This window comes from Platalea leucorodia (assembly GCF_965183815.1).
Source record: "Platalea leucorodia genome assembly, chromosome: Z".
NCBI lineage: Eukaryota > Metazoa > Chordata > Aves > Pelecaniformes > Threskiornithidae > Platalea > Platalea leucorodia.
The window spans coordinates 65,863,816-65,935,904 of NC_138858.1; the positions used below are offsets into that span (position 1 = coordinate 65,863,816).

Below are 72,089 nucleotides of genomic sequence, written 5' to 3' on the forward strand. Positions count from 1 at the left end.
GCTCTCCAGACCCTTAACACTAATAACCTGCTTTTAACACCAGTATCCAGCCGGGATCAGTGCTTAGGCAGATGCTGTGCTGTTGGGGTACCTGCCTGCAGCGCTGCAGCGCTGCGGGAGCACGGTCACAGCTGGCCTGGGTGGGGGTTCCTGCATCTCTCTCCCCCTCTGAAGACTGACAATGGTGCTGGTGACCCCTCACAGAACCACTGGCTTAAACAAAGTTGGCTTATGTGTGTAAAGGGGCATGCAGTGCAGAGCAAAAAGCCAGAAATGTCACTTAGGGGAGTTTGTCTGAAGTCACAACAAAGCAAATTGTTCCTTGTAGTGTTAAAAAGCCAAGGGTGGAGTGCAGCGACACTCCTGCTCCTGGTCCCATTGTATGGAGCACAGAGAGGACCTGGGACAACAATTTGTCCTGGCTGGTGCCCTGTGCGTGTTGCAGTGCGGGACAAGCCAAGCACCACAAGGTGCAGAGCCAGCCACAGGGCGTACTGTACGAGAGCTGCAGCCCCGAGTGCTTGGCTGTTGCTCTAGAAGATGTTCCTGTCCCACACGTGCCGCAGTGCAGAGAGAGGCAGTACAAACCTTGCTGTGTGAACCTAGTCACTTTTATCACGCAGTTGATGTGCAGAAGCACAGCCCCCGATGATGGGAGTCTGGGCCCTATCATGGGCAGACAAGCACTTATGCACTATTCTGGAGTTTCTAGAAAATGAAATCTTCCTGGTTTTCCATGCAAGTTTCTTTTCATTCCTTTGATTTCTACAGGCCTCTTGGCAACTTCAGCAGTTCTCCTCGGCATACTTAAAATGGGCTCCCTCATGCAGCAGCCTAACTGAGTGGAATGGATTTTCCTCTGATTCAGCGGCAACACACCAACTTCACGGAGGCATACTTGCTTTGCCCTGCTGCAAAGGAAAGTCAAATGCATGTTGGTCTGCCAACAGTAGCTCCTCCCAGAGTCCTCCCCAAAAACTTGCCAGCCAAGGATTTGAAATTGGTTGAAGACAAGAAAAACCCTTCTCCTACTAGCTAGGAATATTGCATTGTTTATTACCTTTTTACTGTTCTCATGTAGACCTGGGGTGGGTGAAATAAACTGTGTTGGCAAAAGGACATTTTAGCCTGGTTTGATTTTATTTATTTACAATTAGTTTAAACCAATCAAGAATAATCTGTTCCTGACTGACACCAGTAGATGAGCAAAAGCGTGTAGGCTAGAGCTGTCTCAGAATACAAGGCAAAGCACTTCTGAAGTGTCTGAATCTTCCTTTGCCAGTGTTTGCAGTGTACAGTGCAAACTGTACACTGCAGTGACTGACATCGGAGCGCTTATTTTTGAAAGAAAAAAAAAATAGACTTCCTTTAACATTTCTGTTTGCTCCAAATTTGGCTAGCATCAAAAAACACCAGAAGGCTCAGCTTGTTCTGATGGCAGAAGTCATCCGTGGGTAGCTGGAGTAGTCTGGGCAGCCAGCAAGGGGATGGGAAGGGGATCCAGTCCAGACTGGCTATCAGATCAACAGCTGCTGCAGACTTTAATTTCCTTTTACAGAAGGGAGATAGATCGTGGGAACTGTTGCTCTTCATAGCCTGTGGAGTCTTCAGCTTAAAAATCTGCCCTCCCTGGGGACCAGACGCTACGTAACATCTCAAATGCCGGTCTGCATGTTTGCTCAGGTTTTTGCCGCAGCCAAAAGTAGCATGCTTGCCTTTGCTTCGTGCAGGGACCTGTGAAGCCTCCCTGTTCTGTGGCTCCTGGATGATGACTTGGAGTCACAGGAGATGAGAAAGCCTGCAACAGTCCACAGGGGTTACAGGTGGGTGGTAAGGGAGATGCAGAGTTAGGGCCACCCAGGAGCAGGAGGAGAAATGTGCTAGGAGCCTACCTGTTGCTATGCATGGGGCCCTGCAGGGCAGCACGCCGGCTCTGGTGCCCGCCTGGACCCTGTGCTGAGGGCCACGGAGCATGGGAGCACGCCGGCAGCCATTTCAGGGCTGGGGAGCAGCTTTCCCACTGATAGCTGCTGTTCCCAACTTGTCCTCAAAGCCAGGAACACCCCTCAGCAGGGAGGGGTTTGCATCTCGGGCAGAACAGGATAAGACATGTGCCCCTGCTGTTCCCTCATAGCTGGGTTTAATAAAAACGAGGATAAGCCTAGGGCAGCAGAGGGGAAGGGGACAGGACTTGGCATGTGGCCAGGGAAGCTCACCTCGCTAACACGGCTTACGCCTTTTCTTTAGAAGACCACCATCGCAGTCCTCGCTCTTACCGGCAGCTCCGCCTTCTGCAGAAGGAAGTTGCTTGAGGCTGGAGTTTATTTACACTGACAACAAATGTCAAGGCAGAAAAGTTTGGTGGTAGTAGCAGTTTCCATGGTCTGTGCAGGAAGCTATCTATAGCAACTGGGAAGCCACAGAGGACACATGTTATCACCACTCTGCAGGACACACTCTGTTTGGCCATATACGGGGAGTTATATATAGAGCCATATAAAAAAATACAGAAGAGCTCTGTGGCTGTGTTGGAAAGCCTCATCCAGACACATCTCTAGCAGAATCCTGTCCTTGGCCCCACCAGAGCTGCGTATTTCAGAGGCTATTTCAGAAGGATGCTGGGCAGTCAGCACCGCCTGGGGACAGCTGATCTGTAAAGTATGAGCGTACAGACCAGAGTGCAGATATGCCCAATCCTTCTAAGATTTCTGCTTTCCTCTAAAGTATCTTTGTGCTATTTATAGAAACATCCTCCCCCCCATTCCCATCTATGTACCTTGCAGATTAGCAGTACATTGAACAGTCCCACTAGTAAAACTCTCCTTAGTTTAAGAATTTACAGGCTGGGGGGGAGGGATTAAAAAAATGACAACATTGAAGTAGAACTGTAAAAAATAGCCCAGGAGGATCCTTAAGAGCCCACCAAACTGCCCCAAGGCAGGATCAGCTGTCCCTATGTTGTTCGCGACAGTTGTTAGTCTAACCTGCTGTGAAAGAGCACCCCTGACAAAAGGGCAGTAGGTTTACACAGATGCCTTCTTGCGCGATGCTCGTTCACAACAAGTCTGAAGTTGAAGGAGGCTTTAATGGTGTAAGCAGTATGAAGGCTGGGTCCAAGATTAAAACGTAATTTTGTAAAGTCAGCCTGTTTTAGTAAGACATGGTCATAATTTAAAGAAGGTTGCTAAATGAAGACTTCGGCACAGCATAACAGCAAATAAATATAGCTCTGTGCTTAGGGGAACCTTTAAATTATCCAAAGGCAGCATGCAATTTCAACAGAAGTCCTGCATATTTAGCTTTCTAGGCAGCATAAGCACCACTCCTTTGCCACAAGCACTCAGGAAGGGTGATGAACAACAGAAAGCTGTGCCTTGACTTCTATTCTGTCATTTTCATGTCAGATTGTCCTTTTGCAGATTTTCTATAAAAGGATAAAGTGGGATCCTCCCTCCCAGGGTGAGGCAGAGCCTCTGCCCCATGTGCTGTAGCAAAGGGGCCATGGGGAGAGATCTGGATGGAAACTCAGGGATGGCTCTTCCAGAAATAGCTTCATGAAGGTCTCCGTGCTCTCAGACTGCAAGCGTGCGAGGTGGTTGGTTTAACCAGCACACAGGGTAGCTCCTGGTCCTTGTACCAGAGCCTGGCTATCATCGCTGTTACGAGTTCACACGGAAGCCACCTTCACATGCATACACGACTAAAACTGTCAAGACACGGGCTTCCACATGCATATCTCCCTCCTTTCATTTGTGAGTTTAACATAAACAACCTAACCTGGCAAGTTGAAAGCTCTTTCCTTACCACAAACATTTCCCTTCCCATGCACGGTTTGAAATTCTCGAAGTGAGAGGTTGCAGATTGTTCTCACACAGATTTTCTCTTCCTTGATGACCTTCCCCTTTTTATTGAGAGGCAGGACTGTTTCCTTCCTTAGGATCCTGCTCGTTCTCCAGTGGCAATGGCCACTTCTGTTCAGTCCCATTCTCAAGTACAGAGCCCGTACCTACAGGTGGACATTTTAAAGGATGTTCTTGCACTGCAGTTATCAAGCAAGGCACTTTGCCAGTACCTCAAAAACAAAGCAGTAGTGTAGGGGTTTGCTGTCTTTGGTGGCTTCAGCTTGCAAATCTCTGGAGGCTGTCATTTTCTGTGAAAGATGAGAAGATGCTCTGTGGGCAGTACTTTACCTAGAACATCTGACTGGCTTGCAAAAAACCCCACCCCACGAGAGCTACGGCTCACAAGGAATAACAGAGTTTTCCCTGCTTCCCAAAGCAACAGTTCATTGATTTTTATTACATTCAGAAACTGATCAGGCAAATAAGAGACCAGGAAGAAAAAAGCTTTAAAATGGTGGGCTGAAAGTGTAAATCTGTGACATACTGTAACCACTCAATGGAGGAATTTAATAATCATTTAGTATAAAGATGATGAGACTTTCTTCTCTTTCACCCAGTGCTTGTCTAAAGTAAGGAAAACTTGTTAAGTGGTCTCTACTTGCAATAGCAAAACAAGAGCTTTTCAGAGCAACCACAGAATCGAACTCCACCCTGAACAGACCAATATTCTCATTCCACTGATGAATTTCAGAGACATTTCACATTTTAGTTGCAGCAATAGGATCTGCTCACCTGGGGCGTCTCTCTCCTTCTCACATCCCAACAGCATGTCTTCTCCCTCTGCAGGGGCACCAATAGCAGGGTTCTTCCAAAATGCAAGGAGATAGGCTGTCCACAAAGGCTCCAAATTTGGAAATCACTGTTCCTTCCCCTCTACACAAAGTAACCCCAAACAGAATGGCTAAGGACTCGCTACAGAGGTGAAATGTATTTTTCTGGGAACGCTACTGTTTCTAAGGGATATTTGATTTTTGATACTGGCTTGCACAGAGAACAGCATATTTGAGGTAGCTGAAGAAACTCCCCTTAAGTTGTCTTTTACTTTGTTACAGGGCATTAGAGCATGGAGCAAGGTAGAGTTAATATGTGACTCAACATAGTATTTCCGATATTTCTCCAACTTCCAATTTACTTGTTAGCTTTTTTCACAGCTGATGATTGTTACCTTTAGAACAAAATTTCTCAAGATGAAAAGTTCATAAATACAAACATACTTAGCAAAGTATGCTGCTATCGTATCTGCCAGCAGCTATATACAAATCAAGTTGCTGTAAAAGCCCTAATGATGATGTTCAAAACCTCAGTCTTCAGATCCGATTGAAAGGATAAATTTAACTTCCCTTGGTCAGCAAACCAGTTCAAAGCTGTTTTCCTAGAAGAAGAGGTAGAACCACAGACAGTTTGTGAGCCTTTCAGGTAAGATAGGGGCACCCAGCTGGCAAGTATTTGTTAGCCCAAGCGAATATCAGCAGCCTTTCAGTGCTGCAGAGGATTACATAAGGCATTAATTTTATAAATACAGCCTTGATCAACAGGAAGAATTAGGGAGTGGGTCTGCGGTATGACACCATTGCTGGATCATCAAAAGGCCGAGGCAGCGTAGCTGTTCTGCACAGTGCAAGCCCCGATAGCCAAGACGTTTTCTACCTCCTCAAGCACATGGTAAAGCCATTTAATTTAATTTCGTATTTAGGTTCAGCCTCAGCAACGTAAAGCTGTGGTTAACACACAGATGGATAGTAATCGCATGGTATTTTTCTAGCTACCTTTAAGCTTCACAGTTCACATTTACATTTTAGCTGCATTTGGACGTCTCTGCTTTAAAAGAGATTTTAGGTTATGGACTCCCCTTCTTATCTGTGAAATTGTTGTCCATCGATTTATCCTTTAACATTTTTCTAGTCAGAAGACATGATAATCACAAAAATGGGAAAGGCAATGCAACCTAGCATTAACTACACAGTCAAAATGTCTGCTACACAGGAACATTCAATGTTCACCGTTTGTTTCCTTGACACCAGTTGAGGCATTAAGAATGGCAAATCACGTATTCAGATTTGGTTATTAGCAGAGACTTTTGTCAACTTAAAGATTTCAAACCAATTAATTAGATTCTCAGTGTGGGGTGAAGGCATACACATTTTGCTGGCTCCAGAACAAACTATGGGAGTTAATGGGAAACAAATATGCCTCCTGCAACCTTTAGAAAAGGATACCTCTGATGTCAACATTCAGCTTGAGAAGATGCTGTTATTTAGCTGGGGGAAAAAAAAAAAAAAAAGCTGTAGAATACCTGTAGGCCAAGGAAACGTGAAATGCAAAATCCACATAAGCAACTCAAGGTAGCTTACAGATACAGAAAACAAAGCAAGAAATATTAGCTGCTTTTTGAAGCAGAACACTGTTAAATTACTTGCCATGAGACATTAACTAGTTATTCACAGAATATGATTTTTCACTGTTGTCCCCTTACTTCTGCTTCTCTACCCTGATGTTCCTCACAGATAGGAAAACTCAGGAGCCATAGTTTAGGATTTTGCAAGTACAGATTTGGCCCAAGATAATCAGATACATTATTCCTCATGAAGCCAAGTAAGAAAGTATCAACATTTGGGCTGTTTCCCAGCAGAGACTTAGAGCACCTCATCAAACTCTTCTGAAATTCAAGGCTACTTTCGCTAACAGGGGAGGCACTAAATGCTAAAAATCTGGTAGACAGTTCTCCTACTCTACCATGGGTCAACTTGTGGCCATCATCTGATGTCAAGGACAAGCAAATACTGTGCTATTTTGAATGACTTTTACCCCAAGGTTTTTGTTTGTTTGTTTTTTAATGGATTCTCAGCAAGGCAGACCTCCATGACCTGAGAGTCTGCTGTTCAGGGAAGCTACGTCAGCCTTTGCTGACCAACATCCTATTAAGCCCCTCCAGGAAAACGGACTCCCTCAGGAACTGCTGTAGTGCAGTCCCAGCCTGGTAGAACCTCTCTTTTAGGAATCTCTGTTTCTTTTGATTTGCAGCTGAATTTCAGGTCATCTCAGGATGTGGCGAATAAGACCAATTCCCAAGCTCTAGCTTCCTCACTTCACTCCCTCACGTTGCTCGAGTCATTACTTCGCTCTTGCTCTTGCCCCCTAATCTATGCACTTATCCTAGGCAGCTCAAATCTTTTCCACCATTTTGATTCCACTCTTACTCAACATTCCCTTCCTTATTTTTCTCTTGCCTCCACCCTCCGTATCTCCCAGTTTCAATATTCTCTTACTCTGCATCTGCCCTACTCAAGCACCTCGTTCCCCTTCCCTAATACTAGCCCTACAGTCCTCTTGCTTCCACCGCTCCAGACTTCTTACAGTTCTTCTAGCTATGTAGCCTCTCCTCCTACAAGGGAAGTGTCTACTGGGACAAGCCTGCATCACATGTCTTACTTCCAAGCCCTGCCCCATGCTCCTTCTCTGCTCTTCCAAGCAGACCACCATCACTGGTGATGTTCCCAATGCTGCCATGGAAATTAATCTGCTTATAGAAGTAAAAACAATTTCTTTAAGTAGGAACGCTGCTACAGGTTTGGACACCTGGATTGTTCTGGTAGCCTGAAGAGGCCCATTGAGTCTCTCTGGCATGTGTGATAGGGGTACAACTACTCTACCGTTTTCACTTGCACTGCGTTGCAAAATCAGAACCATGGTTATTCCTGAAGCTCTTTTTACTGACTGAAAGGGTCTATATCATGTCTCTTTGGGCTCACCAGTGACAAATGGTGCACTTAATCTGGCTTGAGAGATCTTCAGTTATCTGCGTTTGGAAGTCCTTTAGGAAAAAGAATATGCCTTAATGACTGGCAAGTAGAAAGACATTCTAGTGTCTACTGCATGCCTGAAATGCACAAACTGACCTGCCACAAACACAACACCTGCCAAGTTATTTGCTTTGATTCTGAGTAGCATTTCAAGCATAGGAAGTAAGGCACTATTACACAAGCTGAGAATGTTCGTTATCTCTCTAACAGTAAACCACTGCCACTTACTTTAAAGCCCAATGTTTCATTCTTTACACAGAATGGTTAAGAAACTCAGAATTATTTCACACTAAAAGGGAAATATGTATCAAAATAATCAGAGTGCAGATGTACAATTTTAATGTACTGCAAAGGTTTGACTTTGGAAATAGGTTCTAATGCTACTCTTGCACACAGCCACTCTTCCAAAACACCGTGTTGAATACCTCTTATTGACATACATCAATACGCCACATTCTCATTGAATTTCACATGAAGAGAATATTTCAGACGATGACTCTTTGTCTGGCTAATCATCCACTGCATCTGTGTAGAAGCTACTCAGAAGAATTATGAAATCCATTTAGTAAGGCCACACAACTTTAGAAGTCCAGTATATTGAATAAAATAATTTTATTTGTATTTACTGCATTTTTTTTTTTTTAACAAAGTTTATGGAATTTGAAAGTAGATGATAAAAGGTAACTTTTAACTGAGACTTAATATGGGAGATTCTCTACCCAAAAATATGTCTAACATTAAGATCATGAAGAACTCCAAGGTTCTGTGCTATACTGTATGATATGTAAACAGATTTTGAAAATACTTTCCCATTATATATTTTGACACAGTATGCACAAATTTAAAAAAATAAAATAAAAATGAAGTTCAAATGCCTCAAGGGATTTCTTAGAAGTAAAGCCATTTGAAGAGCCATTTACAGTCTGCGGTGACAAACTTCTATATAATCAAAATATTTTTTCACAATGCAGAATAACCTGCTGAAGGCAACTCCCTATCGAAGTGATGCCAGCAACACAGATCTGATTGTATGACTCCAGCACTTAAAAGAGCACATTGGTTATACATGGCTTTTAACCTTGGGCTACAATTCTGCTACCAGAACTAAATTCAAGTCTAAATCAGTCATGTAGAGAGGCGTGTGTTGTCTGAACACTGTTTAGAGTCCTTGTTTTCCAGATCTGATGAAGGTGGTGAAGGCGCTCTGAGGTTCTTGTGCTTACATTCAGGGCGGGATGAACTTTGCAAATACCAGATTCTCCAATTAATGACAAACCACAGATCCCAAAGTAGGCGTGTAAAGCATCTGAAAGAAGAACAGAAAAGGAAAAAGAAAATTATGTCAGGCTCTAACAGCCAAGTGTTCCTGGATTCCAACACCCCGGAACAATTACAGCCAAGGTAAACAAACAGGTGCTACATTTTAAATGTGAATTTTGACAGAAGAAATCAATTTCTGCCCAAAGCCACCAGTGTGCACCGATAGTCTGCAATCTCTAAAACTAGAGTCTAGTTTTGTTTTATAACAATTCTTGCCCACTACTTTACTACTTCTGAGTGCTCAGGCTAAACAGCAAAAGAATTTGAGGAGCTGAAATAATTTCTGTAAAAAAGCAAATTTTTTTTTTCCCCCCAAACATGAAAGATTTTTTTGGCTGATTACTTGATGAACAGCTGACTACTGAAACACCAAAATTAGTGCCAATAGCTGCCAAACAGCAAGATTTAGAAGTATGGAAGAAGTTATTACTTTGCCTAGTTTCCTCCCTTCCTGAGAGAATACCCTAAGGATAGGAATTCATGAGGTGGCTTGATCAGCCATAACAGATGACTGCCACCAAAAAGGGGTGCTCTTATTCCCCTGTCCCACTCTGCTCCTGCTGCCTACCATATACCAGCACTACAGCTTGCTGAACACCCTCCATGACCTAAAGCAATTGAAAAAACATGGAAGAAAATTAACCCAAGCAGGAGAAAATGGACAGTTTTCTGACATTTTAGTGAATTAAACTGGTTTGCAGAAGGTTTTGATATACACCAAAGCTAGTGCAAAAAGGAGAAAGAATGTGCAGCTGTACTTGGGGAAGCTGGGAGGAAGGGAAGTGAGCCTGCCTCCTCTGGGCAGCAGCAAGCCATTAGATTGGATTATCTGCCCGTGAAATCACAGGCTAAAGATGGAAAGAGGATGTGAACTTAATGTGCCCCTTAGAAATTCTCAACACTTGGTAACCTTTTGGAGGTGTCAGTAAATTCATATCTGACTAAAATATTACAAGAAGGTATCTGGATAGAGAGATTCTGAAAGAAGGCTTCTGTTTATCAGCATTAACATACAGACAAAAGCATGCTCAGCAGATACAGCCCTCACTGACCTTGCAGAAGGTATGTCAGGCAAGGAGACCTCAACTTCAGGAAATACCCCTGTGGACAGCTGCATTGATATGCATTAAAAACCATATACAAACCTAATTACCTGTATATGGCTATTTGGTGGGTTTAACCACAAAGTTCAACAGTTGTGCAAATCCACGCTAACTTAATACTCAAGTTAGTTCTAGCCAAAACATATATATGCAGCCTGTGTACTCCTCTGTTTCAAGGTATGAAATACACCAAGTTTTTCCAAGGTCAAAAAACATAGGTCCAAACATTTTGTTTCATAAGTAACTCACAACTACGGAATGCAGTGTGCAACCTCTCAACTGCTTGGCTGCTGTCTTAAAAACATAACTAAGTAAGGTGTATTTATACTTCTACAAACGCAAATCTCACTTTAGGGTTTTACATGTGGTAATTGTGCACGCTCATTTTTGTCCTCTCACTCTTTTATGTTAAATCTTTTGATCTTTCTCTTGCATAGCCTATAATTCACATGTGCTTCCAATTATTTTCTATTGCATAGCATTTAAAGATAACAAGCGAGATGCATCAGAGTTGTCACACAGCCTCCTGGGGCATGCAGCAGTACCTCTAGTAATTCAAAAGAAAAGTTTATTTAAATCTAGTCATGACTTATGCTCAAGTCTGAAAAAACCCCAAATGGCTTAGTTATGTGTTCTAGCAAAATGTTGTGGATTAACCCTGGTAGGCAGCTAAGCACTGCACAGCTGCTCGCTCACTTCCCTCGCCTCCATCCCCAGAGGGAGAAGAAGAAAGGAGGAGTAAAAGTGAGAAAACTCGTAGGTCAAGATAACAACAGTTTACAGGGAAATCAAAAGCCATGGGCACAAGCAAATAAAAATCAGGAATTCATTCACGACGTCCCATCGGCAGGCAGGTGTTTAGCCACTTCCCGGAAAGCAGGGCTTTATCACACATAATGGTTAGTTGGGAAGACAAACACTGTAACTCCAAATGTCTCCCCTTTCCTCCTTCTTCCCCCAGCTCTCACTGCTGAGCACAATGCCCTGTGGTATGGGGTGTCCCTGTGGTCAGCGGGCTCAGCTGTCCCAGCCGCGCCACGTCCCAACTTCTTGCGCACCCCGAGTCTGCTCGCTAGCGGGGCAGCGGGAAAAACAGAAAAGGCCTTGACGCTGTGCAAGCACTGCTCCACAACAGCTAGAACATCAACGTGTTATCAACACTGTTTTGGTCACAAATCTGAAACACAGCGCTGTACGGGCTGCTAGGAAGAAAATTAACTCCATTAAACCACATCGATGTGGTTTAATGTTTGTAACAAGTAGCATTAACACAAAGTAGCAGACCTAACTGCTTAATATGAAAGACTTGGGGGGAAAAAACCGTATCAGTCACTTGTAAACAAAGAACAGAACAAATACAGTAGGTGTTCAGTGCTGTTTTCAAGTATGAATCTCCCTACTAAGCCACTGTCAGTGACTGCTTTATAAACTACTACTACTACTAATACAATGATATTCAGAAGATTTTTCTGATAAAAGCTTTTCCTATATTTGGCAATCTGGAGATCACTATAAACAACAGTCATGTCCTGATTCACTTTGTTATGTTCGTGTTTTCAGAGGATTACTAGCATTTAAGAGTCTTTTGACTTTTTAGATTTATTTTCAAAGCCCAGAAAGTTTTCTAAGCTCACTGCTCAATAAGCACACTGGTCCAAACGCTATTTTAAATCAAGAAAAAATGTTAAATAATGCTACTAGCCTCCAGAACCAACAATGTATTGATGTCTGTTAGCATAGTAACATCAGGACTACAAAATAATATTTCTCTGAATCATCAGTTGTGAAAAGTTACTTGCAACTTTGGAAGTCTATGTAATATATACATTATCACAAGTAGTTGACTGTTTTCTGCAATTTCTTCTAATCGTCTTCCTAAAGACATTATTGCACAGCAAAGACAGGTTGACTATCCAAATTTAAACAGAGCTTTTATAAAGTAGGAGCTACAGAAGTTCAAATTCTGAATCTATCTTAGAAAGCACCTTTGAAAAAATGGCATATTCTTACTTTGCAAACTTTCCCTGGAATATTCTGTCACATCTGAGTTTTGCAACAAAACCAAATTGAGGCCACTGTTACCAGCTTTACAAATGCTAAATGCTTCAAGGAGAATGCATCATTTCTGTCCATATTCAGCCTCAACAGAACTACCAACTCATTTGCAAGACGACCCATACCACTCATTACCTCCACAATTTGCATTTACACTGAAGTCAAGAGGACTGTGTACATTTAACCAACAGTAGCCTTTTGAGAACAATTGAGCTGTACAGATGCTTCGTGTTAGTAAACTGATATCTTTATTGTGGAGACATACAATGATCAAAAGACAGCTTGCCTTTCAAATACTAGACTGAGCTTGTAGGAAGCTCAGCTGTGTATTTATGACAATGAAATCAGAGTTCCACAGAAACAATCTTCGCAATGCTGCATTTATAGCCATTCTTCACATTAGAACTGCATTAACGTCTTACTCTTTCCTTCAAAACACGAACACAGACTTATGTCACTCGAGGAAAGAATGCGGCAATAAGCCCACCTATCACAAGAAAACGAGACAGCAAAAGATCGCTTTATAGGAAACAGCAGTGTTCAGGCTGGAACACCACACAAATCAAAGCAAAACAGCTTTATTAGTAGTCTTGCCTTTCTCAAATCTTATCTCAATCACAGCTATGCTGAAAGATGGGTTAAAGAACTTTGCATGTGACTGGGGTTTTAAACAGATTTTTTTAATTCCTAGCTCACTAAGTAAATGGTTCATCAAGATAAACAGAAATAATTCCTCCAAGTGATACCGACTGATCTATATAATGCAGAGTAAATACAGCTAAGTCCTCAGGAATCCTAAGCCAGTTTTCAGGGGAGTGGGGCAAGCACATCTATCACAAGCACTGTTTTCAATGTGGGTCCACCTTGAAAAATTCTCAACTGTTGTTCAAAATGAAACGATGAAAGGATGAAATACCAGGGCACAGATTCTGAACAGACTCATCTTTCATCATGACTAATTTTTTATCTTATTTGGTCAGTTTACAGACTGTTCATCTTTCCTGTACAAAATGCCACTGCGCAACACTACTGGTACAAGGTTTGTTTCCACACGTTTGCAATACCTTCACTGAATTCTAGCATCTTTTGGAATGATTTCAAATTAAAAAGATTTTATAATATTTTCAAATTTTTCACTACTTCAGATTATCCACTTCCAAAAGGATAACAATTAACTTTCAGATATACTACATATAATTGCTATGTGTAACTACAATCTATAAATCATATGTAACTATGTAAACTTTTGAATGTTTTTAAATACATCAATGACTTCTGAATAAGCTTAGAGGATTCCTTTAAGGAAACAAATACTCTGAAATATTTTACTCAGTCCATTTACAAAGATATCCACTGCACAATATTCCCTTTAACTAGAACAGTTAAACACACACGGAAAAGCTTGCCCAGCTCCAAACAGTGATACTCTTTCAGCGATAGTCTAAACAACAATAGCTCACTTACTCTGTTGCTGGACAAGGGAAAACTATACTCCCCATCTTTCCCTTTAAATTATAAAAATCTCATTATATTTCAAGGGTTTTTTTCCATTTTTTTAAGACGGCCAAGGAAAAAAAAACTTCCTTTACACCCCTCAGATGTCTGACTGCTGGAATGTATTCCTAGCTCAGAACACACTCACCAAAATTTTGAAAAGTAAATTTACCTGGATGGCTATCTGGCCACTTGGCAAATCCACCAACAAGGCGATCTTGAGTTGACAGGATGTAATTCCGGTTTTTCTCAAAATTTGTATACTGAAATATGTTCAAGAGCTGAAAAGAAATTAGACCATTACAGTAATATACTAAATCTCAGTATATTTTTAATACTAAAATATAATGGCTATTTATGAGATAAGCAGTGACAGTAGAGATAGCACTGATCTGGTAAACCTACATATCCTGCATTTTTGCAAGATGAAAGAACTTCATAGTGATCTGTGCATTTGTGCCAAATATGTAACTCTTCCAAGCAAAGATATGAAGCCTGAAGAAATCAAACCAAGTCAGTAACTATCCAGTAGCTGTTCTGTACACTACCTTCAACGTTGCTCCCACCCAAAAGGAATAGCAAGTGTCTACAGGTTTGTTGGGTCGTCCGTGGTAGCCATTCTGTTGTCTCATTATACACCACCTTCTTATTCTGTTCAGTTCTTTTTCTGAAAAAACTTCCTCCAGTTTACCCATCAAACACAGTGATGCAATACCACAAAACGTAGAGCCACCTGTGAAGAGAGAGTTGGTTTTGCAATGTTTTTATACCCAGATTTTCACTGAAGCATGTATGATCTCCGTCAGGACTTAAACTAGGGTAGTAACAATTAAATCAATGGATTTTTAAAAGTATGAAAATGTTAATCTTAAGTCTAAAAGCCAAATAAATAAAAACATTTTAGTTCAGCATATATGTCAAAGGGGAAAAAAAAAAAAAAAACCAACGTAACTCTTGCACAAATAAACCTGAAATAATTTTATTAAAGCTGGATTGCCTCTCAATGCTGCGCAATTTACATTACACAGCAGTCCAGAAATAAGCAAATGGCAATGCAACAGAAAACATTTCTTCATATGTAACTTAAAAAAGCAAGCTATTGGGATGCCAGCAATCAGACTGAAGCAGAGATGCCAAAGGCAGTCTCAGACATAATCCCCCAGCGGATATAAACAGACAGAAGTGTCTGATGAGCAGAAATCCAAAAAAAAAAAAAAAAAAAACAAATTAAGGGGGGGGGACATGGTTAATACTATGAAAAGACTACTGGATTCCCATGGTTGTAATAAACACAAATTATACTTCTAAGGAATTTTTTGTTGTCAAGGAAACCTCAAGTAAAATTTGGAATTAGAAGAGAAACTCGTGTTCTTTGGCTGTCTATCATAACCATCACTTTTTAAAGCCCATCAAAACTCATTCCGAGTCTATTACCTGACCTGATAAAATAACAGCCTGGGAAAGACCATGAGCAAGCTGTTGATACAAGAGTTGGGGCCTAAAGTTCCTTACACTGTCCTGGTGCTAGAAGACCCCAGGAACTCTAAGGTTATTTTCATTCTGATGCTGAAATGCAGCAGGAGAAGGATGCTGAAGTAATGCTATCTGTTATCACTAGCATTCTACAGTAACTTAACTAGTTTTGTAAATATGTAAGGGTATTAATTTAAGTTTTTCAACTTTATCCATCCTGCAGGAAGAAAACAGATGGAAGACTATCAAAACTCAATACTGAGGATAAAACTAGCAAACATTTGATAGATTTAGTATCAGTCACATAAAAGTCAACAGGTTCTCTGTCACGAGCAGACCACTACTTCACGGCACAGAAAAACATTTTGCTAAAAAATATAAGTCCTTGGGAATTCCTATCTTCATAACTACCAACTGTTTACAAAAATTAACTGCTGCTTCAAGATTTGAGCCCCCAATAGATGCTATAATCTATCAGAGGAAATGTTTCTAGGTTTTACTAATAGCTGCTGAAATTGGAGATTATCCCGTGCATTGCACAAAATCTCTTGCAGATAAATCCACAGAGTAGCACTGGTACATGTGGAAAAAGTTTTCTCTGTCAGCAAGAAACAAGAATTACTGCCAAGATCTTTCAACAAAACATTCATGAGGTAAGATTAATGGAGTTGATATATCAAGAGCCCATCTGGTCTGATATTAAGTTGGAACTAAGGGAAGAAGACAGATGATATTCTGAGGCATGTTTTAGATTTGCTCCTCCTCATCCCACTTCCTTAAAATCAGAAAAGAAGGAAAGGCATGACGTACCCTGCACCTCTTACAGCATTTTCAATCCCAGTCTTAAAAACAGGCATAGAACATATTAACCTTCTTACCATGCGACTCCAGTCCAGCTCCCTGTGCCAGGCCGTTATCGTAAGACTAAAGGAAAAAAACCCACAAACCAGTTACTTTAGAACCACATCACTTTCACAGACATTGCAATTTCTCAGTTTACTAGAAAAATTATCATCAGACCATAATCGCCATCTAACACGAATAAATTCTGAACCTATGCCTCCAAAAGCTCTTGGCACAAAACAGTTAACAGATTAGACTTGTTTCAATACAGGCAGCTTTCATGACTTTCATGGAGTTCATTTTAGTTGTGACGTATGTTAAAAGTCTGAAAATGGGTAAACATGTCTTTGCCAAAAAGGGAAAGCATGTGATGCAGATAACCATTACAGAAAAAAAAATTTTTTGTCGTTATAAAAAGAGAAAATGGATATGTAATTCCAAACAAAATTAACTGGATAAATTAAATCTGTCTCTAACCCCAAAGCTGGTTTACATACAAAAAGGCAAAATGCAAGGTACTACTCTGTGTACAACACTCAAGTAAAAGAAATGCTTTAGTAAGGAGCAAGAACATCAGGCTTTAAAAAAACAAAGACAGAAGGAGCTGGGGAGAAAACCAGAAGTTACAACATAATAAAGCACACTACTGGATGAAATTTAACCTGCCCTATAAAATATTACTGTTAAAAAATAACTTAACAATGCTGAAAAATCACTTTGTTAAGTGAAAGAAAAAGGAGAAACTTGAGTCTGATAAACAAAGCACCAAGAATATTATAGTACAGGTCTGTCACGAGCAATCTAGTTGCAGATGGTATTGTGTATGTAGGAATAACAATCTTTCTTCCCTAAAAATTCATTAGATCATCTTGCATGATAAGAAACAAGAGATCACAGTAAGTTATTCATAAAATGGAAAATGTTTATTTTACAGGATTTCATAGAATACTTAGTAAATTATCACTGGAAAAATAGCAAACTGTTTAGTAGGAACAAAAATGAAGTTTAAGTTTTGAAGTTAAATTACACTTCTGTATTAACTGCTCAATTAATGACTGGTTGAAGCAACTAAAAAGGCTAACATCTGATACACACAACTTCAAGCTGCAGCTTGACCTTCTAAAGTTTGAACCAGTCAGTTCCTATGAACATCTGAATGTTAAAACACACAGTGTAAACTCTTCGCACTGCCTTTTGAGAACGCAGTGCAAATGTGCTACCACACTCCACAGACCCATTAATTGCTAAGCAAAGGCAAGCTGATTAGCAAAGCTATGCTGGCAAAGCTAATTAACTCTACAAACAGCAATTGTAAGAGGAGGTGGTTTGCTTTATGTATGACAAAGTAATTAGCTCTGGAGAAAAGCTGTTAAGTGTGCATCCCAGACAGTGTACTATGTTGGGCTGTACAATTAGCTTGAAATTTTAATAGACAATAGCTGACCTTTGGCTGACTGGTGCCTATTTATTTACAGACAGCAGCTGCTCTTTGGGGACTTGTGTACATTAAAGAACTAGGGAAATATTTTTGTTTCTTTGTCCTTTTGAAAAGACCCAGGAAATTATATGCAAAAGAGGCTCTAGGCTACTGCAACGTGAAAACTGCATAATTAAATACTATTCTCAGGAAATGTGCAAATCCAGTTGGGTACAATCTTTGCTTCACAGTCTGAAAGTTTCACAACCAGCTTAATTATATCAACAGACTCATATACCTGCATTTCAAGCAGACTACTATAGTAGAAAAAGCAGATGCTATACTTAAAAGATTCTTGCAATATATCTACTTAAAAACCAAATTTGCGGCAAACCAAGCGACGTTGCAAAAAAGCAGTATTTCAGAGTCTGTGGAAGTCACTCAAAATTTCAGCATCTTAGTGTCTGTTGTTTTTTGATTAGTGATAGATCTGACTTTTGAATGGGAAAGCCAAAAATCAACCTATGCTGACAAAAATTGTGTGACTGGAACCTGGTGAGTTTACTGACGATAAAACTGATCCACTTTTACTTTGGTGATCAGTATTGTATAAACGCTTTTTAGTCACGTGATAGTAAGAGGGCTATCCATTCTGTGTGAAGATTCAGGTCTTTTTAACATAGTTACTTTTCTGAGTAATCAACATCATTGTTTCATGTTACAATCTTCTGCTGTTCTTGACATGGCTAACTATACAAGACCCCTCCCTCCTTTAGCTGTATTGAAATATACCTGCCACGATTCTTATACTGCATCACTAAAGAGAATAAAATCCAAAGAATAAGCTAAAATATCCAGAAGCTTATTACAAAGATTACTGTGTTTAACTGTACTGTGTCCTGGCTGTGCCCCCTCCCAGCTTCTTGTGCGCCGGGCAGAGCATGGGAAGCTGAAAAGTCCTTGACGGGTGTAAGCACTACTTAACAACCACTAAAACATCAGTGTGTTATCAACATTATTCTCATACTAAATTCAAAACACAGCACTATACCAGCTACTAGGAAGAAAATTAACTCTGTCCCAGCTGAAACCAGGAGAGATAGTAAACCAAAACCATACCTTTCTGTCACAGCAGTTTACTGCCGAGCAATGAAAACTCTTTTGTTTTATAATTAATGCAAGTACGAGAACGAGGTAACATTGTAGCAAAACAGGAATAACCATTTGCAAGAAAGTCTATAGCCATATTCACTGTATAGTTAGTTACACAAGGAATAACAAATTAATCTCAAATAGAATGTACTTTGAATTGTAATACATATAGGTTATTTTTAGCACTATCTACAAAATCTTAACAGGAGAAATCACGCTACCATTCTTGGATACCACATTTCACATTCATTGTATTTATTTAAGAAACACACTTTAAGAAATACCTGGTTCATGTGATAGGTAACTGAATTGGAATATATCTCAAGGAGGGTCATGGAAAGAGATGAATGAGAAGAAGGAACAACCACCACTGTGAAATGATTTTCACAAAGGGCTACTCCCTGATTGTTTGAGACTTCTTCAGACACATCTGCAACTCTATGACGCGACCAAGCAGGATGCAAAGGTTCTGTGTATTCGCCTAGATGCGCCAGACACTTTGCAACCGTGTTAGTGCATTGAAATCCTGGCCTGATCAAACACTGCACACCCAGAAAATCCAGACAAAACTAGTACATGCGTATACCAACTCTGTAGTGAATTAGCAGTATAGCAACACTTTTAAAGAAGTCCTACTGAACACAGTGTATAGTCAATCTACCAATTCACAGTAAACCTGGACAAAAATATAACATCTTTTGCTACATGTTAGCATATGCTCAGATGGCTGCTGCCTATAGAACACTACTTACAGGATCTCTTTGAGTTACTCTCTGAGCTAGCCAGGAAAAGGCACAGTCCTCATGATAACCCACAGTGTCTCTGGACTTCAGCCATGCCCAGACTCCAGTTTTACTTCACTGAAGTAAAGGTCAACTGAAGTATTACTATGAGCCCTTCCAAGAGGTCTTGTTCTGTTCAATTTTTTTCCTTTTTTCATTTTTTTTCCCTTTTTTTTTTTTTTTTTTTTTTTTTTTTTTTTTTTAAAACAAGTGGTGTCAATTTTCCCGGTAGGAAATACGGAATAATTGGAATTTGTAGGTACAAGGATTAATGCTAAGTCTCTAGAAGCAAACTATAAATTTGGTTCAAGATCACTGCAGACAGTAGATCTCCAGTGCCATTTCAAAGCTCCAAACTTTCAAAAAAATCACCACTTGCCTGCTCTATCAATGGCCTTATATGATGCTCTCTAGTTCTTGTCTTAGAAAGAAATAATTGCTCCCTGCTCACTTCATCTTTTCAGTGTCACTTATTGTTTTACATACCTGTCACACTCCACTTAACCATCTCATTTCCAGAATGAAGAGTCTTAGTATATTAAATATTCCTTTTACACAAGCTGATTCATACCTCTGACAATTCAGCTCAACTTTCTTTGTACCCTTCCTAGTTCCAACATATCCTTTGGGACCAAAACCGCACTCGAGTGTACAAAATGCTAACTAACAGTTGATGGCATGTATAGAATAACACAATAAGGATTTTGCTCTTTGGTTTTGTTCTCTATTCTTTCTTAGTATGTGATTCCCCTATTGTAGCTCTGCTAAGCTATCTGATTGAAGGCTAACCTCAGTAAACACAAAGGTCCAGCAACAATCAGAGGAGGAATGCTCCTGACATAGTCAGTGAAAAGTGAGCACCCTGACTCGGCTGCTCCCTCAGACTGTGAAAGGGGAACGGACAAATCATTGTCCCTGGGTGGAACCCACCGAGAGGGTTCAGCAGGGATATTCTCACCCTGGAAAACCATGCTAATTAAAGAAGGCTACTAACTACTGGGGTACAGGGGTTCTTACAGGATGCAGGGGAAGAAAATTCTGGGATTGTATAAAATGTGTTATGGGGTGTTTTCTGGGGATTGCAGGAGTGTGCACAGCTTATGGGATAGCTAGGGAAAGGACCAACGGTAAGAAAGGGAAAGATTAAAGCAGACTGGAGAGGAACAAGCAAGGGAAAACAGAGAGGAAAAAGGGGATAAAAGGTGCTAGCAGAGTGTGAACAGACTGCTGGTCTGTACACTTGTATGACTGAGCCCTGCCCTTGATCACCTCAGTCAGTCCAAGATTTCTTAAATTCTGTTTTTAACTGTTGTCTGTGGACACGCACTAGCTATTCCGAGTGTGTGCGTATGTGAATGCTAGCAAACTTTAGGCCCAAGTAGCTGGTGGGTAACGCAGATGGTCTGAGTACCAGAAACTGGAGTGGGACAACGAATCTCAGGGGCTCGTGGGCTGACCGGCCAGAAGTGGGGGGAGACATGGGCTTTAGGGGACAGATGTTGGATGGCATGTCATGACACCAGGCACAGCATTAAGGCTTTTTCTTTTTTCCCACTTCACCACCCCCCAGCAAGTAGGCTGGGGTTGGGGAAGAAGCTGGGAGGGGACACAGTCAGGACAGCTGAACCCAACTGGCCAAAAGGATATTCCATATGTTGTAACCTCACGCTCAGCAATAAAACTGCGGCAGCAGAAGAAGGGGTGGGGAGGAGGGATTCCTTGTCTTCCAAGGTGGCTAATGCCTGGAGACTGGCTGGGTATCAGTCTGCTTGTGGGAGGTGCTGAGTGACTGATTGCCTTTGCATCACTTGTTTTTTTCCTCTTTTCTTTACTTAGCTACTGTCTTTACCTTGATCCATGAGTATTCTTGCTTTTGCTCTTCCTATTCTCTCCCCTGTCCTGCTGAGGGGTGTTGGGGGCAGTAAGCAGAGCAGAAACATATGAAAAGGCATTAAAAGCAATGTAAGTGTGATAGTACAAAGTTTTGTTCATACTCTCAATTCCAGTATGCAGGCTAACGTCATGAATGCACAATGTATGAATTAGACTGATTTTACATTTTTTGAAAAGGAACATATGAAGAAAGTTATGTTCCCAATCCATCTATGGCAGTGTACCAGAAAGCTGCTTGTGATGCACAGTAAGAAATGCTTATGCATCTAACCACCTCCTTAAAAACTAAACAAAAAATAAAAAACAATTTGGTCTGAACCAGGAGATTAAGTCTTTTTTAGACTTGTTTCTCACTTAAATTTTACAATTTCACTGCTTACAGCAACTACTAAAACATACTGGTTTAGAACCAGTTGTACGTCATCATAAATTTGGCTCTTTTTTGTGGACTGAAGAGTTTACTATGTATGTTTACTCACATTCAGAGAACTGTCATTTTCAAGCTTACTCAGCTTCTTTGAAAAACATTTATTTTAATATTGGGAAATGAAACTCAATTAAACTAATAAAACAACATGAAAAAACCCTGAAAACTCTTTTGCTCCAACCAAATATGAAGACAGCTTGCACAAACACAGAAAAATATGTGTATATGCTAATATTTTTCTTCATTCCAAATATCTAATAAATAAATAATGAAGTGCATGACTGAAAACACTTACTAAGCTTGAACTGATATCAATAGTTAGTTCTTCCTTTGATTCTGTATATAATTTAAAAAGCAGGACTACAGCTCATTGAAATGTGAGAATTCTATTGATGCAATGCTTTATTTATGCACTTTTTCTAAGTTATAGGAACATCAGGCCCCAGTTTTCAAAAACTTGCTTTCGAGTTCTGAAGAAAAATGATCAGATTTAATTTGCAGTGAACAAACACACCACATAATTTTATCTTGCTAGTACACGCATTACAATGAATATACAAATGCAAAAAAACAATGTGCTTTTTCATTTTCAACTCGCTAAAGTAGGAACAGAAAAGAAAGAAATTACCATAATATTTCAATTTGGATGGAGAGATTTTTAGACATAGTTAAGAAATAAAGCTAGTAACTTTTAAACGTAGTAAACACTTTGCAAATACTCACCATACTTCTTCTAATGTAGTCTATCGCTTTTTTCATATCCATGCCTGACCAGTTATCGAGCATGTAGCAGATGCAGGAAGCACAGTACACAAACCTCATATCATTCTCACTTCCTTCCAGCACGGCACAGAAACTGAAAGAAACGTTTCTGTCATTATACACTGTATAGCCTGTTATATCAGAAAATATGAAAAGCAGTTCAAGGAACTGCATAATTTTTCCTTTAAAAATTAGTTACTTCTATTTACGGTATTCACATAAATACAACCCAAAGCTATGCTAGATGTTCTTTCTAGAAGATGTGATTCTAACTAAGCCAAGCAAAATCAATAGCACTATTAACATTTAGGGGCCTGGGTGACTTTATTTCCAGCAATGTAATGACACTGGTCTTTACTTATTCAAAAGATGTTAATGCTTACAGTCTTTTACCTATCACAGTATATACTGATGTATGAATTACCATTTTAACATTTACTGTTCTGGGCAGAATTCTTTGCCTTCCTAGGAACTTTAATAGCTCACAAGTCTTGCCTGCCTGCCTGCAACTTCAGGACCAGTTTCCCATGTATGTATAAATGTGACTGTTATTACTACCGTTTCTAATACAAATGGTGAAAATTACTTTCAATCCAGTTTTTGATTTCTTATGGCTACAATCTTTCCACGCTATACACACGTTTTAAAGTCGTTGTATCTGGGTTATCTAGGTACAATCCTGTGCTCTCTCAGAGACCCTTAAAACGATGGATGCTGTGACTGGCTGCCTGACAAGCCTCCATTTGGTTCAAAGAGCTAGTTAGTAAATTTTGATGACAACCATTTGCAAGAAGCCAGCACAACAGAATATTTTGATGAGTCCTCCTGACAAATCTCTTCTAAAAAAAAGAAAAAAAAAAAAGAAAGGTACTTCTGACTTTAGAGACAGTCTTTTAAGCATGACTATCACCACTATGACACTCCCTCTTTAACCCCACAATTCAAGTATGCACCCCATTATCTTCTTGCATAGAAAAGCCTCCAACATTTCCTTGGAGATACTTTCATCTCTCCTAACCCCAGTGGTGCCAGGCCCTGCTCTCTGCAGCTCAGACAGGGATGAACTCTGGATATGGCACAGGACATTCTGGGAAACCACGACACTTCTTAACATGTGCCAGTACTGCAGTTTACAATCTCACCCCATCCTCAGGTGACAACTGCCCTGAATGTTATCCAGATATTTGAAATCACATTCAGCTATGATAAGGTAGAAATTAAAATACACACATTTATTCATAATGTAAAAAGAGACAATCTAATTTAAAAGCAAATTTTTTTTTGTTTTGTTACAGTTTTTGTTTCTTCACACCTGTCTTTTATTCACTGAGACTAGCATACTTATACTAAAGTAACACCAGAAAAATGTCTCTTTCCCTCACTGAGCTCACTTGCTGTTTCCATCTGGACAAGATGTTAGTTCAAGTTCTGGCCTTCACACATCCTCCCCCTTTGGGGCAGTAAAAGTGGTTTTCATAGGTATGAAAACGTCTGTCACACTAGAAACTGACTCCTGCCAAAGTAACAATTCGATGCCAGTGCAAAGCACTCTCCTTTCCCTATAGGGGCTAGCTGGCACTCTTCAGCAGGAAATACAAAACACAGGATCATGTGTAAGAGTTATCAGTCTGTACATTAAAACCACAAATGATACAAACATGTAGAAGAGGTTAACTGCATGTAGCTTACTACTGTAATCAGGCAAGATGACAAGTAACCACTTCAAGATGCTAGTGGGTTGGGAGCAACTCCTTCCTTTCAGATACACTTTAAAAACAACAATGGTCCGACGTATGATAGGAATGTTTGGAGCAATGGAACAGGCACCTCCACATGCTTGAAGAAACTGCAAACTACAGCAGATCAACAAATGCATGCATATGTATCTGTATACATACATTAGGACTTGGCCCATTAAGGTCAGTCTGCTGTTATTAGTAACAGAAAAACGTATATCATATAGTTCATATTCACTGCTTACATTCTGAACATTCTGGACTTTTGTGTTTGTTTTTTCTTTCTAAAACCACATGTAACACTGCATTTTTAAGTTGTGTTACAAAGAAAAAAGTTTTAATTACATACGATGTCTAGGCGACACACAGCCATTTGACCAAAACAAAAGCTTTCTTAACTCATAAAAGGTGACAGCAATTTCATTGTGAAGTGAAAAATAATTCCTTCAGGAACAATATTTCTGTAACTCTGCAGTACTCTTTCAAAAATGACATTCAGTAAAACACAGACAGATCATGTGCAGTAGTAGAAGTTTTCATTAGCTACCGGCTTCAGCCTGCATTAAAAAAACAAACAAAAATTCCCACCAACATAAGTAGATCAAAAGGTATATACCATCTAGTAAAGAATGCATGCAAAAAGGACAGATCTCTCAATGAAGTTTAGTAATATTATACTCCTATTGCAAGTAATATATAGGCTAATGCATCCTGTATATTGATATCTTGAATGTCTCAAAACTAAATAAAGCTCATCCTCCCACAAAGCAGAGTAAACATCATCATAGTAGCGTTCCAGGGCCCTGCAAAAAACAGAGAATACAAACACAGAAAGCCTCACTTATCTGAAGGACAGAGCAGAAAAACTACTATCCTCAAGACATAAACCAATACATTAACTTTCCAGTAGTAAGCATCTACAGTTGCAAGCAAACACTGTCATTCTCCAATACGAAAGCAAATCTGTACACAACGTACTGTTTCGTCCTGTAAACTGGCATGTGTTCTATGACTGATACCGATTACCCACCAAAGTATTTTCTAATAGAAAGAAAAGATTATGCAGCCACTTTCATAAAAAACATGTTTGTAATGTTTCATTCCACATCTGGGTTTTCTATTAACCTTCCAGAGAGTTGTAGAATGTAAAATAGCTTTTACCTTCCATCCTCCAGCTGGAGAGCTCTCAGTCCTGCCAGTACAGCATCTTTATCTACTCGACTTAAATCATCTCCAAGAATAACCAGACATGACAGACCTGTGTAAGTCATCGCTATGTGCCCACTGTCATAGGGATGAGATATACCCGGACCCTAGAAAAAAAGGGGGAAAAAATAAAAATATTGAAACATCTTAAGACCTTACATTACAGTCAAGTGTTGATTTAAAAAAAAAAAAAATTAAGAGGTAAACAAAATTCTTTTCCCTTCATTCATTATGGTTAAACTGAAGGTATCCCACTCAGCTTTTCTAATCAAACTAAGATACCGCAGAGCTCTGCTAGCCATGTAAACAGTTGGTCAGTAGGAAGCTTTGGAAAAAAGCTTTGCCAAGAGTGATATTTATGCAAGAGCTAAGCAAAAAGATGGGATATGCTCAACTGTACCTAAGTTTATCCTGACACACCACTGTGCATCAGCTTCCTGGCAGCTGGGTAGCACTGCTAAACAGCCAAGCCTCTGGAGGTCCCTTCAACAAAGATTTTACAATCTAATGATCTACAAGTAGAAAGCAGTGTGAGGGATTTTTAGTAATCTCTCTGTCAATTGAAGCAATACCAAATTAGCCTCTCATCTACTTTGATCTCTATTCTAAAACAATAATCAGAGCTTAAACAAAGTATTTACATAGCAAATAATGTCAACTGAGAAGCTAAAATGAGAGTTAAATACAAATCACAATAGTGGGCAAAGTATTGATGCAGGTGTGCTAAAATTATTATTTTTCCTTCTCATATTTTATAGGCATATCCTGGACTGCACCACTTCATGAAAACGGAAACCACATGTAACAAGATGACTTTGGATACTCCGGATAGTTCAATCTGGAGCAACTGGAAGACAACTATTTTAAACAGGATAAAGGCTATTTCAATATTGACTAGTAGAGAAAAGCAAGTTTAAAAATAATATTTTTACTAGCATTATTGCCTAGTCAGTTGCCAATTTTATTTTGCAATTCATCCTAAAAACATATGTAAAAAGCAGTATAAACCCAAATTTAAGATTATGTTATGTGTAATCGGTATTTTTCCGGCACGTCACGCTTATTTCCAGAGCCAGAAAGCTTTGCTTCTAATAAGAAACTGGGAGAAAAATATTTATTACTCACTAGACCACGAGGGACTGTTCTCACACTAGGGAATCAAACACAGTTGGGAAAGGGAGGGAGAAAACAAGGTGAAAGTGGCTGCAGCAGCACTGAAAAAGCTCTAGCTACGCAACAGAGAAGGGGAACAAGGGATTGAGCAGTGAGTGAGGGTGTGCCCATTGCCTCTGGCCCGGTCACTGGGCTCCACTGAAAAGAGCCAGGCTCCATCCTCTTTGCGCCCTCCTTCAGGTATTTATATACATTTGATGAGATCCTCTTGAGCCTTCTCTTCCGCAGGCTGAGCATTCACAGCTCTCTCAGCCTTTCCTTGTAGGAGAGGTGCACCAGTCCCAGACAGACTTCCCCATGGGGCACCCCACAGATGGAGGACAGCTGTGCCCTCAGACAGCTTAGAAAAAGCTACTGCAGTCATGACACATGTTTTTCTAACTTGAGTGGATGACAGGCTCTAATCCCAGAAGGAATAACTTGCACTATCATACCAATTTTAGGCATTTTAAATCTAACAGAACCAAAAATCTTCTTTTCAGAATAATTTCTCCTTAAAAGTTTTATTATAAGCAGCTTAACCCTTGTGATGCATCAACTTATTTAAAGTTTAAAATTCTGCTCCAAAAATCCAGACATATAGGGTCATACAAATGTGCCCTGACCCAGAGAAGTATTCAGTTTAATGTAATTGATTAATTTATTTTTAAGCAAAGCAAGTCTCTCTTCTAAAAAGCCAAATTTGAACCCGTTCTTGCCCTAAAGGATTCTCAATGTCCCAGCTCTGTAGCTAAAGCTCCTCACACATTTTGTCAAACGAAATACAAGACACACACTAGTTGATAAAAAATATCTGGGAAGGTTCTCTGATATTAGGACCAATTGCTTACAAAATGTCCAAGCAGTTCCCATCAGCAACTGCAAAGAAAACAAAGTTTCCAAACATCTATATCATTGAAGTTAAAACTGGAATGAGAGAACACTCGATTTCTTCCTACTTGGAATAACCCAGAGCAGGGGAAGCGCAGAAGATGCCTCTGCTCATTTCACACAAATACACTGAAAATGCCGGAGCCTGCAAATCAATTTTAACAATTCACCACTGCTGTTTACACGCTTGTATAGGTACTTCATCTCCAAATCAATACTGACACCAGGGATAACTGAACAGTAATAGATATAATGAAAGAGATTGATTTTACATTTGCAGACATTATTTCCAGAGGAACACGACATTCACTAAGCAAGGAAGGTTTACTCTAAGGATATTCAGACTTGCTTTTTAAAATTGTATTTATGAAAACTCTACCCAAATGTTCTAACTACTACAAACATGCTTGCATATTCAGGAAATTTTCTAAGGCATCTATAGCTCTCAAACAGCATTCTCCCTCAAGTGACAATTTTTCACAGTGTCTACCTAAAGTAACTGAAAATTCCCACTTCACAAGATTTTTTTTTTTTAATTGTACTTTTCTATACACACCCTACTTCCATATTGTCTGTAAAGCTTTGGTAGCCTACAAACATGTTTAAATAACTGGGCCCTTATTTTTTAGTGAATTCTGTATCGTAGTATTTTTGTTACACAATTAAGCACTGCAGTAAAAACAGGCTGCAGACAAAGTGTTATAAGCACGTATACTGTGTGCTCATGAAACAAAATAATATCACCCTCCCCAAACAAATTGTATCAATCACTAGAGTACGTGGACAATGTACAAATTCTATCTGTACTTGCTTTCCTATGCAAACACTTCAACAGGTAGGGGTAGCTCACTGCTTTCCCAAACACAGGGTTTCAGCAACACCGGAGCTGTATAAAATTTTTCAAGTCTGGTAGTTTTAATAAAGAGCACAAACTATACTCATATGATGCATATAAAGCAAACAATAATGTCTGCTGCCTGTACATACAATCATGAAGTTCACAGCTAAATTAGCACTGCCATCTGCTTCTGTCCTTGAACATCAAACAAATGTTTAGGTACAAGTAATGCAGAAAAGACTGTGGTATGTGATTTTGAAACATCATTGTGTGGGGAATCAGAGAGATGGTCTCAGCATTCAAGAACAGCTGCTTGTAGGTCACACAACTACCTTTACTACTAATAGTTTTCTTATATCACAGGATTATCATGTGGCAAGTAGTTAAATTCTTTATACAATAAGTTAGCATACTGCTAGATATCTTGATATGTAATTACTAAAAAAGCCAGTGGAAGTGACAGAGGGTCCAACATACTGGTACGCAGCCAATGTCTTGAGAACATTTGGTTTAGGGCCAAAATTCCCAACAAATATGGCCAGTATTTCAATGAGATTAAATTAAACACAGAAGGATCAGAATCAAATATGAGATCATACAGGAATTACTACAAGGCATACTCATAGAGGCCAACATGACATTTTGTATGTGTAATTACTGTAGGATTTTGGAAGCTTTTGAGAGCCTAACAGATCTTTGGTCACCACATGTGGTTTAAAAAAAAAAAAACCAAAAACAAACAAAAAAACCCCAAACAAACCAGATATACTTATTCAACAGAAGAATAACAGAAGAATAATATATTCTGTCCACTAACCATAATTGTTCAAATTTTAAGTGTACTGGAATTCACTTTATCTTTTAGGTTCCATGTAATTATTTCAAGCTCATTGTGATACTACTTATCAAATTTTATGTTGTACCTACGCACACCAATATATATTTCACACACAAACGCAACAAAACCCCTGAGCCTAAGTAACAGGATGTCTTTGAGGGGACAACAATCAGAACAATTGGACATTTCAGACAAAAATAAAACCAAACCACACAAGAAAACATACTTTTTTGCATAAAATTGAGAATTCATAAAATTTGTAGAAACTGACCCTGTGACAATTTGATATCACACAGCAGGACTTCTCCAAATGCAAGAGATTACAGCAGGTCTCAAAGGTTTTGTGAGGTAACTGCTAATACCTCTAAAATTCGCATGGCTGGGAGGAAGTGTTGGTAGACTGCCTCTACTATGACACACAAATTCAGATATTCTGTAGAAATTTGTCCCAAATTTATCAAAGACACCATAGTCAAAGCACCTGATTTTTAACTGGCATCTTCAAGCTTGGTAAAAAGAAGTTCCTTTTTAAGTTCTGTATTATGAACAAAGCCTACTTTCAGTGAAATATAACTGTTTCTGCCTCATAGACACTGCAGACTAAAGCAACAGCAGCAACTAAGCAAACTGTCAGCCTAAGCACAAAAAACCCACTGCTGCCACCACCTCAAACTGTGAGCTTCATGAGCCAAGGACACAGAGATAAACAGAATGAAGTTATTTTAAGAATGGCAGAAGTTATGTCTCAAAAACCAGCAACAAGAAAGCTGTTAAACTGTGGATGGATTGTTAAACACTTAGACTAAATAACCAGAAGAAATACACTTAATCCAGTAAGGTTATGTCTACATGAAGGGGTAATGCAACATGAGTGGGTCTGGAGGGCAGAACAGTATGTGTTGCGGTACCGGTACCCACACTAGATGCATTTCACAATTCATGCCAGCTGTAGTCTGGCTCCATGGACTAATGGCCCACTAATGCAGAAGTTCATTCGGAGGGCATCTTCTGGTTCAGTTTCATTTAAAAGGAGCTCAGTTTGTGTGTCTCACTCTTTTGGAGCAAGCACCTTAAACTGCTCTTATTAAGTGCTCTCTGCTGCCTGAACTAATACACTGGTGCAGACACACTCTGAGAAGACAACAATGGGGATAAGGCCAGGTCCTCTTCTCTCTATACATTTCACCTTTCGCAATAATTACAGTTTGTAGGTCACGCAGGAAACAGATTAATGTGGATCTCGGTGATGGAGTAGAACAGTTCTGCTCCATCGTCTCCACAATCTAAGCCTTCCTTAAAAGAATTAACACTTAAAGATGCAAGGTGAGGGGAAGCTTTCAAACATTTAAGTCTGGTTCAGTGACATGATAATGTTCCCTACCACATTATCCAGAACAGCTATTTAAACGTAACTCATCATCACCAACAATTCCTGCTGACCACTGCAGATACGGCTAAGAAACTCTCCCTGCTGCAAAAGCATGGGCAAGATCTCTCCAAACACTAATAAGGAATGCTACTAAACATATTCCTACACAGGCAGAGTCCTACTTCCAAAAAACTTTCTTCTCACACCTGGCATCAGTGTTACAAACATGGATTGTTTCAGCCTGGAGAAAATACAATGTTGTGTCGGGAACACAAAACAGATCTTTATTTCCCACGTGAAAGCATATGTTATTTACCGCAATCTTACATAAAGGTTCCAGGTACTGGCTTTCAATCTAGCCCCTAAAACTGATTTGTAACACTTTAAAGAGATTAAAAAGACCTAGGCCTATCTGAAACTCTAAGGAGACTGTTCACGCCTAAATTAAAAAGCTAGTTTAAACTCCAATAACAGCAAATCAGAGAGACTGCAGAACCCGGAGCCATTTCAGAAGGTAATTGTTATCTAATTTTAAACGATTCATGTATAAATGTAGTGGTAGAAGCAGCACTCTTAGCCTTTGTTTACAGTTAAGACACTTAAGGCTTGTAAAGACCGTGTGTGGTGAGTTGGTCAAGTGGATATGGTTTTGCTTCACTTTTGCTACAGTCCCAAAGGGCTGCATAGACATTATCATCAAACACTGAAAGGGTAACAGCTAAAAAAAGCAACCCCCAAACCAAAACCAAATGAGCTATCCTGATAGAATTTCCAACTTTACTAAATGTTAACATATCCCTTGCTTTTTTCTATTATTTTGAAGGGTCCCTAGTGACAGGAAAGACTTGGTGGCCTTCAGTATGGCACTTTCTCAGAGTTCAAGAATGAAATCACTGTAGTGGCATGTAATAAATAGTAACTGTCAATGCAAATCCAAAACTCTTACAGGCTTTTTAAAAAATTATTTTTCAAGGCATAGATTTAATAGAACATTTTTAAATTATGAATAAAGAAAAATGACAAGACTTTAAACATAATTCAAAGTCACTGCACTGGACTTCCAAGTCTTTCTTTTTCTGAGTTATTTTAGAACACTTTAGGGCAACAGTGCTGGAAATACTTTAAACCTTTGTACGCCAACAAATCAAGCAGATCTGATCCCTCTAATGCAGATGCAATGAAAAAAGTATTGCAATGCTTGAAGAAAAAGCACATCCATCTGTAAACAGTTTTCTAGAGATAATGACCTTGTAGCCAATTTTCACAGGTTACATGATTCCACCCCTTTGTCCCTTCTGCAGATTGGCTAACACACTACAAGACACTGATGGGTCGCAACACATTACCTGAAAAGAGAATATTTAAGTATGAAGCATGTACTATTGGAAGTTGAGAGTTAAATTAAAAGACCAGAAAGTACTGGGAAGGGATAAAGATGCTTTGCCAATCTTACGGACTTTTTGTCTTCAGGGACCTTAACAAGATCTCAGAACTATATCCAGAACTCACTCTTGAAGCATTATACGCTGGGAAGGATTTGAAAAATGCTCTCAAAAGCATGCACTGATGTAATGTACTACACCACATGGCACTGACCCAAACCTTTGAGGAAACATGACTGATACATTTTAATTATCTCTGTTCGGTAAAATCGTGTCTTTATTCATTTTATAATGCTGTTATGCCACAATAATAGCATGACAACCTCAACTTCTTTAGGTGACTGTTATCAAAGACAACCATCTTCCTTCTGAGTGAAACCAGTCTTTTTCTTATACAACTATAGTGAAATTATGGTCTACTATTTTGTCTTTAAACTTTACTTTTAACAAAGTATCCCAGTAAGTCACCAAATTGTTTTAGGCTTTAAGCAGAAGTTTTCCTTTTTTCCTTCAAGCTCAGCGGGCGGTTGGATTGCCACTGAGGTTAATTCCAATTAAAACAGATGATGAATTCATCTTGTTACTACAGTCCGAGCTCAGTGCAGACACCATCTGTAGTGTAAAACAGGATAAATACCAAAGCAAACCAAGGGACAAATTACCTTGCCTATCGCACGCTGCTGTGGCACCCAGTGTAGAGATGTAAAAAATCCTCTTCACAATTATTTTACCCTTGTTAGAAAGTGCAACCCCTGAATATTACTGCTATGAGTACTTGGCTGACTTGCTATGCAAAGAGGCATATGCAGTTATTACTCCATTCCCTAAGTTATTCAGAAGCATAAAGTTATGCTGTTAAGATTAAATAAAAATAAGGCCAAACAAAACAGGCTGCTGTACTACCTTCATACTCAAGTTAATTCAAGCATTTTTACACTCAACTACAGTCATTAGTGTATCAGATGTCCATCCTTGCTTTCAATTTCAGATCCCAAGTTCATTCGTTCATTTCTATTTAAAACCTGGCTATCCGTCCACTACAAAAATCAAATACTTGGTGATAATTTAGTGCTTTTTTAGATTTTAGTGAGATTTGACTCTTTACTCTCAAATGCAGGACAGAACTACTGCACTTTTTTTTCACAGTCCTTCCTGCACACTGGCCTCTACTTCCCCCTTCCAACCATATCAGACCTTCTGTACCATCTTTAGCAGCCTCTGCTAACCTCCTTTCTCTCTTATATTAAGGGCACTTTTTTTTTCGTATACAGATTTGACTCTCTTGAACCTCAGTTCCATGGGTTTCAAAGCATCCTCTCTTACGGTCATGAAAAACTGGGATGAGCAGAGCCTTGCCTATGTTTGAGTGGATAGCAGGTGCAATCAAATACGCACGTTTCATTACAGGAAGAGGAACACGGAAGAAGAGCGTGCACTGCACCACTTAATACGGAGTTATTCTGCCCTTCTTTACCAGGTGATAGTTCTTGAGTTAGAGACATTTCCCTACTTCAGTAACAGATCAGAGAAGTGGGAAAGTGCACTGAGACAAGCCACAACTTGCATGTCAATTTCATGTCCTAGAAACTCAAGCAGTACCATTTTAGTATATTTCTTATGCATGTTTCTTAAAAGCTCTGCAAGCATTTTAGTGTATTAACAGTGCAAAAATCCCTGCCTTCCAGATATTCTGTAATTATGCAGTTAATATAAAAAAGACACAAGATCATTTATTGCCTAATTGAAAATATTTCACACGCACACTTAACTGACCTTGGAGGGATTGAATGGCATCCCTAAATATGAAGAGCCTCTGAATCCACAGCGATCCAAGTTTGACCCTGGAAAAGATAAAAAAATAAAGACTCAACTAACTTGCGTTGCTGAAACACTCACTATAAACCATAATTCTCTAGTCAAGATCAAGACCTGTTAGTTCAACACTATTCACAGTATTACTAGAGTTTGCATGTGTCTTTCAGTATGTTCCCAACCTCAGTTTGTTATTACTCTGATTAATAAAAAAACCAAAACAATGAAAACCACAAGTAAACTTGATCCTGCTGTAATTACAAAGCAACAGATTTTTTTGATTTGGTGGAAATATAGTGTTCATATCAACACAGAATTGTCTTCTTGCTCCCAAAAAAAACCCCAAAAAACCCACACCGCAATTGCTCCCCTGGAAAAGTGCCCAGAGCTAACAGATTTTTTTTCCTCCCTGGATTCCTGCCTGGTAATACCGTCTGTTTCCAAGCAGAACTGTTTTAAGATACTTTGCAACATGTACAAGGACAAACAAACTGTTTGCAGTTTTAAGCTAGCACTGATCCAACTCAATACCGTCAGAATGAAATAGTTAAAACTATGTGAAAGACAAATTCTTAATTGGAGCCATTTTTCTCTCACCCAAAACACAGGTACAAGAGCTTTGCAGCTATCAAACATTTCTGTTAGTGATTCAGTATGATTTGTTTTAAAAGTATCACAGTACCTGAACATCCAGCATACAGAAGTGTACAGCAACACGCTGTCTAGAGCTAAGTACAGGTTTGCAGAGCTCAAATCTGCTTCTGCATGGCAAAAACTCAATTACTTTACTCCTCAGTCTCTGAAAGTAAAAGCTTAATGAATGCCACAGTTCAACAGCACTTGGGAGTTCTTAAATTCTCTCTCCTTTTTTTTTTTCCCACCTCTTCAGCCTTTAATCTAGAAATCTGCATGGAGATTAGGTAAAATTGCACCAGACTAACCAAACGAGAATAGTTATAAAGCTTAAAGTCCTAAAATCCACATCGCTACAAAATGTGGTCTGCCAGTTCTGCTGTCATTTATCAGCACATTAGCTTCTAATTTTAAATACATTCTGCATGTATGCAATGTTTAAACTAGAAGCTTTTATGAGTCTAAGTACTTCAACATGGTAAAACAGTTGCTAGCCTCCTAGCACACAAGTGTTCTGGCCTGCTGCAAATGAAAATGTGCTATAATTAGGACAGCTCTGAAGTCAAACAGAACACAGCTGCTAGTTGCTAGATGGAAGGATTCATCCCAGAAAGACTGATTCCCATCATTGGCCTTTTAGACTGTAGCTTATAACTCATTACCAAGGTAGAAATGGCAGTATGAAACCCAAGTGCAGTGTGCTGTTAGTGGGTCACTTTGGCTTCCCACTTGACAGCTACTATAAAAAAAGAGATTAAAAATAAAGTACATGAATGAAATCAGGATCTATTCCCTTTAGCTGTTCAATTTTTGTGTAGTATTCTAAAACTTTTCTTGTACTATAAACTGCTACCAACTAAAACCCCAGCACTGGTAATTTTAAACTGCTGGATTTTTAACTGTATTGCTATCATTGATTTAAAATCTATTTTGACTCTTTATGTCAGTGACTTCTGATCTCTCATCCTAGACTTTATACACTGGCTCCTAGGAGAAACAGAAGAACAGCATGGCTCTTCAATGCCCTTACTACTGCATAAATCTTTAAAGGGAATTTTATCCGCTCCTCCAAACAAAACAACTTTGTCATTAATGTGCATGTAATAGATGCTTCCTAGACCTTCAGCATTACAAGTGAATTTCTACATTTCTAGTTACAATTCTTGAATTAAAAAATAGAACACTGAGCTGACAAAGGAAGTGTTAAAACAGGAAGTGAAAACAGGTCATATCTAACCAGATGACTCTGCCACATCGACGTCATGTCTCAAATATTTTTTTAGCTTCCTGTGAACATACAAGTTCAAAACCAAATGGGAACCAAAGGGGAATTAGGGAAAAAAACCACTGTGTTTCAGTTTATGCACATCACCTCATCTTCTGTGAAGTTGGTTTTGCTATTTTATTGCAAAGTACTTGTACTTCTTATCTTAGGTAATAGCTTAGTACTGCTAATCAAACTCTTGCCTACCTTCCTGAACCACAAACTGTCAGAATCCTGTCAAACCTGTCAGAATCACAAATAGAATTAGAAATTAAGCATGGCCTAATTAAAAGGATATGATCATAGTTTATGTCCCTTGTAAAAAATTGCTGGAATGACCAGTTCAGCTCCAGCATAGTCCACTGAAGCATCAAGTACAACTGCAGTTATGAAATGATACCACCTAGTGTTCACTTTCAGAGTTAAGCGTATTTAACCACTTTGTGAAAGAGCTTAAGATGGAGATAAAAGTAATAAACGTTTAATCAATCACTGCATGACTATTGCAAGCTGAACAAAACACACCTGGAAAAACTTTTCACATTTGACAACAGAACTAAAAGAAAATTGACCCTTTTCCCAAACCAAAAGACTCCACACTAAAATCAAGAGCTGAGACTTTCCCGTGAAGAAAACCACGTTACTTATGTGTGCGTAGGCCAGAAAGTCCTTAAGACATGTAACACAGCCCCGAGTGACGACCACAGACAGCTTATCCTGGGAGCTCTTTTCTTACAGACAGGACATTTTTGTTATTTATCTTTTATGCTTTGTCTTGCATGGGAAGACCAGTAACTTCTACCACTACTTCTTCCCATTCAGTTTACCTATGCATTCCTCTGGTTCCAAGGCTTTTCTCATTTTGCTAAGTACAGAAGCAAGTTTGCATACATCATTAAAATCTTCATATAAAAAAAAAATTCACAGCTTTAACATAGGCTGACACAGTCAGTACACCCAGATAAAAGTAAGTATAAGCAATTCTTACTGAACTAGGGGTAAAAAAATAATTATTCTTATAGATCAAAGCACTAGAATATGTCATAAAATGCAAAGTTGCATTCTCTAAAATGGAAGGCCATTATACATCCAGATAAATACTTCAAATGTAGCCATTAAAGAATGTTAAGTTGGAGGAAAACTCATATTTCTGCTCAAGAAACTCATGATCAGACAGCTCATATGTAACAATGATCTCAAAACCAGTCAATGACATTTTATCCATTTTTTTCAGTACTGACACACAAGTAGAGAAGAAAGAAGCATTACTACAAATATAAATTTAGACTTAGTCAGAAGAAAGTTTTAGGTCCCTGATGTAGTGTAATGGTTTTCAGCCTGCTACACATGGGTCCTGGGGGTTCAGACCCATGAATGACATATGTCTCAGCTCTCCTTTCGGTGCCATTTCTTAGTACAGCAAAGCCAGTGAAGCATCCAGCTGTCAAAAAGTACCATCTTCTTCCCTCTCCCTTACTGGGCTGGCACTAGCACTCCCAGCCAACACAGCTCACCAACACAACACAAAGCTGACCTTCTGTTAGATAAATAAATGCATGCTCTTCTGCCACTTCAACAAGCTAAATCAGCTCTCAAGCAGGGTCAAACAAGTGCCAGTGTTGCTACGAGGGAGGATGGGGGATGAATATGGCCAAGGAGTGTGCCTCCACTGTCTGTCTGTAATTAGATTACTTGAGTACAGAGCTCTGGATTCACTCTCAAAAGTGCTGAACTGTTTTTCAATGTGACCTGCAAGAAATTGGGATACATTGCTAAGAGTTGAACTTTAAGATAGTTAAAATAAATTTGAAATCCTGTCTCGGAGCTGCTTTATGAGAGGAAAAACAGTAAAGCTCTGACATGACAGGAATCTTAAGAACAAGAAACAGGGGTCTTTTGTCAACCCTTTTCCAATTTCAGTAACACTTTAAAAAGTATGTCTTAGTGTAAATACATATCATTTCTGATGAGGCTTGTAAAAGAGCACCACCCTCCTCAAAATGAAAGAAAGAAAAAAGTTTTTTTCCCCTCAAGATTTCAACTGCTTTCTAAAAGGAAACACAGTGAGATCTTTCTGCAGCGAGCACACAAACAAACACACGTATTAGCCATGCACCTAAGCAGAGCATTTAGTAAAAGCGAAGGAAAAGTAACAATGGCCAAAATCTACGGAATATAAAGCCAAACTACTTTGCAAGAGTTGCAGAAGATGGGCCCTTTAAATAAGCAGAAAACAGCAATGAGACCAAGCATTCAGCTCAGGCTGGTAGGTTTCTGTGTGACATGCCATTCCCTCCTAATTAGAACTGGTATTGAGTCAATCTCTAAAACACTTGTGCAGAAGTTATGGTACCTAAAGGACATTATTTGTTTGAATCACAGCTACAAAAAACCTGCAGAAGAATACAGTCTATCCTGACAGACCTTCATCTTTAGCTCCCTTTAGTGTATTTCAGTTAGGCTCATGGAGTATATATTTGCTTTCTTACTCAGTGAGATCAAGATCTCACCACTTTGCATTCATGAGCTTTAGTTTCACATAAAAATTTCAAAGGCTACAATCCTCTGAATTGAAGCTTTCATTAGCCATCAGACATATCACATACCAGTAAATACAAACATGTTACCTAAAGCTATCACAGTACACTGTAAGAATCTAAGACGTATTCTAGAACACCAAATTGAGTTTTCTACCAGGTTCTGTAATGCCCTGCTGTGGTGGTGGGTTGACCCTGACCAGCAGCTCAGCACCCACACAGCCACCCACTCACTTCCCCATCCCATGGGAGGGCGAGAAACAGAGAGAAGGGGAGAGGACTCATGGATTGAGATAGAGACAGCCTGACAGGTGAAGCAAAAGCTGTGGGCACAAGCAAAGCAAAGGAGGAATTCATTCGCTACTTCCCATCAGCCAGGTGTTTAGCCACTTCCCAGAAAGCAGGGCCTCAGCACACGTAAAGGTTACTCAGGAGGACAAATGCCAGAACCACAAACATCACCCCCTTTCTCCTCCTTTTCCCGAGCTTTTACTGCTGAACATGGTGTCAGATGCCATGGAGCGTCCTTCGGGTCAGTCGGGGTCAGCTGTCCTGGCTGTGCCCCCTGGCTGTATCTGCTGGGGGAGAAGGAGTTCAGAGGGGGAAAAAGTGACAGCCTTGGTGCTGTGTAGGCACCGCTCTGCAATAGCTAAATACCGCTATGTTTCCAACACTCTTTTAGTCACAAACCCAAAACACTGCGGCATACCGGCTACTATGGAAAAAATGAATTCTGTCCCAGTCAGTATACCTACTATAATGGTTATTGATAAAAATAAACAGATATTAAGTTCTGTCTCCCATCCATTGGATAAATGACCATAAGGTAGCAGTAGTTCTCAAAATAATTTGAATTTGCCATATTAAAAAAGTGCTTCAGATAAAAATCAACTGAAGTGCTATTGATATGGAACTTCTGGAAGGACAAACATGAACAGTGAAGAAACTTGTTTTTCTGATAAGAATTACAGGAATTCTCTTTTTGCTCATTTTAGGAATTCAACCAGTGACGCGAACAAAAACAAAACACAAAATTCTGTAAAAATATAATCCAATTTAAAATGTAGGTTTTAAATAAGTTTTCAGTCCCAGAGCCAAAATTAATAAAGACTGATATCAAGTACAATACAGTTACTTAAGGCAAGGTTACTGGAATTCATCATTCCAGAAACTGTATCATAATAATGATGTGTTGTAATTTAAATGTTTAAAAATCAATTTTCCACAGAGAGATTTATCAGCATGCATGTAAAAAAAGCTGCAATAGAATGTTTCTTTAAAAGCAGAGTAAAGGCGGTTTGTTTGTTTTTGTTTTTCTTTTTTTCTTTTTTTTTCTTTTACCTGGAAGGATTCTGATGCATCAAGCTAGCAACCATTCTCTTTAACTAGAGAGGCACAAGCATTTTGAAACCAAAAACTTCACTGCTGCAGCCTACCAGAGTTTAGCTACTTCTTTGAACAGGCCAAAAGAGGGAGTCAGAGCTCTGCTGCTGGTAGGTTGCCAATTAACAAACACTGCACACACACAGGATTAAAAAACAGAAAGTCAATACATTTTATTGAAAGCAGGCATTACAAGAGGGCATACATTCCCTTCTGCACATTTAGTCATCTAATATCCAACTTCCTGCTGTTGGTATCGTTTATATTTTGCATCATCTGTTGTCCATTAGGTGAAGTAAAAATGGAATAAAAATAATGCTGAAGTTTTAGGGGTCAAGTGACCAGATAGAGTAGTGTTATTACCAAAAGTGTAAGAGTGTAAGAATGTTTTTACAATGCAATATGAAAATACAGGACCGGAAGGAAGTTTGTTCTGGTGAAAAGCAGAGATTTATTACTTAAAAGCACAGAATGCACTGCCAAAAGCGCCCTCCCCAAAACTACGCTCCTGTAGTTTTATGATGGGATGATAGCTAGGAAAAGAAGCAGCACATCTCAGCTGTGCCCTGGACTGTTAGCCTCCACATCTGCATGCTGAGATGTATACTGCCCTCCCTAGGTGGCTCTTGACAATGGGCCTATTCCAAACATTGGCTAACATCCCCGCGCCCCGAGAATTACTGCATACTATCAAAGACAAACAAACAAACAATGCCTACTCTAATCTCTCTTGCAAACTTCGCTGTTCTTTCAGAATACACTCCTGAAGACTGGGATAAAGATCAGAAAGTGAGCAACTCCTAAAAACAAAGCATGTACACCCTGGAACATTTTTTTAATGCTAAGGGACAGGAACCTTCTCATGATTAAAAACATTGTGGGAATAATTATGTGATCCAAACCCCTAATTTTCTATAATCAGTCCTGGAATAAAACACAAGAAAAAACAAATCTATTAGAACTAATGCCTGGGGCGGATCGGGTGGTTTGTAAGTCTCCAGAACAAGAAACAGGATCTTTTTATTACTGTAAAAATTAAGCATCAGCAATCTTGACTTCCATACGCTTACTTCATAAAAATGCTTTTATTTCATGAAACTGACTTTAGGGAAGAGACCTAATTTGTATTATATAATCAGAGTAGATATTGTAAGGAAACACACAATTTTCTTTCTACAACCATCCAACATACAAAGTGCATGTTCATGGTTTTACAGACAGGCACCTGGAATTCCCTTTTCTCTAGAGACCAGCCTGGAGCTATCCCCACACCAGCACTTAACATGCCAGCACCTCCTGTCATAAAGCAGCAGTGCCTCACCCACATTTCCCTCCCTTCCACCCCCTCTACTGCTATTAGCCATTCACCTGCACTGCCACAGAAAAAACTGCCAATACCACCTTCCTTGCCCACAGAAACAGCACCTCCCTGACTCCTGTCAAGTCACCGGGAAAGGGACACTCCCTGTGTGGTCCCTCCCCAGCTTGGATCTGCTGTGCACCTTCCAATCTGGGGACAGCTGGGTAAATTTAACCTTCACAGATCTAAGGCACAGATTTTTCATTTTAAAGCAGGAACTGCATTTGCCCCTTTTGCTTCTTAACCTTATACCTCCCATTTTCCAAAAGCTTTTCCAAATAACCACAGCTGTGGCTCCTGGCATAGCTACAATTAGTGGAAGTCAATACAATCACTTGTTAGACTTGTTGTACTTCTATAACATGCATTTCTTTTAGAACCAGGTGAAACATTCCTCTGAGATGCTTGAAGGTGCACCTTTGTTACTATTCTTTCTATACTGTTTTATCTTCAAATTGATTTCATAGCTCCACCTTGTATACATAAAAAAGCCAAACAAATTACTTTTTCTAGCTTTATTACTTTAGATGGATCTATTTTTAAGATTTGCTCGACATTGCTACCTGAAATTATCAGGACAGCACTTCAGGAAGGTCAACCTTGTATTTTATAAAAACCAAGAGCCATCCACTATTCCCCAGGTGAAAAGCAAAAGTAAAGATGTTAATGTCAATAAAAAAACTAAAAACTCACTCACTGTCTTCTGTGGGAAGGACCTGCAGGGAATAAATCCATTCTATTATATCATCTTTGTTCACCACATCTAAGGAATCCAACATATCCAGACCAGAGAGTGCGAAAAATGCAATTGTCAACCTAAAAGAAAAAGATAAGACTTACACTTCCCACCATAAATATCATGGGGAAATTAACAAACGGTTGCAAAAACAGAAATATATATGAATTCTTAGCCTTTGACAGTGGTGCAACATGTAGAGCCTAGCTCAGAAAGCATGAAATTTATCTACTGGACAAAATTATGTTATTTGTACTGTAAACATTTCTCTGTCTCAACAAGGCTTTTCATACAAGCCACCCCTCCTTTTATAGAGTAATGATGTGCCAATTCAGACATTAACCTAAGGGCCTGCTTACCTGAAAAAAAAAAAAAAAAAACACCCAACAAAAAACACTACAAAGTAAGCTACGTTATTAACACGTGGAGCACTAGTTCTCTGTGATGAATTCTTCCATGAACAACCCCCTAAATATGCAGTAAGCGCAAGGTAACCCTGAACTGCAGTAAGCTGTCTCTCATTGTGTCCCAAACCCAATTTCAGATGCTTAGAAGTTAGGTGTCAAACAGCACAGATCCCTTTGTAACTAATCAATGTATAAATAGGCACACAGGATGAATTACCATCTAGAGGTACTTATTTGTTGCCCTTTGGTATAAAGGAGCCTAGATGACTAACTTAATTAAACATCTAAAATTAAGCACGTCAAATCCAAGTATCCAACACGGGAGTGCACGCTGAATGTCTGTCTTGCCCACAGCCCATTTCCTTCCATAAACGTGTGCTACCATACCTGTTAACCAACACCTTCTTTGAGGGTTTTGTTTTTACCTCAAACCATTGCAGTCCCCCATCTTACAGCATGGCCCCTCAAACAGCTGCATTACTTGCTCTGACAGAGCACCACAGCAACAGCACTGGGTTAGGAACTTGAGATAGCTTGCTGTGAGAGAAAATGTTCATGTAATGGTACCTTGGAAGTTCTGACTCAGATTAAAATTAGCTGGAAGTATATTTTGCCACCCACACTTGCATCTGCCTATCCTTCTTCTAGAAATTCTTGCTCTCCTTTCACCAGATAGGATGATGGATTGTGAAACAGCTGCTACACAGGCAGAAACTAGTTTAGCATGCTAAGGAAAACCAAAAGCTAATGCCAGCTTTCCTCAGGAGACTAAGTTATAATTTGCAGTTACCTCACAAGCTGTTGAGCCACCTTGGCCATCAGTAGTAGGCACCTCTGAAGACAAGGAGACAGATGGGGACAGAAGCCTCTACAGACACTTAATTTCCGCATGTGGTTGTGCATCAGAACCACAAACAATAAGACCAAAGAAAAAAATCATGTGAGTCAGCCCAAAACACACCTCCAAAAGAATTCTTCTAATTAAAATACAGCAGCCAAATGATAATGCAGCAGACACTGATCTCGATAAAATGGCACAACCTCAAAGGGTGACATTCTTATCAATGGGCTGACCGCCTGCTATAATCATCCTGTGGCCATTCACAAGCAGAATTTAAGTCAATAACTTCTGCTTCAAAATTGTTATCATCTAGGATTACATAGCACAAGCAAAGGCCTAAACTCAGCTGAATAATGGCCACTTGTTAAGCTGAGGTTACTTGATTTTACACTATCTTTGACCCTCAGCTTTTGCATGGCTTTTCATACCACTCTTATAAACAAAATGATCTATAATCTGCTTGGATACTGAACATTCTCTCTTCAAAAAAATCCTTCCATGCAACTCTAAGGGCCTTGCAAAAAAAAAATAAAAAAAAAAATATCAAACACAGATATGGTACAGCTCCATTACTGCAAGTATTCATGGCAGAAAGCATAAACTTACTCTGTAATCGTTGGATTCTAAATTATGTCTCTTTACTACTATTATTACAAATACAGTTTTTGAGTATAGAAAGCAAAACCAAGTATGTTACACACAAAGGTATTTCTATGTGGGACAAGAGTATCTTTTAAGCCATATGATAACTTAAAAATTGTCTTTAAAAGTACAAAGTTAACACTTCAAGGCTTATATCAACTTTTGCCATTGATCAGATCTGTGTAACCCAAAATCTGACTCTGGATAATAACCCACTAGCTCAAGCAAAACCACTACTTCTATAAAAAACCAAGGAATTTACCGTTCAGCTAGAGTAAATTATTTCTTTGAAACCTTGCGTATATTTTCTGGTTTTCACAAACACTAAGTTTGACAATCTTTCACTGAAACTACTTAAAGACATTTTCACATTATGTTACCCCGCTAAGCTACTTCCAATGAGGCACAAACAACATGCCAACTTCAGCATCAGAAACTGCTGCAAACTAGGTCCAAACCCACAAGGCTGTACGTACTGGACAGACAATAAAATCTCATCTATACTTAAAAATACATATATCAGAGAAATGAATGTAAAAAGTGGTTTTACATATAGTTAGGTTTCAGTTTACTTATTTAGAGTTCATTCTCTGTGTTAATAGTACCCGTATAATTAAGGAACAGCCAGTACAGTGCGTTGGAATTCATATACGATGGGCAAGAACATCTGGCACCACTGGAGATAGGCAGGTCCTGATACAGTCATCTAGATACTGCATCCTTGCTCCATACGCTATCCTGCCTCACAGAAAATTAACAGACACATGTTCTAAGACGTAACAAAGACACCTCTCAGCAGCACCTTAGCTGACAAGGCATGAAGTGTAAAAACTTTACATACAGCGACTTCCACAGAGGGCAGCCCTTTGTAAGACAACCCCCAAGTCTGGCATCACTTTTGCTGTATCTTTTCTTCATGTCTTCTACCACATTAGTTACTGCATGTGTATTAATTTAGGAAGTCAAGCATCAAAGCTTGACAGCTGACATTTATTTGTTAATTGACCTACCAAAAGCTTACAAAACAGGTATCATTTGTCTTAAGTTCCCCTTCAAGATAAGCAAGTGAAAACATTTCTGATGACAGGTTCTGAGCTCTTCGTCTTCAGGTATGGACGAAGACTACAGTTTCTCAGCAGAATTCAGAAAGCATTTGAAGCGACCAATTTGAGAAACTGAGCAAGTGTGCTACAAAGAGCACCATGAAGCACCACAATCTGAAAGACATCAGGGAACAGGAGAGTTGCATTCTCCTGCAAAACCTCACAGTACTGACTGATCATGCATGAAACACATGTAATCAACCAGATTACTTACAAACTACTCTTGCTGATGCTGCATGCAGTAACTACAGACAAAAATAATCATGACAGCTCTGAGACAGTAAGTTAAGAACGTGAAATCAAATTTCTTTATTGTTGTACCTACTCCCTTAGTGTTTGACAAACTACAGCTTAAGTTAGACTGGACCAGCACTGTGTGGAAAATTTCAGCCTCTACCACCCTGCCTGGTGACAACAAATGCAGTTGCTTCTGCTGCAGTGCAGTGAACCAAAACCAACTCACTGACAAATGATTTTTTTTTTTACAAGTGTCTCTTTAATTAGTTGAGTTTCCCATCTAATTCACCATGGAACTACACAAATGCAGGAACAAGGGAGGTAAGAATAAAAGGGTAACAGCATTTCCTTCTGCAGCAGTACCAGCTCAGGAGGCTTGCTGAACTCAGTGACCTTGAACTTCTCAAAAAGGCAAACTTAGTACCCTCAAGGTCAGACTGGGGAAGACGCATTCATGGTTCAGTCCCCTGCTTAGTATTTGTTAAGAGACATGTATGTACATCTGCAGAATACTGATCTAAAAATCACTGTAAGAGAACTGAAAAACCTCTGGCTGAGTAAAAACTTCACAACTTCAAAAAATGCGGGAATTTAGATGACTGTGATTTTCATTCTAATCGAAGGCTTAGACTGTGCTCATTTGCCAAAAATTAAGGCATCCCGAAACAGTTTCAAATTGATGGTTCCAATTTTCAGAAAACAGTGGTTTTTCAGTGTGGCACAGCCATTATGTACAATACACTGGGCACTGGTTATTTAATGTGTTGTGGCTACTATGACCACACATTAAATTTAAGCTCAGACACCTCACTAATTTCTCAAGAGTTCTCAAAACAATTGGCGTTACTATTAGCACTATTCAGTAAGACTGGGGAAGACCCCATGTAAACCAGAGCCTCTGTTTCAGCTCAGTGGCAAACTGTGACAGCTTGGCAATGTGATTCACGAACAGAAATGTCTCGGTTGCCAAGGGCCCCTGGCAATCACTGGTCCCACTTTCTGCAGAAAGCGGGGCCTTAGATGAGCTGACCCAGGACCCTGACAAGCCAAGTCTTCAAGGGAGACTCCAGCACTTCACTGGGCAACCTATTTGTGGTTAACTGCTCTAACAGTGAAGAACATTTTTCCTACACCCAGACAGTTTTCCCTGAAGCAACTCATTCCCGTAGTCTCCTGCCCCATCACCGTGCTCCCTTGTGACGGGCGCACCTCCATCTTTCTCTGTAAATAGTTTCTCGGTAACAAAAATCTGTGACCAGAACTCCTCTCTTCTAGGCTGAACAAACCCTATTTCCTTAGCCTTTCTCCATGTGTTGGTGTGGCTAAGGTTAGCTCTTTGCACTTTGATTCTAATACAGCTGCATGTTATTGTAACTTTAATGCCTAGAAAGAGTTAGGAGTATAGCATGCCTAGACTTCCTCTCGCTGTCACTTAAAATAACTGACAAAGTACAGTGAAACATCAGCTAATTCTTAATGAACAAATGACTTACATCTCTGAAATAAAGATTTCTAGCTTTCCTTTTGAATATCAAGTTATGTGTTATTCCACACACAGTTTGGCACTATCCATCCTTACATGTTTTTGCCAAGCGTTTGTACTCTCAACTGAAACAAAGCTTGACTTAGCAGTAAGACTTGATCAAAGCCATTAAGCACTCTTCAGAGCCTGACGTGCAGAAGATTACAAAGGGAAAAGCATCTGATGATTTTATTGGTTGAGTAAGAGATCAAACCCTCTACGTGTCTCCAAGCTTTTATCAAGTGCAGCTTGACAATCAAAGTATTGATCCTCTTGTGCCTCAGATATAACTGACCACCTTACGTGAAGACTTTAAGAATCCGAAATAAATGCATTCTGAAGACAAGTGCCCCTCTAATTCAAAGTGAGGAACATACTTCACCAGTACTGTAACTCTTATACTAGCTAGTGAAGATTTAAATTATTTCTGTTACATAAACAAGAGTCTTCTGCATGCTGACTTCGAGCTACAAAAGGCTTAAGTCATATATTTTAAAATCGGCTTCCAAGGTGGATTAAAGGAGCAAAGCAGAGGACTGAAAATAGACCGAAAGGATCAACAAGTCTTCCCGCGGGGACATCGGGGAGTTCAGCCGAGCACGGACTAAACCCCTGCACCAACTCCTATGCTTCGGGAGCCGTCCGCTGGCGGGCAGACGTACGGGGAGCGCTCTCCCCTCCGTTGCGGCCGGCCCTCCAGCGGGGATCCCCCCTCAACGGGACCGCCCGCCGGAGAGGGACGAGCCGCCGCCTCCCCGAGACGGGCGGGGGCGCCGGCCGAAGAGCAAGGGGCTCTCTCCCGCCCTCCTCCCCACACGCGGCCCGCGGGCGGCGGGGCCCGGCGGCCCCGAAGGCCGGCACGGCGCCGACCCCGGGGCTGGCGGGCGGGCGCCCGCCGCCCGCGCCTGGAGGAGCCCGCCCCGCTACCTGCTGGTCTCCAGGGAGGAGTAGCGCTCGGGCAGGATCTGGAGGCAGCGCTGGAAGAAGCGCACGTGCCGCTCCCGCAGGAAGTCCAGCCGCTCCGCCTCCCCCGAGCACGGCGCCGCCGCCGCCATCTTGCCGCCGCCCTCGCCCGGCGCGCGCGGATTGCGTCAGGCGCGGCGGCCGCCCCGCCCCCTCCGCCGTGCCGCCCACCGCCACGCGGGGCCCCGCCCCGGCGCCGCCCCGCCCCGGCGCCGCCGCCCCTCGCCTCCCTGCGGCAGGTTCGGCCTGACGGGGAGCGCCCGCGCACCGGAAACGCAAATGCATGCCGTCATGCACCCTCTGCCGGTCTGACAGATGACGTTTACAAATCCGACACTCCAAAAATACAAAGGTAATGTACGTCATTGTGTCAAGCAAATTTTGTGACAGCTCCTGAGGGCTGCTGGCCGCTTCACAGGCAAGGAAGTCATCATCCTGCGACAGGGACAGGCAGGTGCTCCTCTATAACCCTTGTCTCCAGGGCGGGACAGCTCTAAAAACAAGGCAGAAAAGCATGAAGAGCTCCTCCATAACTCTGCTTTTGTCACGCTGCCCATCCACTGCTCTCCTTACCTACGAGGAACACGTAAGAGCGGTTCTGAAGCTGCTGGTGCTCCCTCTTCTGTGCGTTCCGCCCAGCCCTTGGTAGGTCTGTACAGCCTGGACCGGTCTCTGGTCACATGAATCTCGACCTCAGAGTGAAACAAACAAACAAAAGATGGGTCTTTTTCATTGATGACGGAATGAGTTACATACACTCATTAGGTCTTCACCAGATGAATAGGTGCGGAGTCAACAGAACACAGCTGGCTAGCCAGGAGGAGACTTCCCACCGCGCTACCACAGGAAATGGCAGAAACATGAAATCAGGAAGAGGGGCAACAACTGCTGGCTCTCATTATATTTTAGTGATTTAAAAGGTTAAATCCAGACAGTGTTCCCAAAACTCTCCTGGAAGCCAGCCCACTTAGTTACCTAAGGGTAGACAGCCATTTAAAAAATAAGAACCACCACCCATACTGCAGCGCATTTGTATGAGCTATAGGCTTTACCCAGGATAAATACTGCCGGGAGACAAAATAAATTCTCTTTTCCCTGTTTTTTTTTGTCTTTTTTTTTTTTTTAAACATAAGAACAACTATGCCTGCTACATTTTTGTCTCCTAATAATGAGCATGACTTTTTATTTCATTATTTTCCCTTTATCAGCCATTTAGATAAGTAAAAGTAATTGCTTTTTAGAGCAATGAGGAAAAAGGTGGTTTAAACAATCAAGCTGCACACACCTCAGATTAAAAAAAAAAGTTACCTTCTCTCTTAGCTTTGCCAACCTTTTTTCTTTTTCTCGTTTCTCTACTTCTTTAGCTTGTTTTTGTAGAATCCTTAGCTCCACTTTACGTAGATCCTGAAACATATACCAAATGGAAAAGCAAACTTTTCTTTAGATGTAAAACATATTGTATCAAAATACATACACAGCCTTTTCAGTTATTATTTTTGTTTTGACATTGTTTTGTCATTGCACAGAATAAAGTTACACTAGGTAGCTACTTGCTACAGCTTGTCCTGCACAAACAAAATCACAGTTACACAGTATTGGGGGGGTGGCGGTGGGAGGAGAGGGATTGTAGTAGTTTAATCTCTGTTTATAAAAACAAACTCTAGTGTGAATGCTGACAATAATACCGGTTCTCCAATAATCAGGTTTACATTGAGATGGGCTCTAACTTGACCTTACAGCTACTGAAACCTACAGGATCTTCAACATCTCTTTATTTCATACCTGCATACAACAATCAGGTCTTTTGAAGTTTTCTATAGCACGGAGAGCAACACACCCTAAGCTGTTTTTCCCAAACATTTTCACATTGAAATAAATAAAACGACTTCTATATGTAGAAAGAAATAAAGGCTTGAATAACCCTGTAGAACTTAGATATTGAGGAAAAGCAACATCTTTGTCTAGAATAAAGTTTCATATTGTTTCTTGTATGTAACAGATGCTGTTATTCATAGCGAATCAAAAATAGACTTAAATGAATGAAACGTGAGTATTAAGGATTTTTAAAAGTGTTTAACAGATTACATTATAGGAGGAAGTAGGTGAATTTAAAACAACGTGCATAAATGGAGATGTAATTACGCACACGCTCTTGAAACTTAGTAATTTCTTGTGCAGCAATTCTCTTCCTTTCCTCCTTTTCAGCTTCCTCTCTCTTCTCCTTTTCAAGCTTTTCAAGTTCCTCCTTTTCTTTCTTCTGCAAGGTATATCTTTCCAACAGTAACTTCATGTGGCATTGGCGCTGGCGTTCCTTTTGTTGCTTTTTCTCCTTCTCTTCTTCGAGTTTTAGTTGTGATGCTTGCTCCATTGCAAATGCTATTGCCTTCCGTTTTTTCCATGCTTCAACTGCTGCTTGTTGTCTTTTTCTTTCTTCTTCCGTTTTTTGCTTCTGAGCTTCTTCACGCTGTAGCCATTCTTCCTTGAGCATTTTCTCTTTCTCCTTCAAGTTTCTTTCTTTTTCTTGCTGCTGCTTTTCTTTCCACTTCTTAATTGACTGCAAGAGAACAGCAGGAAAAAAAAAAAATGTTTTCATGAAAATTTTACACATTCCCGTTGATTCAGTCTGGTGAAAACATATGCTCCAAGGATACAAACTGCAGATAGGAATTAAAAGTCTACTAAAGGCAAAACTTAAGGCAAAAAAGCACCTATGTCTGCTTTCTCACAATTTTTTTTTTCTATTTTATGGATCACACAGGCAGGTTTAATATGTGCCTGCTAAAATTATTTAAGTTATGGCATTCATATTACCTTGGAGTAGTTATGAACGTTGGTGTAATATGCTTTTTTTTTTTTTAATGCAAACATATTTCAGGTCTTAATTTTTTTCTTCAAATTAACAACTCCAACTACTATTTTATAATTCAGTTTTTATGTCAGCGTATCTTTTATTACTCAGATGGATAGTTCTTGAAGGAATCATAATTCTCTATGTCAGAATGGCAGAGATATATTGCCTATACAGTGGGACAGATATTCTTAGGGACAGATGTAATAAGAATTGCAATTTCAGATAGGATCACTTACTGCTCTGGGACTGGCATCTAACTTGCTGAACCACTGCTATCAAAAGCACTTATAATATACTTTGGCAATACACAGTCCACTTCAGTGTGTTGTTAGGTCTACACTTAGTGGTAATTCTTTAAGACAAATATTTTTGGCAAGTTAAGGATGCTAAAGACTTCAGTTATATACCATCAACTATAACAGAAGTCCACCTAGCACTACCACCAGAGAGGCAAATACAAAAATAAGAAATGCATGCGTTTTAAAAATAAGTACTGTTTCTTAAAGCTACAAAAGCCTTAGAGGGGTTATTTTACCTCTCTCTTTCTTTTGTGTAAAATCAGAAATTCTTGATACCATTTGTCGTGCTGTTCAATATCTTCTTTTGTTCTTCCACAGAGATACTCAAGGGCTTCATCCATGTAGGATAGCCTTCCTTTGTGTTTTGTCCATACTTTCAGAAAATTTTGATGATCATAATCATCCCAGCCTCCTTGCCGCCCTCCTGTTCGCTGAAGAAATCTTTCAAACTCTACTACTTCTTCAGGTAGATGATTTTCCAGTGTTTTATCAACTGAGACCCTGGCTGACGGTAATTTCAAAACTTTTTCTGTTGTTGAGCTGCCTAATGCCCACAGTTCCACTTTTCTCTCAAAGACAGTGAGCTCATTAATGGCAGTTTTTTCCTCCTTCAAAAGCTGTTCATATCTGAAAAGAGAACGAACAGTGAAATATAAGAAAAAAAAAATCCAGGATTCATTGTTCATTCACTGAAAATGAATTTTGGAATTGTTCAATGCCACACAAAAGCTATTCTTCAAAGATTAAGAACTGAAATGGTAACACAGATGACAGCACACTTGTAATTATCCCATAATAAAGCACGACACAATCAGAATTAAGTTACCCTTTTAGTGAAAGCACACATTTATGGCACTCAAACAACTAACTCGGTCTCGTCCTGACACCAATACAGAGAAAGGGAAAAAAAACCCTACCCACTTAAAAAACAAAACAGCAGCAACAACAAAAAACCCACACTAATCTCTTCTGCAGCCTTTCTCTGAAAAGCCTTCTCATAGGCCAATCATGTTACATCGGATCACTGCAATAGCTATATATATACAGCCCCTCTAAAAGGCTGTTTATCAAGATTCTAACATTGATAGTCTGAGTTTTGATTTACATACCACAGGAATCACTAGCAAAAAAGTAAATCAAAAGAATAGTTTACTTGATTAATGCAAAGTTTTCATTGTGTCTTACGAAAGCACTTTTTATTGTAGCTGAAGTATGTATAAACATACATTTGCCTCTGTTCCTCCTTAAAAGCATTGATTGCATTTTCAACTTCTTCCATCATTTCCTTGAGCTTGTGAACAACTAAAAAGGAAAAAAAGAAAAGAGCATATCAGTTAAGTAGTCTACAGTATTTACCAGTAATTCAGCACTATACAGAAATGTAGGCACTTGCAGACACTTCTGTGACTCTTTTATTTCAGTGTACAAAAAAGCACGCATTTCCATCTCCAACAGCCTTAAAAGACAGACTCTCATTTATTCAAAAGGTGTGATTTCACAGTGATTCAGCTAACTGGATGCAAATCCCAGTATAAATGTTTATTTCCATTAAACAAGTCTCATTCTGAGTAACCTTCAACTGATTCACAGAATAAGACAGCCTTATCCTAAAGAGTTTCCACTTTAGTTTTTTTATAACAATGCAGTTAGTGACTTAAGAAGCATGCTCAAATCTTTGGCTTATACCAGGCTGTAGCAATCCTATTTAACCTACAGGTCACTACTTTTACAAAGCTGACAAAGAAATGTCAAAGTAAGACTTTATCCTGTACTGTCAGCATGCTGTAGTCCTGATATGGAGAAAGACGGTAAGACAGCTGTCTAGTGAAGATCTATTTTGAAGTGGTAGGAAAAAGTTTTAGGACCTGTTTTAAACGAGCACAACATCTCTATGGACACATACTGAACACACAGTTTAACTAACCTGGCTTTATAAAATAATAAACTAGATTGGTACAGTTATATCCTATAAAACTCTTAGTTCAGCTTTCATGCCTTGTAGTTCTTGGCATCTTTGCTGACAGCTTAAGAAGATAATGCATTTTTTATAGAATAGACACTGAATAAATGAAATGAGAGGCATTTTATCTAGCATCAGAAAGCCCTCAGCTAGCAGGAGGGCTTCAACCTGAGCTCCACACAGGGTAGTGGAGTATCACAAGAGAATGGTTCTTTCAGTGCCTATTTCCCAAAAGTTTCAAAACATCCAAACTGAACGAGTTGTTTCAGCATTTTCCACAGAATATTCCAACTTACACTTCAAGCCATGTGGACGGCTAGAAATGAGTTCCCTGTAGACCCTACTCTCTGACCTCTTACCAGATGAAAGGGAGCTATAGTTAAACAGCAGTAGAATACTAACTTTATTTTACATACGTGAAGAGTTACATATAGAAAATACCTGGCTTTCAACAGCCTGAAGAAACATACCCACACCACTTCTAAAACAGCGTACGTTTCTCTGTTTTCACACAGAACTGCATGATCTCTCACAATTTATCACATTTCTGCATTCTCCTCTTCCCAGTTTCCTGGAAAAGCAGATTAACTGGAGAAGGAGTATCCCAAGTCTGCAGGAGAATCACAAGCCCAACTATGCAAGAAACCTGTCTATAGAGGAAATTTTTTTAAAATCTGTCATCACAACTTACATTCTGGTGTAGGCTTCACATCTTTTAATTGTTGCTGAAGTCTCTTCACATTATTTTGTATTTTTGATAGCTGCTGTAGGATTCTAGCTTCTGTTAAACAAAATAAGGTGCTGATAGTTCTAATAGTTTCTTTGTGCACTAAATTCAATTCAAGAACAAGAGCAATGAAGTGTCCAAAATAAACTGGGGATTTTATCCAAGCATGGATGCAAATTCTGTTTGATCATAAGAAACTGTCATAACACTAAGCATTTTAACATGACTCTAACTGCATGTAGCTGACTGCACAGGCCACGTATCTTCCCACACAGTGTCAACAGATTTTAAAATTAGTAGCTCCTGTTTCTAAAGGGGTAGACAGGATAGTCATATCTAGATTAAATCAGGGTGGGGTTTTTTTTTTTTCTTTTTTTTTTTTTTTTTTTTTCTTTTCTCCAAACCTTTTATCAGGTAACCAGAGTTTGGAGAATATTGCCTGTGCAGATGACACCTCCTCTAGAATTTTGAGGGAGACTGACCTAGGCCTTGAAAAACTCAGCAATGAAGAGAAAAGAAACTTGGAAAGCATATGTGAATGTACTACTTCAACGAGATTTATTTATTTGCTGTGTTAACTAAAGTAGAATCAGTGTTTTCATGTACTCCAAGCATGCATGCACTTACTTGCTTTGTTACCACTTGGCTCCTCGTGAGTCCATAAATAAAATACTGACGAGGGTGAAGTTCTGGATACATGTTAGGTGTGAAAGAGCTGTATCGCCTATCCTAAACAATTTGGTTTAAGGAAGGGATAACAGATTCCAAGACCTACATGTAACAAAATGTAGCTAAGACATGACTCTACTAGTTCCTGCTGAGACCACAGAAAGTGTAAAAGCACGTAGATCGTGCTGAAAGACCCGAACATAGTAAATGGGAAGTTTGGGGGTTCTAGTACACACCCTAAAAGATCACACTCTAACATTTCTTCACATCTCACACATAGTGCCTTACACCTCTCATCTTTGTCCTCTTTATTATCTCACAACAGTATTTCCATCCACACTTCAATGATCCCTTCTTATCCCTAGAAAATTTTCTTAACTTTTTAGCTTAGTCATTCCTTGGAAATATTTACATTTCTTAAGGATTGCAAGATGTGAAGGATATGATAAGTTTCCTTAATTAAAAGATGCACATTAAAACATATAGAAATTTATAAGGTGAGTGTATTTTTAGTTGTCCCTACATGTCCTTTCCCTTCTTCAACTTATTTTGTTTTGATCTTCTATATCAGAAGGCATAGCATGATTTATTTGACTACTTTTGAAAGAATCTAGGTACTGTGAGCAGGGAGTCACTTTTTTTCCTGAAGTATTTAATTAGCCCAGAAGTGGAACAGATATTGTAGGACAGAGTGTGTACCACCTCACTATTTAGACTATGAATATTCATTATCCCCAAATTTGAAAAATGCAAACACAGAACTGTTTAAAAATATATTTAGAGGCAGCAATCGGTTCGTGAAAACTTATGTTGCGGTAAGTATATATTTATTGTACCTTAGCTAGACTACATTAGATTTTGCAATACACACACAAAATTGATTCCAAGTTTCTAAAACAGTAACTTTCCACTGAGATTGTTGTGGGTGGTATCTGCTACATTGAAGATTAAAAGAAAACAATAACACAGAAAGCCCAAAATGTTTACGATTCTGAATTTTGGAAGTGAATTGTGGAAGTCTTCTTTATAAGCAGTACATATGGTGAAATACCACACTTTTATCAACATCTACCTTCCCCCTGAACTAATCTCTCTGTACTACTGATTATTAAACCATTTCAACGAACAACAGTAGGGTAAAAAAAAAAAAAAAGGGCAAAAAAATACCCCAAATAAAACCCCACTTACTTTCAGTTTTCCTGCTGACAGTCATGGTATGTTCCAGTTCCTCTAGTATGCTGTATTCTACCCTGAAATCACTCTTCCTATTGTAAAGATGTCCATTTTTGTCTTTTTCTGTATGTGCAAGCCTGGGAAAAAAAGGGTGCCACACTGAGTAAGACACGAATACTTAGGAAAGCCCCAAGATTTTCCAAGGTTAGTATCCAGCTGAGGCTGTGTCAACAGGACTGTCTTAGATTTTATACAAAACACTAGTTTGTTCCTACAGCTGTTTTCAAGGAAAATCTTTCTGCAGTTACAAGACTGCACATCAAAGTAACCCAAGAACTTGAACAAGAGAAAGAAGTTAACAAGGAAATTACTTTGCTGACAGGCAGTGGTTCACACACTGAAATGGCCTAAAATTTTATCTGTATGTTCACTGCTGGGGAGCCTTACGAGAATTTTCATTGGAAAGCACCGGGACAGAGACAGGCTGTATTAATGCAGTTGCACACATAGATGGAGCCCCAGCACAGACAAAAGTACATTCCCTCAGCCTTAACACTAGTAATAGTACTACTGCAACGGAACATTCTAATCCAAGTTCATTAGCATTTAAAGAACTTAAGATATTAAAGCTGCTACCTTACTTACTGACTATGCTTTATGTATAGTACAGAGAGCTACAGGTAACTTTTGCTTTCTTATTAAGGTCAGAAGCTTTAGAGTGCAACTCAGAGTGGGATGGGCTTCGCGTTACTACAAGCGGGCAGTATACTAGGGTCTGACCTACAGAACAGCACATGCAAAAGTACTGCAGATACTGCAGTCCGGAGCACATCTGTGAAGTTTGGTGCCACCACGCTGCGGATCAGAACAGCAGAACACTGGTGCCACACAGTACAGAGACACCTGGTAAGATTCCCAACATTAAGCAACACTACCGACAGCCCAAGAAACTGTCTCTCAGTAGCAGCTTGGTTCTTCAGCAGACTATTGCTGCTATATGGTTCAAACCCCTACACAGCGCAGTTTATGGTTCACAGTTTAAATGCTTTGCTGTCCACTGGAATTCACAGACCAGACCCAAGTACCAAATCTCCCCACACAGTGCAGTAGAAGCCTTCAGAGCACAAAAACTACAGAAGGACAATGTGCCGTAGTTAAATGGCATGCCTTGTTTGAAGCTGCTTGGGAACGTCTACATCACCCAGCAGTCAATTTCTGAGCCATAACCCAGGATCCAGAATAGCCAAGGAGGAGCCGATTCAAGCAGACAGCGTAAAACATTGCTGTGAGACTTAAGCGTCATTGTTCATTCAGGATTCACAAATATAAACCTCTGCTTCAGCCAGGAGGCTATGTCAGCTCTTCCTCGTGAAGCTCCTCCATGCAAGAAGAAACCTCCCTGTTCTTTCAGCTGCCAGCGTAGTTGTTACAACACTTAAGCAAGATGTGGGGAAACAGATTTAAATCACTCCTGTGCCTCAGCTGTCCTGAACCCCCATTTTCCAAAGCAATGGCCTAGATACTCCAGAGGAAGTGCTTTCAGTCTTCTCTGAGGAAGCTGTTGTAATGCTGCTGCAATTCCCCTTTTGTTGGTATGTCTTCAGGGCTTTAGGTCCTTAGAAGGGTAAGCACAGCTGAGTAGGAAAACTGAGAACTCAATTATGCCACATGCACTTTCTTTTTTGTGCATCTAGTGCAGCAATAGCTTACTAAAGAAGATGACTGACCAAAGTCCAAATGGTAATTAGAACAACAGGGCATTTTGGAGCTCATGAGCCTATCCTGAACTATTTTAACAACCACAATAAGCTGCCTGAGCTCCTGAAAATGAAATCTTAGCCTGAAGGTTTCAGTATCATAAATTCTTACCTTGAACCTTATTTACCTCCAGAACAGCATGAAAATATACTTATGATGAAGTGTTTAACTTACTGAGTTTTTAGCTTTTCTGCAGTTCTTATGAATTCAACTTTCTTAGCTTGTTCAGCTTTCATCTTCCAGTTCTGAAATTGTCGACCAGCACCTGCAGTACTGGAACAGCTGTCATTCTGTACATAACAAAATCAAATATTCAAAAACAGGATTTATTTTTTAAATGGTCATTGGTTACTTTTAAGCAGACAGCACCACAGTGCAGAGTAACAGCATCACTTCAGTTTTATACTGGCACAGTTGCCCTAATTTTAAGTCACGCAGGTATAAAACCGGCGCGATGAGTGATGGCAAGCTGATGACTGTATACAAAAATGCATTTTTCAACAGAAAAATGGAAAAGACTGCAACACCAGCTTGCTTTAACAGAGGCTGCTCACCACACTGCAATATGAAATCAAGGCACATGCCGTGCCTCTCATGGCAGTCAGTCTCTGACGAGTCAGTGACTACTGACCTGACTACCAGCATGTCACCTACACTAGCCAGATTACCCCCATTTCATCTTGTTCAAGAGAAGCGCTAGCTTACTTCTGAAATCTGCTTAATATCCCCTGAAAATTGCCAGGTCTTACTCACAGCAACCCTGAACATCCTCAACATAGCCACTGCAAGGAGTGCAGCTTATGACCGCGCCTGTTCAGGTTATGAAGCTACCATTTTGGGGCCAGCCCGGCAAACCCGCGCTGCTTCCTACAGCTTTCTTGTTAGCGTTCATCCCTGCGCCTCGTACGCGGCTGCAACTCCTCAGCGGCCGCCTCCCGGCCGGCCCGCAGCCAGCGGCTCCCCCGGCCGGTGGACAAGGCCGGCGGGCTGAGCGGGGGCGGCGGCCCCGGGCCGGGCCGCGCCGCGCCGCGGCGAGGCCTTTACCTGTTGCTGCCCGGCGGCCGCCGCGGCCACGGCCGTTGCCAGAGCAGCCATGTTGTCGGCGGCCCCCGCTGCCGCGCCGCGCCGCGCCGCCCCGCGCGCCGGCGGGTTAAAGCTTCCCGAAATCCTGGGATTTCGGCAGAAAGAAGGCGGGGTTTGGTGCCAGCGGGGCCGCCTCGTGTCGCCGGGGGCGGACGGTGCGGGTGTGAGACCGGCCGCCCTCTTGGCGGGGGAAGGTGCCACCCAGGCTGCCCGCAGCCGCGAAGGCCCCGGGGGCGTGCGCCCGAGGTGGCGAGCGTTTGGGGGAGACGACGGCCTGGAAAGGCCCCAGGCTGTTCTCCGATGCTGTTGGAGTCGCCCTGAAGGGCTGGGGCCGTAGGCTGGGCATGGCAAGCTGGTGTCCCCTCAGAGCGGCGTGCCGAAGAGCCGGGGGACGGCGGTGGCCGGACCGGCGGGACGGTTAGGCACCCTGTGTGTGGAGATCATCAAATGCGTGGCAGCAAGTGGCCCTGGCTGTAGGGTAGCACGGTGCCCCACTCTGCTCTCAGTGGCTGCTGTTAACTGGGAAGAGCCATGTATGCTTGTAATTTGACTATGATGGCTGATTAGCCATCTTGCATAGATGATTTAACACTTTTTTTCCCTTTCTCAACTCATGGAGCGTGCTTTTCACTGGCTCCAGTTTATGTCGGGGTTTAAGGTTTTGCGTTGATTGCTTCCTTCAGGAAGACCAGAATATATTCTCATTATCCTGACAGAAAATAGAGAGTTTCATATTATTCAAGACATTTTGGGGACTCGCAAGGTCTTGTTTTTCACTCACGTACACTAACCAAACTTTTAATGAGTTGCCAATTAACATTTCTGCAGAACAGAAATAATCTATTCATGTGGTGGCTTTGCTAGCTAAAGAGATTTTACGAACTGGTGTTTTCCCAGCTGCAGAACACAAAAGCATTCACAGATGCTAACCAAATGGCCTAAGCTGAAGACATTTTATTGCCTAATTGATGTTTTAAGAGCACTTTCCTGATATATTTTTCCTCTTTATATTTTATGACTGTGCTTACATTTGATTTCTTTGTATTTGCTGAATAGGAATTAACAAGTAAAGGAGAACGTTTCAAAACCTGAAAATAGTCATCAGCATAAATTAAGGAGGATTGTTCTTACAGATTGCTACCTGAAATGGCTTGTAGAAGTATTCTCTCCGCAGCAGTGTTTCAAAGTCTTCTTTGTCTTGTCCTTCACTGTTGGATGTAAGAGAAAAAAAGTGTGTCTTCTAGAACATGTTTGTATTTGCTTTCTTTTGGTGACTGTCAGCCCTTCCAAGGTTTCTGTTACCAGGATCAGCAAACTGATAACTGGTCAAGGATTGCTCCACAGCAAGCACCTGTTTTCGGAAAGCATTTTAAGAAGGTGGCTCTGGTCATAGTGTAATTCAGATACTGGTCAGTAGTTCACCAGTTTCTGGGTGGTCAATGTATGTTATTGTTTGCCACACACTTTACTCATGAGTTACTCAGAATCCTGAGGACTTTACAAGGATGCCTTGGAAAACACGTGCAGAAGTATTTCAGGTATTGCAGCAGAGCTAGGCTTGGGTAGTTCTGGCTCTAGGCACTGGGGGGGGCGGGGGTCAGGCATCAAGTTGCAGTGCTGGTATAAAGATGAACCCTGGCTTTCAGCTGGGCCAGGACATTACTTCATTGCCTCTATGGAGCAGGACTCATCTAAGCCAGGATATGCCTGTGGTGGGTTGGCCTTGGCTGGCCACCAGGTGCCCACCGAGCTGCTCTATCACTCCTGCTCAGCAGGACAGGGGGACAGAATAGCATTAAAAACTCATGGGTTAAGATAAAGGCAGTTTAATGAATAAAAGCAAAGGCCATGCTCAGAAGCAAAGGAAAGCAAAAAGATTTATTCTCTATTTCTTATCAACAGGTGATGTCCAGCCACTTCCTGAGAGGTAGGGCTGCAGTACAGGTAGCGGTTGCTTTAGAAGGCAAACACCTTAATAATGAATGCTTCCCCCCCACCTCCTCCTTTCTCTTAGCTTTTATTGCTGAGCACGACGTCATATGGTATGGGATATCCCTTTGGTCAGTTTGGGTCAGCTGTCCCAGCTGTGTCCCCCCCCCCCCACCTCCTGCACACCCCCAGCCCACTGGCGTTTGGCAGGGTGTTGCAGAGAGAGCCCCGATGCTGTGCGAGCACTGATCAGCAGTAGCCCAAACACTGGAGCGGTATGAAGGCCTCCTAGCTACAAACACAAAGCGCAGCTCTATGTGGACTGCAGTGGGGAATGTTAACTCTGTCCCAGCCAGACCAAATACAATGCCACAACTCTTGGGTGGCCTCTGTGTATTTCTTGTAAACAGGTACTCTAGAGCCAGAAGAAATAAGCTAGATAATTACATAATGTAATTACATCCTGACCTCTCCCACACTCTCTCAGCTTAGTTTGATGTTTGAAGTTAGCAAATCTGTGACTTCTGTGTGCATTTTGCTTCATAAAAGCTTTCAAGATTTTGCACAAAAATAAAGCATGGAAGTACATTGAGAAAAAATAAAGCTGTTAAAATTCAAAGGAACTGGGTATACGTAGAACAATAAAACCCAAACAGAAAAAAAAAAAAAAATATTAACTGGGAAGATGCAATGCCAGCGATCGAAGAGTTGATCACATCCACTTGCCTTTATGGAAGAGGCATTATCTGTCACGGTATGGGTTCAGCAGTATCTCCTATTTTCAAACCAAATAGAGAAAAAGAACTGCACAGTAATGTTGTATTCCCATCCATGCGATCCCTGAGAAAACCACCTATCTTAACAGGAGGCATAAGCATCCACTCACTGGATGCAGATGCCCAGAAGAAAGACTTCTCTAAGTAAATGTTTCTCTCCAGGTGAACTCAGAGTGTTAGTTTTTTTTATTTGTGCCTTTTCTCTGGGTCCTCAACAAGAATGCATTAGTGCAGTTGTAAAGTGTCAAACAGAAAAGACAGCCGGTGTTAGAGAAGCAAACTGAAAGTACTTTAAAAGACAAAGAGTAAATTAATGGTCAGAAGAAATCAAAGCCTTTAACCCTATGGGTACAACTATCCACTTGTGAAGGCATTCACAAAATTGTCTAGGTATCCTAGACTATAAAAGCACCTAGTTGCTGCTAAACAACATGGGCTTTCCTTGTATTTTTATTTCAGAAAACAATGTCTCCACTCTAGTCTAGCCTCAGACTCACAGGTCAGAATTAAACCAACTTGGGGCATCAGCCAGAATATGAAAAAAAAGTAAGCAGGTGCAAAGAAAAAGGCTATTATAGGTACATGGATGATATGTGCTTATTCTGGGGTGCTGGAATAATGCACTCTGTGGGGGGATAAGAGGAGCAGGGAGGGCACCTGGTAGGGACACCGGCAGTAGGTGCAGTAGTGCAGATGTGAGCAGGGATGGTACGGTTCTGCACTGTGAAGGCAGGCTGCTTTCATCTCTTTAGTTTTTGTCCACCAGGTGTCATCTGAGAAGCACCTGGTAGCTACTGAAGGCATAGCTTTGGTATTTTTTCTTTCTAGAAACCAACAGCAAGCTTTTACTGTCTATAGGTAACATAGCCGGCACTCAGCCCTGTGGCTGTCTCTATCCCTCTTTACAGGATGATCCAAACTGGCCCCATACAGGTGCCATCAGCTCCCCTTCGTTTGATGAGGACACAGAGTGGTCATCACTTTTCCCTGTGAGACCTATCCTGCGGTGCTAGCAGACCTGACAGGCTGGACACACAAAGGTTTGTTGCTCTGCAGCGACAGCTCAATGTCAGTGTCAGTGTCCTCCCGTTCCTCGTCCCGCCCTTGCCCCAGAAGTCGAGGAGCTCCAGACTGGACAGTGGCAGTGCAGATCTCTTTTCTGTTCCCCAGATGAGTGCCTGTTCTACTCACCCTAATTCATTTTTGCTTAAATCTGTGCTTTAGGTAGAAGGGACTTTGCGTTGTGGCATGATGGCAAGGAACAGTAGCTTGGCTTTCACGTTTTGTTCCGTGTAGAAGGCGTCTCCAAAGAAACTAAAAGCACAAGATACAGAAAGAGGCCTGGAGTCAGAAGCTTAGTTTTAGTAAATATTTATAGAAGAATGTAGATGGTAGGAATAAAAAAAGTCTGTGTTCATAATGTCCGCAGAAATATCTGCTCATCTAAACTACCATTTCCTTTCCCTTTCTGTAAAACACAGCCTATATCTTTCAGGAAAGTAAACCTTTATTTGAACCCTGATTGAAGTCTAGATTTCACAGTAAAAGTGAAGTGGAAGACCAAAAGGGAAATGAAAAAACCTGAACAAATCCACGTGACAAATCCAAGGGTCCCAAATGAACAGGAGCACATCATTTTAGTGTTCTTCACTCTCTCCTGATTTATAACTGTGTAAATGACAACTGAATCTGATCTCTTAATAATTCATCCTGTTCCTTTCTTTTTTCCTCCAGTTCTTTCCTTCTTTTTTTCCATTCTCTACCTCATGTATTTTCACATCATCTGCCATTCTTGGCTCTTCTGTAATTCTTTTCTTGTTCATCTCCCTTTGCTGTTATAAAAGGAAAAAGAAAATGTTTCCCGCAACTGTACTTGAAACAAACAAACAAAAAGAGACAGCAGGCATGCCAGTAAAACACAAATGATTCCTAATGTGTTACTTAAGCTTCAAAGATTTTCTTAAAATCATTTTGAATGTGATGAAGGTGATGATAGTCCTAAGTTCAAGTCCCAGTCTTCCAAAATACCTTCCTTCTTAGATCTGGCAAGCAGAGGACAGAAATGTGCTCTGGCAAGATTACAGAAGTTTTAGGCTTGGCCAAACCTCAACACAGCAAAAAGTTGGATGCTCTCCCTGGTACACATTTGTATATTCAATCAACAACCTCAGCAGCTGCTTGTGTTTGAAACTGGCACACTGCATAGGTCACACTACTGACAGCATCAGCCATGCTGGGGCTTCAAGACCTTACTCAGCAGCTGTCTCTGCCACTTCGTTTTCATCATGAGTTTTTAATTTATCAGTTCCTATGCTACTTTTTTGTTACTCGTTATCAATGCAGTCAAGTGCAATGAACTTTCTTGTGCCTTCCCTTTAGTTGGCCTTTTCTGTGGCTCCTGCGAAAAACTAGCTGCCTACTTCGGGCTGTCAGGAGCTTTTCTTCCTCCTGTCACCTAAAGGCCAGGAGTCTACTAACTCAAGCCACACTCAGCAGCACTCCAAAAACCTCAGATAAGTCAGAGGCAGATAAATGAGAATGCATTACCAATATAATGAAGGTTCTCTAGGGAAGTGTGTCCTGCAGAAAAGAGAGGGGTTCCTAGGTGCGTGAGGAAAATGGCTGGCTGGCAAAGCTGACCTGTACTAGGAGCACGTGCAAGGATATTTGTGCACGAAAGCAAAACTGCCATACACAAATAGAGAGAGTCACTTGGTCTGTTGCAAGTGTATGGCCTGGCATTGCTAGAACTGCAAGTGTTTAAGAGTTTCGGCACTGATTTCATAATGGGCACATTAAAGCTCTACATTTTTCTGGTTACTTTTATTTTTCTCAGTTCTAGTCCCTACAGCTCACTATGGTAGCTATGAGAGTTAAGTGATTAAATTAGTCATCAGAACCAAATTTTTAACCAGAATTAAAAAGCTACATTTTCATATGTTATGCTTCTACATTTTTTATTTGTAGTGGCTGTAATTCCTTATGCTTAGGCAGCTAACTGAGCATGTTTGTGACTTGGGACTGTAACTGTACAAGCCAGTACAGCAATGCATATATGTCAATCACAGTCACAATTTTCACCTCTGTTATTCTGGATATATGGCTGAAAGATGCAAGACACAGTCACTGCTAGTTAACATGGAAGCAGGTCTTTGTAGTTTAAAAAGAGAAAGCATAAACAAAGAGTCTATTTACAGTAAAAAGTCATGTTGTCCAAATTGAGATTCAAAAATAAACTTGAAATGGTGACAACAATTACTATTTCCACATCCACTGTAAAGCTACCCCAGTTTCACAGATTATTCCAGATTTCAGTAGAACTGAGTTAAACATCGTGGGTTTCACAGATCTACTCTTGCAATGAAAACTAGCAGTTGGCTAGCAGGTTTTATTCACATTCACTGAGTATTCTTTGACCAACACCCATTTATCAAAGAGGAACACCGTCCAGACCATATTAAACATTGCCTCTAATTTCACACCTGGCCTCAGAACAGTTTTCTGTGAAACATGACAGTATCTGTGCAAGAATATACCTGTCTGTGCCAATATTAGGTAAAATAATTGGGCTAAAGATGCAGTAAATTTTTGTGTGTGTAAGATAGGATCTCGGTACTGGTTTAGAGGAAAGGATATGGTGAAGACCCTCAATACATTGTCCTGTTCCCTTGATCTTTCATGGTATCTCTCATGTGGAGTATACAGTCTCAAAGTTGTGTGATGCTGAGATAAGTACTCCTGGTTTCTGTCCTGACTGAACATTTGCACTGGTGAAGTCAGTAGAAATGTTACTGTGCGAACAAGTTCACACAAACACCATTTGTGTTTAACCTGATGCTTTTTGCTAAGGTTTTGGACAGGTTTTTCAGGCTTGTAACACTGCCTTCAGGTTTTAGGACTTCTTGTGGTCAGTTCTCAACCACAAATACTACAGAAGCAGCATTCACAAGCAGTGTGAGAAGAAACAGAGAGCTCAGGAGGCTGTAAAGTCCTTCATTTACACTATTGTCTTCATTTTTTATTTTCCTGGGTTTTAAAACAATATTTAGAACCAGAGGAGCACCGGTGGAAAAAGTTTAGAAGCAGAAAGAGATGAGACAACAGGGCAAGGAGAGACTACCAGTTACATATGCAGGGACTGATCTGGTAGCCTGCATACCATTCCTGCAAAACTGTCCCTGTAGCAATACCGTCTGGCCCTCCATGACACCAGTCTTGTGGTTTCCAGCATAGCTCCAAGGAGCTGAGGCTGTGATGGGAACCTGAAAAATACTCTGTGTAGGTGATTTGCAGATGTGTTTGAAGACACTGATTCCTTATATATTTGTCCAACAAGGAGCATAAAGTGACAAGGATTTTTTTCCTTGGATTGCTACTACTGCATAACTACCTTAAAAGGATCAGCATGGCCATTACTGATTTCTGTCTGCAGTAGACAGAAGTTAGAAAAGGTTTGAAATGAGCCAAAAGTGAACATGAATCTGAGGAACATTAGCAGTACTCTTCTGTTGGAAACCTTCAGTGTCAGGCAAGCGTTGTGCTAACAGGGGTTGAAAATGCTATAATCAGTAAGTATAATCAGGGTCAAACTGGAATCGATAATTAGATGATGTTCTTGGGTTTTTTATTCTTTCCTATTTAGGTTTTTTGCTTTTCTTAGGATGTAAGATTTTTGTCCCTTTCAAAGTAGAAAATGAAAGCAGAGCACTTTTGATTAGTCCCTGCCTGTTGGCAGAAGAGCAAAATATCAAGCTGTTATTTTCAGTGGAAATGAATGGGCTATCAAGATGTATGAAACACAGTCACTTGCATGTAGGTGCAGAATTTTTTTACATGCATAATGTGATATCAAATATGCAAGGCACTGGCGACAGCTGGAGTGGAATAGCTCACGGTGGAGGCACGGCAATGCAGTGGGCCTGGAACGGTGACAGGGATTCAGAGGATGTCACTCCTGCCTCCAGCACAGCCGCTCGGGGGGCCTGAGGCATGTCAGAAAGGCACCAGCCGTCCCTGCGCTGGAACGCGCGCTCTGGTCTGTAGTGCTTGGGGAGCTTGTGTGGATAGCGCCACGGCGTTGCCACACACCTCGCAATGACAGTGTTGAGAATTGCATGTCAGGATTCGGTTAACCGTTACCTTGCAGCACACAAGATCAAATAAATAGTCACATCTGCGTTTGTAGTTGTCCTGCTGTTAGCCACACCTGTAAAATATATGATTTAGGAAAAAAAAAACATGCAAACATATGTAGAGTGTGTGTATAGTATCCTGTCCTTGATAGGTAACGTGGACTGCAAGCCTGCAGGTCACAGAAGCCCTTAGTTAGACAATGCACAGAAATATGTTTGGATGAAAAAAACAACATTGTGGGGCACAACAGAGAAAGTGAGGTATTCTTGCTTTCCCCTCACAAACAAGCTTTTGTGCCAGACTGAGCCATGCTTCAGGCAATTGATAAGGAAATGCAGGAAGCCATAAAATGAGCTTTTTCCTTTAGTGAAGTGTGTAAGTAAGGGTAATGCTGCTGATTGATTACACCTGTGTGAGGAGATAGCCTGCCATACATACTTTTGGAAGATGAGAGGCATGAGGAAGGTGAGAGGCCTGGCTATATGTTACAGAGCTCTCTGGCAGCTTGGGGAAAAATATGTAGCACAGTATATTGCATAGTTCCAGAATAATACAAACAGGTGGGACTGTTAGTAGGGGAATTTTCAAGAATAATTGATCAGCAGACAGCCCAGGATAATGAGGTGGTTTTAGCTGTGTATAAGCATGGACCAAAATCTAAAGGTCAAGGTGAAATTACAAGTGATTTAAATGCTGGTGTGAGTAGTATGCTCACAAAGCCAGCTGCCAAACAGGTGTGTGATGGTGTAGGCTGTTCTGTAGCACTGCTAATAATAACATCCACAGGTTTCCACTTTTTCCTGTGTTTCCCATAGGTGCTAGCCACAGGCACCATACACTTACGACATAAATATTCACAGGACACTTCTGAACTCCACTCAGGTGGGTAATTCCCTGAACTGAGGCAGCACAAAAGATTGCTTAAACCCACTTTTGGCCCTACCAATCTCCTCCTTGCTTTCTGGCTGCGTGGTCACTTTAGTACCCAGAGAGCAGGGAACCCACAATGAGCTGTCAGATGCCAGGGCTTTTCTCTTGTCAAAAGGCACATGTCTGTAAAGCGATGAACACACACTGTCAGTGCCCTGTAAATAAACAAATGGTAGTTACTACCCAAGCAAAGCAAAATACAGATTGGCACCCTTTACAGATATTTAGCTGAATCTCTGTTGAGAGAGGTATTAAGCCCCTGTGTAGACAATAGCCCATTGGGTAGCATGTTCTAGATGAGTACATGATAAAGCTGGAAAACATCCCTCAAACTCAGCATTGTCCTTGGAAGTGAACCACACCATTCAGCAAACTGTTACGTGCTCTGACAGAACTTCTCAGGCAATTTTCTCCATTTCCAAGCTAAGTTAATCTTTTTTTTTCCCCCAGTGTCATTTTTTTGTTTTATTGGAGAACTTCAGAAAGGCTGATATGCTCTCTCTCTCTTTCATCCTTCCCCTTCTGACATCTGTCAAGAGCTATTCCCATAAATTATGTTTTCTTTTAGGGAGACAAATCTGGATCCTGACCATTCCTGCAAGTCAGGTTACACTATCAGGGTGTGCCACGCTATTGAGAACCTTCAGTATCCCACCTGTATCTTGCAGTGCTGAGGATAATTAATGTTTATGACAGGGTACTATGAGTTGTCTGATCCCTGCTACGCATAAGAGGAATTGCCCTTTTTTTTTCAACTAGACCTGTGCTGACTTTTGGTTTGTTTTTTTTTTTTTTTTGTTTGCTGGTGTTTTTCTGTCACAGCAATACACTCAAATGAGTGCACCATTTGCTAGGACCCAGGGATAACGCATGTGGCAAATGAGCATGTGATTAGGCACACCGACTTTCTGACAATGCTGATGTAAGGTGATTTGAAAAGTTCCCTCACCTGGAGAACTCTACTGCAGAGAGATGCATGGCTTTAATGTGATCTTTGTGTCAGAGGCATCTATTAACACATGAGCATATCCATACTAGCATTTCAGTACCTCTTCAAAACAAAAGCAATCCTTCTAACACTACTTTTGTGCCTGTGGCATTAGATCCTGCCGTGCATTAAGGTCACTTTGTGTCTTCTCCCAAAGTCAGCTAAAATGACCCAGAAGGATTTTCCCAATGCACCCATGTCCCAGGTGGCAAAGAGCTGACATCGTCTCTCTTCCATTCCCCAGCTGTGGGCTCAGGGCACACGGCTTGGGGAGAAGCTTGTTTGGAAGTGTAGGAGGCCACACACCTGGCAACAGCTGAGTTTGATGGGGATCTGGCTTGATGAGTTACCCCCATGGGGAGCATGGTTTACCTACACACCAGCATCTACAGTTCTTCTTTCCATCCTGCCCTCAGTCTCTTTTTGGGTGCAATCAGTGTGATGTGAGCATCTGACTGCCAGGTTATTTTTCACATTGCAATTGCTCCTGTGGTGTTTCACTGATACAGGTTCCTGCAAGGGTAAAGGGGAGGCACAGTGGTGTGTCCACAGCCATGAAGTCAAAAGGAAATGCCGGGCCTTTCAAATCTGGTTCTAAGTGTCATGTCACAACTTAGTCTCAGAAATATCCAAATGAGAAGTGACCAAAATGTATTGTAACCCTTTCATATCATACAGCTTTTACATAGCTTTGCTTTTATCAGATGCGATTTTACCTGGGTGGATGAAGCAGCAGATGCTGACAGTGCCCTACCACTGCTGCTGGACCACCTGCAGGAAATAGGAGCTGCTTGATGGCCATGGAGACACCCATTCAGACTGAGTCTGTACCTGTCTGCTGTGTCCTGTCACATGCAGTCTCCACCAGAATTAAATCCTAGTCCAAGTGCCAAATCCCATGACCAGGTACATGCATAGATAACTTGACACAGTTGAGGAGGTCACCCATAGAACAAATATTTGTGGGCTCAGATTCCAAGGTACTGAAGAATATATTACACAACCCCCATCCCAGCACTGATTGCTAGCCTCAAGGCACATTCTTGTGGGAACGTACTGATACATATGTATGTTCTGGTTTTAAACACTCTTGAAAATGAGCTTAGCTATCATTCCTTCTCTAACAGCTCTATCTTATCTCTCTTTATTATACAATATCAAGGTGCTTTCCTTATATTGCCACGTCTGGTGTGCCAGAAAGATTGAAATCGTCTCTATAAAGATCCCAGAGGAACAAGGGGACAAAAAGAAAGATAACTGCTTGGGTCACGATCAGCAATTAGAGGAAAGAACAGCAGCAAGGGAATGTACAGATGCTTGTGTAACCCCAGTGCAAGGCCTGAGACTTAATGCACAGGAATTAATATTAATTCAAAACACAAACATCAGGTTCTTCCAAATGCTTTTTATTCAGAACACCAAAATTTTGAAGGTTTCAATCATAGTGTGCTTTAGTGTGCTTATTAGTGAATCAGGCCATACTTCTTAACACACACTTCTTCTGAGTTAGCCTCCAGCTGACCAAAAAGATGTTGCATAGAAGACTGTGTCTTCAAGTAAATGTGATACAAAATTGTACTGAAGAGCCAAACCCCAGACCTGTGTTGTAGCTGCCTTACATGACACTCGCAGCACAGAGTGGTCTAAGCATTCCTCCTCATGTGTGGAAAGCTTTCTGTGGGAAGCATCTGAGATGGCAGCTGCTGTCAGAGCTCACCAAAAAGCATCAAACCTACCTGTTTTCTGTCAGTAAATGCCATTTTCTCTCATGCCGCAGTCCTGAGGACATTTTAATTCTGACCGTGTGCACACGTGTATGCCATCCACTGAGTATGGACTGGGAGGCATGAACACTGTCTATGCAGTTGCCCCATGCTGTCCTGGCTTGGGGCAACCCTGCACACAGCTGGTGCAGCGACGTGACGGCTTGGTGCCCAGAGATGGATGCCCTGAATATTCAGACATATTTCCTGTACCAGATTGTAAAAGTAGGCACAAAGCACTCAAAAAAAAAAAAATGGACAGACTGTTAAACTGCCCTTTTTGTCAAGTGTTTGCACCACACTCGCTATTTATCTAGAGTTTTAGAATGTGCCCTTCCCCACAGTAGCTGTGCATGCACCTATATGACGGAAGTAACGTCTGTCTTTACAGACCTATGTGTACATTATACACATATACATTTCAGTGTGTTACATTATTTCATAGAACTGGCCTGCTACTGAAAGTAAGACATAATTAAATTCAAATACCTTTTATTATAGTGATTAAGAGCTATTGGGAAGTAAAATTTTGGACTTTACTTGAAAAAGAAGTATTCACTATTTACTTGCAAAATAGAGGGAACACCCACTGAGTCTGAGATATGCCATGCCATGCTAAGAGTGTATGAGGATCAAAATTATTTTTCTTAAGCAATTAGTATCCTTATCAAGTACAGAAACACAGTTTTTTAGTGGGTATTGTCGTGCACAAATCTTTTGAAAGGCTACGTTAATCTGGGGCTAAATCATAGATGTCATTTCTGCCCAAACCTGCACTGTGGAGCGTACAACCGACTTAGGCTCTTTTGTTCCAAAGCCAAATGCTCCCCATTTAAATTAAAGTAGATGTTCCCCTGATTATAAAGACTAGTAATAGCAATACTGATAAATTTCCCTACGTTTTCACCAGTTCTCATAGTGGATATAATTGAAAAGCTGATTTAAAGCGGTTAATGTTACATTTTTATTTGAAATGACTGAGCAAAAGCCAGTTGTCTAAAAGCCAGAGATGGATCAGTATTACAGATTTTGTGCATTGCTTGCAGAACTGCTCCAGAACACTGTGCACTGCAGAAATATTAATGACATAGCCATAAACCAGACAGTAAACACTTTCAGTGCATATGGAATTAGGAGGCTTAACTGCTGTTATCTTCATAATTGCCCAAGTTATTAGCAGACCAGAGCATAATGGTATTTGTGTTTTGAATAAAATACAATCCAACATAAAGATTAAAATAAAAAATTAAAGCTGAAAAAAGTCTTAGCTCTCTTTTGGGAAAAAAATAAGAAGTAATCTAATATTGATACAGAAATTAATCAAATAATCTAATGTTGAATTGGACCAATAAATTGCATTTTCACCTTATGAAACTTTTATGCACAGTCCAGAAACATACAGGCCTCTAACTCTTGCTGATATTGGCAAAAGTTTGATTTCTAAATACATTTTAAAGTTCTATCTGTATAAAAGTAAGAATGTAACACCTGGACTAGTATGATGTGAATCAGGAAGAGGAACATTAAATTCTGCTGTCCAAGGCGTCTGTTTCATTAGTCTTGAGGGCATTATCATTTTCTTGGCTTTTGACAATATATTAAATGTCTTCCAGAAACTTTTCTTAAAGAAGAATATTAGCACATTTAATTGTTCTTCCACGGTATCTAGACAAAATTGATGTGGCACTGTAATGTCTGCTCTAAAATACATCAAATATCACAATGCTTGAGCAGCAGCTCAAATTATCTAAATAAATACACAGACCTCTGTTTTCTAGTTTTTATTTGTTTTTACTGTTGCAGTTTAAAAATACAGTAAAATAAATTTAAATATACACTAAACTGTTAAGTGAATTAAATGAGTCAACAGAAGATGTTGTCCCAGCAGGATGATGATATTAGGGTCATGTGAGGCAGTTCATAGGAGAAGACAAGACTTGCCCTCTGCTCCAGCATGTGTCAAATCCCTTAGTGGTAATGAATGAGCTTCTGAGGGGCTGGCTGAGAGGAAAAGAAGAAAGGGAAAGGCTGCTGGTAAAACACAGCCAAAAGTCATGGGGGAATGACCACCATGCAGCAGAGTGCCCACCGTCCTCTGGAAGCTCACACCGGGACAAATCCAGAAGTTGCCCCCAGAGGCTGCTGAAGGGTGCAGGGTTGGGGTTGTGGTGGGAATCTGTTCTTGGGATGGTGACCACCTGGGGACACATGGCTCCCCCCCGGAAGGCCCAGAATAGCTGCCAAAGCTGATGAATGGACTGCAGACATGCTGAGTACACGTGCTTGCCAGGTATCCCCTTACAGGCCAATGTATCTAACAGATGTTTGCAGAAAAGGACACCATTGTTGTGCTCTGCATCATGTAACTTCTGCTGTGAATGGTATCTTTTTAATTTAGCTTATTGATCTCTTTAACAGAAAAAGATTTAGCTTTTATTTTACCATCTGGTGCCTTTTAAGCTTTGTTCTTCTGGGAAATATTGTTCTCCAAATGGGTAAACTTGTCAATGTCCTCATATACTTCCAATACTTTGTTTTGTGGGCACAAAATAAGAAAACCAGTCAAATGTGTAGTTATAGTAGGAATTCTTTAAATTAGACCCTATTCAAATTATCCTTGATTGTTCAGAGGATTTTTGCTGATGAGGTGTTGTCAGATCTCTTCGGCTGAGCAAACAAGGAGAAAGACAAATGCCAGTACTTTTAGCTCCATGCGCTTCTTCTTGCTTTTGTCTGCACTGCAGCAGTGAGCAGAGATGCTAGCAAAGATGGGGT

At 40.5% G+C, this 72,089-nt stretch overlaps 2 protein-coding genes across 2 annotated transcripts; both read right to left on the reverse strand.

The window, feature by feature from the left end:
• Nucleotides 1–8,305: 8,305 nt before the first annotated feature.
• PGGT1B (protein geranylgeranyltransferase type I subunit beta) lies at nucleotides 8,306–47,381 on the reverse strand. The gene is given in 10 exon segments (XM_082336706.1): nucleotides 8,306–8,874; nucleotides 8,877–9,008; nucleotides 13,847–13,955; nucleotides 14,223–14,407; nucleotides 16,026–16,071; nucleotides 22,385–22,517; nucleotides 25,321–25,472; nucleotides 33,609–33,676; nucleotides 41,522–41,640; nucleotides 47,240–47,381. Coding segments are annotated over 10 exon segments (1,119 nt in total). The 5' UTR covers nucleotides 47,368–47,381; the 3' UTR covers nucleotides 8,306–8,827.
• Nucleotides 47,382–47,844: 463 nt separating this feature from the next.
• On the reverse strand, nucleotides 47,845–57,807 carry CCDC112 (coiled-coil domain containing 112; the record flags this gene model as incomplete). The annotated part of the gene is made up of 9 exons (XM_082336221.1): nucleotides 47,845–47,967; nucleotides 48,584–48,679; nucleotides 49,422–49,829; nucleotides 50,662–51,052; nucleotides 51,652–51,727; nucleotides 53,077–53,166; nucleotides 54,970–55,091; nucleotides 56,887–57,002; nucleotides 57,757–57,807. The coding sequence occupies 9 exons, from the start codon at nucleotides 57,805–57,807 to the stop codon at nucleotides 47,845–47,847; spliced, it is 1,473 nt and encodes a 490-aa protein (XP_082192347.1).
• Between the last annotated feature and the right edge of the window lie 14,282 nt (nucleotides 57,808–72,089).